This window comes from Aethalodelphis obliquidens, unplaced genomic scaffold (assembly GCF_003676395.1).
Source record: "Aethalodelphis obliquidens isolate GAN/ISIS:26980383/991018 unplaced genomic scaffold, ASM367639v1 scaffold27, whole genome shotgun sequence".
Lineage (NCBI taxonomy): Eukaryota > Metazoa > Chordata > Mammalia > Artiodactyla > Delphinidae > Aethalodelphis > Aethalodelphis obliquidens.
The window spans coordinates 20835300-20907388 of NW_020837971.1; positions in this window are offsets into that span (position 1 = coordinate 20835300).

A 72089-nucleotide genomic window follows, 5' to 3' on the forward strand; every position below is an offset into this window, starting at 1 on the left:
TCACTCTCATATTTTTCAACTTTTTACCATTGCTCACCTCCATTAAATATAAAATAGATGAATTAATGCCACTCCTGAACCATCAATCATTTTCTTAATGTTTCTGTCACTCAAAATGAAATCCATGCTTTCCTCCATTAAAGCTGCCTTCAGATCTTCCTGGTGGCTGTATGCTCCACCCGAGGAACAGTTGTTTAATCATTTATGGGCTCAGTATAAATATACAAAAATGACATGAAACTCATAAAAGCATATGAAGCCGTAAAAGCAAACATGGTTATGTTTGAACACATAACAATCACACACATTCTTATAACAAAAACATTTTAAAAGTGTGTAAAAATTATTGTAGTGCTTGACAATCTGAAACTTATTTTCCTTATAATAAATGAGTTTGGGCTTCCCTGGTGGCACAGTAGTTGAGAGTCCGCCTGCCGATGCAGGGGACACGGGTTCGTGCTCCGGTCCGGGAGGATCCCACATGCCGCGGAGCGGCTGGGCCCGTGAGCCATGACCGCTGAGCCTGCGCGTCCGGAGCCTGTGCTCTGCAATGGGAGAGGCCACGGCAGTGAGAGGCCCGCGTACCACAAAAAAAATAAAATAAATAAATAAATGAGTTCTTTGACATCAGGAAGAGACAAAAGCATTCCCGCACCCCCGGACATAGCGTTCACCGTGACCTTCCTCTCCATCTCTTCTCTCTCTGTGGGAATCCTCCACTGGTCTGTCCTCTTCCCATGAAGGGCACAGGACTGCCTGGTTCCCTCTGTACATTTAAATCCTGAGATTGGTGCTGGATTTCTGCTGTGTCAAACAGAGGCAGATGCTTTCCATCCATGGATACCTGGGTCAGAACATGGGTAGATGTCAGTAACCCTTTAGGTAGACTCCATCCGGGCATTCTAGTCGACATCAGAAGTAACCGCAGACTGTGTAATCCCCACTCCCTTCATGGCGTTCCTCACAGCCATGGCACACTCTGCATCTACACTTCAACAAGGGATCGATTTTGGCATTCGTTACCTTTTAGGAAGTTTCTTGGAACTCACATTAGGTACATCTTGTTGTGTTTCCTTATTACCCTATATTTCTCTATTCACGTTATTTATCACACAGTGTTTCTCCCTCCATTCTCTGTGTTTTCTCTGCTCCCTGTGAGGCTTCTCCAGGCCACCTGCTTCTTAGTGCTTGTTTTCCTTGTTCTCCTCCTCTCCAAGTCCATAAAATTCCCAAAGGCAATACTTTCTAGAGAAAGATCACTTTTGCATTTTAAAAATTCATAAATAAATAACTTAAGGCTATCAACCAGAAAGTCACTGCTGATTATTTCAGGGTAAAATACAGCTGCTAGAAAACACACTGCTGGTTCAAGCAACCATAATAAACAAGCAGCCCTAATAAAAATAACATTCCTCACAGTTGAACACACAGTCCAGGAGACCCTGGAGGCTCAGACACCAATGACTGAGGCATTGGATCATGGGATATGGCTTTGTTTAAAAGTGCTGGTCCAGAAAAATACTGGTTCTGAGACATTACCATAGGTTCCAGTTAGCTTAGATTTTGCCATTTTTTAATTAATAACCTTTATTTGGGGAGCAGTTTTATATGTACAGAAAAACTGAGTGGAAATTGTAGAGAGTTCCCATGTACCTTTTCTCCCCTACCCCCTCTAGGTTCCCCTATTTTTTTTTTTTTTTTTTACAGTACGTGGCCTCTCACTGTTGTGGACTCTCCCATTGCGGAGCACAGGCTCCGGACGCGCAGGCTCAGCGGCCATGCTTCACAGGCCCAGCTGCTCCACAGTATGTGGGATCTTCCCAGACCGGGGCACGAACCTGTGTCCCCTGCATCAGCAGGCGGACTCTCAACCACTGTGCCACCAGGGAAGCCCTCCCCTATTATTAAGACCTTACATTAGTGCAGTACATTTTCACAATTCATGTTTTGGGGTTTTCTTACAGCTGGGTTTTGACTCAGCGTGTGAGTGAGCAGAGCCATTGGGGGGTGTGGGAGGGGGTTCAAGTGATGAGTTGTTTCCTTTGAAATAATGCCTATGTGGAAATTCACCTCTGGCTTTAAGCAAAATTATCTCAAATTATCAAAGTGCACATCCAAAGCTGATCACCCTCTATTTACAACCCTCCCCTTTCCTCTCCTGGAATCTCCCTCATTTCCACTGCCTTTTGCTTTATGGGGTCAGTGCCTTTCTCTACACTTTATCACCTCTGCTAACCGACCCCTCATCCTCGTGGAATGCTCCTTCGTCAAATGCAAGTTCCTTCACTTTCTGAGCCCGTAGGTCCTCACTGCATGACCAGCCTAGGCGCTAACAGTTGATATTGGAGTTTGAAGTCAACTTCAGTCATCAGTGGAAACGTTGTTTGGGGACAGAGCTTCATCAAGGAGTCCATATGTTTCCTTGTTCACTTTTAAATCAAATCATATCACTGGCTATCCCAATGCCTATGTGTTAGACGTATTTAGGTTTGTATTTATTTATTTATTTTTGGCTGCACTGGGTGCATGTGAGATCTTATTTCCCTAACCAGGGATCAAACCCGTGCCCCCTGCAGTGGAAGTATGCAGCCCTAACCTCTGGACCACCAGGGAATTCCCAGGTTTGTATTTTTATACATATATAAAACAACAGCAAAACAAGACGAAGAAATATTGAAATACTATGCTCTTTAACTGAAAAAGCTTAACTTCCTCAAATCAGGCATTTTTTGATAGAGATGAAAATACTAAGAAAGGAGGTTTCTTCTAGCCTCCCAGAGGCAGTTTCAACAAGTCTTACACAAACATACTGGCTGCTGAACCTAGGTACCAGACAAGGTAGTGACATAAACAGCACTTCACATGGGAGAAATAAACTTACCAAACCTTTGTACGTTCTTGCTTCTTGTTTTCATAGTTTGGTAGAAACTCCTGGCTTTAAAGTCTACATTTCTGACCAGAGGTGATGGTTTAAATTTTAGGCATTGCAGCTGGAAAAGATCTTAAAGTTCTTGCTCAAGTCAAACAGCATTTGCTGCTGGAAATGACATCATAAAAGTAGGGAAAGAAAGGCTCAGGGGTTCAAATGGGCAGAACCGTGTTTACTAGAGCACAGAATTATTCTTTGGAATCACGCAGTAATCAGAACTGAGATTCAGGACAAGCACACTCAAACTTCAGAAATGGAGACTACTGAATGGCAGTTTGAATTAGTTAAATATCTGAATTACATGAGTGGAAAGAAGTTCAATTTTAGAATTCTTAGATTTTTAAATAGAGGCTACCTCTAAGATCACACCCATTTGTAAATGCACATCTGAAGAAGTTTCTCCTAGTAGAGGTAATTAGAAAACCTGACTCAATTAATAGATATGAATCATATAAATAATAAACTGCCTTTCACAAGAAATATACAGTAACTTATCTATCATAAATTTCTGATTTTTGGATAGCTTTGACCACTGTGTTTGAAAAGATATTACAGCACACAAAATAGAGTATGACATATAAAGTTGCCAAGAAAAGTTATATTGACAAACGGGATCCATCACATTTAAATTAAACTAAAAGCAGAAGACAATAAAAATTAAAAAGCCATAGTTAGAGACATGAAACGTAGTTTATTTTGTCATCACTTACAATGCGTATATTTATTTGAAATAGTAAAAACTAGAGCATCTCTGCCTCTCTGTTTCTGTCTCTCCCTGTCTATAGACACACATGCACACACACACATATAAATGCATATGTGTATATATATATATATATATATATACATACACATGCATACTGTACACATGTGTATACATTTATCTTATATTTATATATATATTTATATATATCTTATATTTATATATATACTTTGTCTATGCAATTACAAAATTTTGGTTATAGTGCTAGAGACTGGAATATGACAAAATCACTAATCAACAAGATTTCTAGTTAGAGGTAGAAGATAGTAAATATATGTATATGATATGATATTGTATTATATTATAAAGTCTATGTGCATGTTTGTATCTTTTGATTTTTTCTTAACCTCTCAAATTTTTCCTCCAGCCTGATCTACTGTAGTGCCATCTGCTTAGGAGTGAATGATGTCTGACCACTGAAATTGAGATTTTCACAAACAGAAGAAGCTTCTGTAGAGCTTCAGCCCATTACGATTGGCACCATCACATCTGCCCCTACTGCCCACAATGGCCACTGCAGCATTCATCATCTGTTGGATCAGGCATTCACTATTTACTACTACAGAGTAAATCTTGTTAAGATTATCATTACAGTGTGTTTTTTTTTTAAATACCACATGTAAATCCTTTTAGGAGGATTTGGTTCAGGATAAGATGGAGAGTTCACATTCCGCCCTGTCCCTTTCATTGAATATTGCTATTTAAACAGGACAGAAAGGTGGAAAAGCTATTTGAGGGCTCTGAAGAGCACACAGGAACAGATTGAAGGTCTCAGAAAAGAAATAGAATAAAAGAACCAAGTGGAAATATTTAGAACTAAAATCAACAAAAACAAACATTGGCATTTGCTGTGGCTGTCATGATGACTTAAAACAAATCGGGTGGCTTAACTCAACAGAAATTTATTATCACACAGTTCTGGAAGCCAGAAGTCTGAAATCAAGGTGTCAGCAGGGCCATATGCTTTAACAAAGAACCTCTAGAGGAGATTCTGTTCCTTGCTTCTTCCAAGGTCTGGTGGCTGTAGCCATTACATAAAGCATGAAAAATCTAGGGCTTACAGCTTAGAAGGAAAGAAGGGAAACTGTTAACTCTTCACAGATCACATGATTATGTAGAAAATCCACAGGAATATACAGAAATACCTCCTAGAACTAACAAATGAGCTGATCAAGGTTGCGTGTTGCAAGATCAACACAAAAAATTAATTTTCTATTTTTATGTATCAGCAAAAAAAGTTGAAAATTAAATTAATATAATATGACTACAATTTACAATAGTTTCAAAAAATGAAATAGGTATAAATCGATCAAAATATAGACATGATCTGCATGTTGAAAACAGAAAATGTTAAAAGCAACAGAAAGCATCTGAATAAATTGAAAAACATTAATTTTATGGACTGGAACACTCAATATAATACAGGTCATATACAGTCATATAATACAGTCATATAACCCCAAATTATACTACAGATTTAATCACAGTTCTAAACAAAATCCCAGGATGAATTTTTATAGTCACAGATAAACTGATTTTCAAATTTATATGAAAGCCAAAGGAACAAGTACACCCCAAACAAATCTGATAAAGAAGGATGCTAGCAGACTCACTTCCCCGGGCTTTAAGATTTACTCCATAGCTGCAGTAAAGAGGACAGTAAGGATGGTGAGCAGTGGACATGCTGATCAAGGCAGCAGAATGGAATGCTGATGAACAGACTCATACAAATAAGGCCCAATTGATTTTTGACAAAAGTGCAAAGACAATTCAACGAAGAAAAGTGTTCTCTTTAACAAATTGTGTTGGAACACTTGGACAAGAATCCACACATAAAAAAAATAGATTTTACCCAAACCTCACAAATTCTACAAAAACTAACTCAAAATGGACCGTGTATTTAAGCGTAAAATAGAAACTATCAAACTTTTAGAAGGAAGCGAGAATATCTCCCTGCCTGGGGTAAACAGTATGAGATAGGACCTCAAAAGCAGAACTCATTAAAAGCAATAGCAAAAAATAGATTTTTTCAAAGCTAAAACTGCTTGTTCTGTGAGGTGTTTCTTGAGAGAATAAAAAAACAATCTATAGATGAAAACATTTTGAAATTACATATTTGACACACTTCTTATGTCCAGAATAAATACATTTTAAAAACTCTTAAAATTCAACAGTAAGTGAAGAATAACATATTTTTTTTAAATGAGCTAAAGTGTTTATGAATAGACTCTTTGCCAATGAGGATATGTAAATGATAAATAACCACATGAAAAAATGTTCAGCATCACTAGCAATATAAGTTCAAGACCACAATATCACAAATCACTATACAGCCAGTAGAATGGCATATATATATAATATATACCGAAAATGCCACTGAAGGGGATGTGGAGCATCTCACACAATACAGTTGGGAGTGAGAAATAGTACAAACATTCTGAAAAACAGTTTGTAGTGTTAAACACATACTTATGTAACACAGTCATCTCACTCTAAGGTATTTATCCTGGATAAATAAAGTCATACATTCACACAAAACTCTGTTCCTGAATGTTTATGCAACTCTTCATAATTATGCCAAACTTGAAACAACCCCAATGTCTTTCAACAGGTGAAGAAGTGAGCAGATATAGTAAGTCCATACAATGGAATACTATACAGCAATGAAAAGGAATAAACTGCCGATATGCTAAGCAACTGAAATGGATCTCAAAGGCATTATTCTAAATGACAGAAGCTCATAGGCAAAGGCTAATGCATACTTATATAGTTCCCTGGAGGACAGATGCATGGGCACCAGGGGTTAGGGATAGAGTTTGACTGCAGAGAGATCCATGGGGCGCAGAGACAGTTCTTGCAGTGATGGAGGTGGTTTGTATCTTGCTTGTAGTGTTCATTATGTGAGTCTGTACATGTATAATTTATACAACTGTACACATAGAAAGTCAATTTTACTGCGTTAATTGAAACAATTCAATTTAAAAACTTCTCTTAACAATCATTCTACTACTCTCGCCTTAAGACTTCTACACAACAATGTCTGTTGCATTTAGAATGGTGATTGTAAGTAAATGACTAATGAACATCTTTATGTTTGTGGAAAAATACAGTAAGAATTTCATATCAAATGATACAGGAGACTATAATAGCTACAGTCCTTGAACAGAGGTCACTCATTCTGAATGAGCGGGGTCTGAAATAATGAGATATTGCTCAGCTCAGTGCAACACCTCGTGCTGGCTGGAATTTTATTTTTTTCTAATCCTCTAATATCAACATTGAATTCTAACTCAGGCACCAGGCTTCTCATCTTTAGATCAGATAACTCTGCCAATTGGCTAGGCGCCCCCCCTCCACCATCTGCTAGGACTGTAACTCCCAGAGTCACACGAGAACCCCAGAGAAGATGGTGAGAGTCCTGTCCACAGAGCATCCTCAGATGGGGAGGGGGAAGGGTAAGCTGGGACAAAGTGAGAGAGTGGCATGGACATATATACACTACCAAACGTAAAATAGCTATGCGGGAAGCAGCCACATAGCACGGGGAGATCAGCTTGGTGCTCTGTAACCACCTAGAGGGGTGGGATAGGGAGGGTGGGAGGGAGGGAGACGCAAGAGGGAAGAGATATGGGAACATATGTATATGTATAGCTGATTCACTTTGTTATAAAGCAGAAACTAACACACCATTGTAAAGCAATTATACTCCAATAAAGATGTTAAAAATAAATAAATAAATAACTTAAAATGTTGATAGTAAAAAAATCAGCTAAAAAAAAAGAATCATAGGAGAATCTTCACTCTCTGCCCTTGAACCACCCGGCTCCTCTTCTCCTGTCATCAGGCACAGCCCTCACACTGCCCTCCTGCCGCCTCACTTTCCCCACACCCCACCCTTCTGCTGCTTCCTCCCCGGCCTCCTTCCCTGGCTTGTAGTGCATTAATTCCCTGGTGGTGGTGTCAGGTTCTGAGGATGGACATGGGGAGGGCCTGATGGGGAAGCAAAGAGCAGAAGTCAAGTGCACGGAATTCTGAGAGTGAAGAGGTGGCTAGCAAGGGGCCCATATATGGCATGCAATTTATTTTAAAAAGGCAAATAGGGACAAATTAGGAGTTTGGGATTAAAATATACATGTTACTATGTATAAAATAGATAACCAACAAGGACCTACTGTATAGCACAGGGAACTCTACTCAATATTTTGTAATAACCTATAAGGGAAAAGAATCTGAAAAAGAATCTAAATCTATATATCTATATATCTGAATCACTTTGCTGTCTACCTGAAACTAACACCACATTGTAAATCAACTATACTTCAATAAAAAAAAAGACAAATAGAACTTTCCCACTCCTGTTAATACTCTGCTAGCAAAGTATTAATTCTTATTAAACAATCAAACAAAGCAAAGCAAATCCTCTTTTTCTGAAATGAATTGTATAAAAAAGTCTATTTTCTATATTTTTTTTGCCTGTGCAAGTGACTTGCTTCATTAAAAGATCAGGGAAGGGTGCGATGGATGATAAAATGTATCTCCTCATCTTCCCTTGAAGCTAACAGAGCCTAAAGTTGAGGTGAATAAATCTGATCAAGGGATAATGAAAAGGACAGGATAAATAAGGGCAGTATTTGGTGGCAGTTATGTCTGTGCTGACTCAAGAATTGTAGCATTTGTGGTATTGTCAACTACATCTGTGACCTACTTGTCATCCATAACAATATTCCTTTAATATTAATAACATTTAGAAGGACACCATTAAAATTAAACCCTATAGTGACGTGGCATCAGAGTTTTTCTTCATCGTGGAAAACATCAGCTGGGCATTGACTGACATCCAGCACGTGCTATTTGGCATAAATGATAGAGTTCCAAGTTTAGATAAAAATAAATTTAAAGCTACCCTCAGTTATCTCCAAGCACCCGGACTGCCTTACTTTTTCCCTTTCTGTAATCTACCTCTTTTTATGCCTTCTGCCACATATTTTTCATTTTGCCCACCCAGTTTTTCTCTTTGTCCACATCTGCCTTCTCTCTCTTCTGCTAATTCTGTGGTTCTCCATCGGGGTACCCCACCTCCTTGAAGGATTTTAAAATTAGAGCGGGTGTCTTAGTTTGTCTCAGTGGTTGCTATGGAAGAGGGCTACTGGCATTGTATGTCCACAACATGGAGACTTTCCAGAGTGAGGTATTGCTTGCAGCCCATGTAGAAGTTGTTGTCTAGCCAGAGAATAGTACAGGTGACAGTGTCTTTATAATTATCCTCATAGAGAAGCAAGCTCTGTTTCCACATAAGCACAAAGCATCTTGTACAAATTTCATCAACTGACTATTCCATAAACACAAATACCATGAAAAGTGAGGAAGTTTGTACTTTCTTTTATTGCAAAATTGTAACAGGTATTGGTTATCATTTCAGAATAAAATCACACCACTGGCAGAAACACCTTAAAAAACATTGAGTTGTGGTCCATACGTGTGTGTACTGACCTGTGGTGGCAGCCACCCCACTGGCCTGGCTCTGGGTGAGTGGAGACCACGCTGCCCTGTGTTAAATGAATCCTGTCTCCTCCTCTTCAGCCCTGTTATCCAACCTGGTACCCCAGCCTCCCATAAGTAGGGGGGTGGTGGTGTGAGCATTTCTCACCAATGTGTGCCCCTCTGGGCTGAGGATTTATAAACATTTGCCTTCTCAGTGTCTGCGCCCTGTTCTCTCCTGGCCAGAGGCAGAGGCCGCAGTGGAGAACACTGGGTCCAGGGGATGCGAAGCCACGAGGTGCAGGAGGCCTGCGGGTATAACGGGTGGAACCGAACCGAGAGACACCTGCATCCTGTTACTCTCCTGTGAGTTTTAGAATGATTATTTCAGCAACTGGTGTTACTAACCCTGACTATTGTAAGGTGTACATATCAGAGTAATTCAGTATGTCTTCTAGGGTAGCAAGGCTTTGGAATTTGCATGTAAAATAATGCATTTTATTAAAATTTACTTTGACATTATTTTGCCTTCATATTACAATTAAGTAATTTACATATTTTTGGAAATTTGCTTCTGCATAGTTTGTGTTATCTGTAAGTTCATTTCAAGAAAATAAATGGAGTGCTATACAGTATGTTATGAAAGCAGTGTGGGGAAACCAGGATCCCAAACAGACCCTTGGTTCCTCCTGCAGTGACTTCATGCTTCTGTGGGTGGTTATCTAATTTAGATGGGCCACTGATCTGGTTAGTGAAGAAGTTCCCGTAAGACATATCCTCATTGTGAAATGCAAATATCAAAAACTCCATTTACCCTCTCGAGGAAGTAGAACATAAGTATCTACCACTTAAATGTGGGCTGTGCCTTATGACTGTCTCCCAAAGAGGATAATAAGGAAAAAGGCAAAGGAAAGAGTAACTTTGCAATGGATAAACCTGACAGACACTCCCTCAGCCACACGATGAAGGTCAGTGTCAGCTGTGGTAAGTCATGCTGACAGTTTCTACCCCTGAGATGTGATAAGAATGGTATTCGACCTGTGTGGTGTTCTTCCTAAAAACCCTAACCCCAGTGGATTCATGAGAAAAAGAGTAAGACAAACCCCAGTGGATTCATGAGAAAAAGAGTAAGACAAACCCCAGTGGATTCATGAGAAAAAGAGTAAGACAAACCCCAGTGGGAGGACATTCTACAAAACGCTTGGCGCTTATTCCTTAAAAGTCAAGGCCATTGAGCCTTGACTCTAGAGGAGCCTCAGGAGACATGGGGACTAAATGTAATGTGGCATCCTGGATGGAATTCTGGAACAAAAAAAGAACATTTGGTAAAAACTAAGGAAATCTGAATAAAGCATGGACTTTATCTGATAATAAAGGATCAATTTCGGTTCATTACTTGTGACACATGAACCACACTAGTGTAAGTTTTTAACAAGAGGAGAAGCTGAATGTAGGGTCATACAAGGACTCTGCACTATCTTTGCAACTTTTATGTAAACCTAAAATCATTTGAAAATAAAAGGTTTATTAAAAAATGTTTACCAAAATGTTTCTCCATTTTGGGTCCCTCTACTCTGTTCCTCTCTATCTGTTAATAGTTAAATCTCTACCCATTAAACAGAAAACTTTAGGGTAAACTGCAAAACTTATTTCACCCTTGTCACTCTATCCCATTGCCTGAAATTCCTATCAATCCTACAACCACAGTTGTTGTTTTACATGCATTTCAGCCTCTGTGTTAACGGTCATTTCCATAACTAAGAAAGTAATTTCTTTTTGTTCTGGTGATAGCAATGTTCTCTTGCCCCCTGCTTTAATCATTAATCACAGCAGATTAATTTCACTAAATATTGACATATATATATATATATATATATATATATAAATATTTAGTTTTTTGTGGTACGTGGGCCTCTCACTGTTGTGGCCTCTCCCGTTGCAGAGCACAGGCTCCGGACGCGCAGGCTCAGCGGCCATGGCTCACGGGCCCAGCCGCTCCGCAGCACGTGGGATCTTCCTGGACCGGGGCGCGAACCCGCGTCCCCTGCATCGGCAGGCGGACTCTCAACCACTGCGCCACCAGGGAAGCCCCTGACATATACTTTTCTTCTCCCCTTTGGGGAAACCTTAATGTGTAAATGATTTGAGGCCCTTTATGGTCTTCACCTGACTTTTTTCCCACTGGTGCACTGCTCAATCTGATCGAGTTACAATGTCCTGCTAGATCTATGCTTTCTCACCTTGAGATTACAATTATGATAATCTTTCTCTCTGGATCTCTACTCCTTCTAATCCCATAAGTTATACTTCCAAAATGTCCCTGTCCATAACAAACATTTCCAATGTTTCTAGTTCAATACAGTATAATTATTTTCTTTTCTTATGCTTTATATTTTTATCGCTCAATATAGCAAAATCCATGTCTTCTTGGTAAACTGTTTCTTGAGGTCAGGTTGCCTCTTAAAATTTCCCCAGCACACCATGCACATAATTGGTGTCTAATAAATGTTTATTGAAAAAAAATTATGCTTGTGCTTGTTGGTTTACACTCCTCTATATTTTAGCATATTTTCTAAGATTCTAAAATGAGCATTTATTAATTGAAAATTAGAATTAAATTTCTTGCAGACTCCATTTTATATAGTATAATGCACATGTCTTTACGTTAGGACTAGTTTCTATGATGGTGGTTGTGTTGCAGGGAAGAAAGGTGGGGTACGAGAGGATGGTCACATCCCAGGTTGCAGGCGAGTCACTGGGATGGCCACCGAGTGTTGATTCTTGGTTTCACCCAGAAAAGAATTCAAGAGTGTGCCATAGTAAATGAAAGTTTTATTCAGGGAGATATACACTCCATAGACAGAGTGTGGGCCATCTCAGAAGACGAGAGGCCCCAAAATATGATTTTTCTATTAATTTTTATAGGCTGGGTAATTGTATAGGCTAATGAGTGGGAGGATTATTCCAACTGTTTTGGGAAAGGAGCAGAGATTTCCAAGAATTGGGTCACTGCCCACTTTTTGGCCTTTTATGGTCAGCCTCAGAACTTTCATGGCGCCTGTGGGTGTATCATTTAGATGCTGATGTATTACAATGAACATATAATGAGGCTCAAGGTCTACTGGAAGTCGAATCATCTGCCATCTTGAACTTAGTTGGTTCTAACCAGTTTATGTTGTGTCCTCAACAGCTATGTCACTCTTTTAAAGGTTGTGCCCTGCCCCCTTCCTGTCTCAGTTGAAGGGAAGTGAACACGGGAAGGAAATGCAGAGTGAAGTGTGGTCAGAAACTGGGTGAAAGAACCATAAAACAGCCTCAAAATGTTACCAGTGCATTGATACCTGAGATTCCTTCAATATTAGTCTTACTGAGTTACATTTATATGAACTCTCCTGAAGATGACAGATTGGGCAGAATACACTAGAACCCAACTCTTGTCCATCTCTATCAATTCTTTTCATATTACTAAGAAATTATAATTTATAGTATCTGATTCAAATTCTTTCTATAAATAACCATTTATTAAACTCTTTGGAAAATTGGGTTTTAAGGACATAGTCAATCTCAACATGTAGAATTATATCCTGTGAGACTGAAAATGACTTTTCTGTTTAAGACAACATTGTATTGTGTGTTTTTCCAACTCAAGCAACAATTTCAAGTGGATGCAAATGTTTTGTAGTCAGTTCGCTTGCTGGCAGAATTCTCAGAAAATGTCAATGCTCATGAATCATTATGAACAATAACAATTATGGTACTTTTGCATTAATAGTTTTTAGGAATAGTATTAATTCAACTGGAAATCCTTTGTTCATGAAAACAGAAATTTCTTTTGATGGACCAGCATTTGGCCTGCAAATCTCTGTTGGCCCCAGAAAAAGATGTGATGTGTTGAAAGTTCCCTGATGTTTGTAGTGTCAAGAAACAAGTTATTTTGCTTCTTTGATTTCAGAGTACAATGAAAATTACTTACCTGATCTCCTGTGAATTATTGCACATAACATTTTTGCATTGTACTGGCTTCGGGAGTTTCTGTTAATACGGATGTCAGAAAGCTGGCACAAAGGTAGCCCCACTGGAGAAGCTCTGCTGCCCAGAAAGAAAGGGGAAAATAAAAGAGGCTTGATTTCCTTTAAAATAAAAAAACAGGTGCATGACAACAACTGAATTGCACCCTTTTGTCTCTCTTCCCAGGATGCATATGTGAAAATCCTGCTGATTTCCAATAATTTTAGCACACAAAGCTTCCTCAAAACTTCCAGAGAGCACAGGCAAGTTCTGAAGGCAGGTGAGGCAATAATCATGATTCTCCTTCAGGGAACTGCTTCTTCCTCTGTGCTACCTACACCTCACCAAAATCTTATTTGGAAATTACAGTTGAGTTCACTCTGAGTTTCTGACATGAAGTGAACCTTATATCACAAACCACCCTCCTTTATTTAAGAATCACATCCGCTACCAAAAGAGAAATTGGGAAATTTTGAGGGTAGGGTACTGGATACTGAATAAAAGAATATGGATCCTGCTGCTGTAAGAAAATTGCTATGATTTCTGTTCTTACCCAGATGCTCAGCGAGAGAGAGTCCTATTTGCTTCCCCTTTATATAATCTGAAGGCAGAGTTGGGTTACTTTACTTTGATGTGTGCCCTATGATCGAAAGTGGAAGTTAATGATGAAGAGTCTCAGAATCTCAGTCTCAGAAGGATTGCAGAAAAAGCATACCTGTGGGGCAGACAGGTGTAAACTTGCCCATCCTGGACACATGGCAGGAACAAAGGAGGGTGTGCATAGGCACTAGATGCAGGGTTGATGTGCAAGTACTTAAGGTCCCTTCTCCCTCCCAAGGTGGTGGCTTGATTTAAAATCATGTAAGGACTTTTTAATCCCAGTGTCTTGCACAATATTTCTCAGTTTCTTCTTGAAAGATCAGCCTTTCCTCCCTTCTCTCTCTCTCCCTTTAACAGCTATCTCATGGATATTTTACTAGGAAATCTCCCTCCATCTAATTTACAAAGTTGATACTATCTGGTGAATGAAAACACCATTAGTACTTCTGTTTTTCAAGGCAAAATGTTATTTAGATACATGGTAACCTTATTTTTTTAACTTTTTACTTCATATTGGAGTATAGTTGATTAACAATGCTGTGTTAGTTTCAGGTGTACAGCAAAGTGATTCAGTTATACATATACATGTATCTATTCTTTTTCAAATTATTTTCCCACTTAGGTTGTTATATAATATTGAGCAGAGTTCCCTGTGCTATACAGTAGGTCCTTGTTGGTTATCCATACTTCTCTTTTCATCTTTGAGCAGGAATCAGGTTCACTGTATTAAAAGTCCAGGGATCGTAGCCTCTCAGACAAGCTTTATGCTACTGCAGAGAACAATTTTGAATATGGTCACAGAAGTCTCTGGTGGGGAGATAGAGCCACAGAAGTGGGGGTCCCAGGGCTGCCAGCCAGCTTCCCAGAGCCTGGAGTGTGAGGAGGAAAAGCACAGAGGCAAAGGAGGTGGCCAAGGCAGAAAATGGCCCAGAAAATGTGCCTTAAATAGTTTTTTCAGTACAGTGTAGAAGAAAGAAGGAAACAAAGGAGAGAGAAATGACACCATGCTGAAGTATCACTAACACTTGTAAACTGCTGAAGAATAACCAGGACAACAACAGAATGTTGGTTTTAGTCTTGGAAAATGAAAACTACAAAGTGAGAGAAGCACAAGATGTCCAGTTACAGATGAGAAAATAATCTCACCATCTCACATGTTATCTATGTGCGTTAAAAGTAAAACTTACTTCACAGCAGACAGAGTAAACTGCTCAGACCCGGGACATAGTGAATCCCTCTGGAAAGGACTCCAGCATGGATAACATCTCCAGGGATGTATTGTGAAGGATTTGTTAGTTCCTCTTCAGGAAGCTGGCTTTCCAGAACAAGAAGAATTATTCCAAATAGAAAAGCAAGTATCTGTTATTTATCAAGAAAGATTTGAATTTGATTTTGCATCTTCTAGTTAAGGTGAAGGTAAGTCTACTAATAATGTCCTCCCTAGAACTGGATTGGTCCACCTCACTTTAAAGAAAGGTTTTATCAACCTCTGTAAGTGTGCTTCATTGGGTGTCTTCAAAACCAATCTTTTGGCTGGAGAAACTTTTGAATTGGAAAACAAATTATATTTTCAGATCTGCTAGTAAATATACATGCCTGAAAATGTAGGACAAAATATTTGTCAGTGGAACAAGGACCAAAGCTAATGCTTCCAGGAAGCATTGCTAAAACAGGTCAATTTAGAGTCTAAGTCTGAACAAACTAAAATTAGCATAGAGATGCACAAGGAAGAAAAAGAGGACAGGAAAGCTAACAGAGCAAGGAAATTGAACTCTACTTCAAGACATTAGGAGGGCAAAAGTGAAACTTTAAAAAGAAAAAAAGCATTATTTCCAAAAAAATTGGATGGAAGTGTCAGTACAAGCAATGCTCACAATTTCAATTTGACAGTGAAGGTTCATCCTACGCTTTTAAGGCAAAGTAAAATGAGCAAGAGTCCTAAAAGAGGAGAAAGCAAATGAGTCCGAAATGAGCATCTGTGAATCAAGTAGCCAAGGAGTCTGGGAAGTGATTCTGACGGCCTTCTAAAATTCTGATTTTGCCTTCTAAAATGCCTACTTGCATCACCTGTGTTCAAGCTCCCCCTCAAATCAGATAGGAGCCCAAACACCAGGCCTTGATCTAAACTAGCACTAAGATGTACCCATGAAAAGAGATGCAAGATTCAAAGCCAACATAACTCTTGCAAGCACACCACCCAACACTCACCAGTCACCTTGGCTTAGCCTGAAGGCTCTCACCAATGTCTCCTTATCTCTTGTAGTGAAAATCAGAAAAAAAACCAGAAAACTGGTTTTTCTCCAAAAAAAAAAAGAATAAAGAAAGCTGAGTGGTGTCTTGGTCTAAGAATAAGTGCACTGTGTGAAGTATAAGGAAGACACACTAGCATCAAAACAGAGAAGGATCTAGTCTACAGATCTGTGTTTCATGAATTCTATTTTCAAGCAGAAAGAAAAAGACTGTAAACACAGTCCTAAAAAGAAAGAAAAGTAAATACAGTTACGCTTTTGTTGTGTGTCATTGAAATACATCCTACATACTCCTCATTTCTCAAAGAGAGGTTCTGTAACAAAGCACAAGTGGGTCATACCATCGACACAGAGCTGTCTGGGCAGGATGCTTCAGAGCATAAACATTTCTTCAAAACTATACTTAATATATATCTTTTAAACCTTTAATAAATGTAGGCTTATTTTTCTTTTGAATATATATAACTTATTCAATCATTGTAATAGTTTAGATTTCTTATAATACCTTGAACCCTTAATTTGAGTTGAAGTGTGTCATATATTATTGTTTTGGAAAGCAACAATGGTTATTAAAATGAAGATGTTTTAATTATAAAGTTTTGGCATACTTATATTTCCCTTACATGGGGGACATGAGAGTGAATGATCTTTGAAGACAAGTTGAGGATCACTTAAAACTCTTTACCGTAACAGTTGAGTAAAGTAAGTCCTTGACATTCACATCCTCCTAGTTGTGTGTGGACCCCTCAAACCACTGCTACATTTCATTTCTCAGACAAAACGTGTATGAGATTGTATTAGCTGCCTCAGGCTGCCGTGACAAAATATCACAGACTGGGGGCCTTAAACAACAGAAATTCATTCATTTTTCACAGTTCTTGAGGCTGGAACCAAAACTCAACTTTCTGGCTGATTTGGTGGGTGACAGTGGCTATCTCCTTGTTCATTCTGTCCTCACAGGCCTTTCCTCGGTGTCTGTGCTAACAGAGGGGGAGGGGGGCACTATCTGGTGTCTCTTCCTAACAGGATACTAATTCCACTGGATCAGGGGTCCACCTTCTTTATACCAAAGCACACTTTCTTATACCAAATACAGACACACTTGGATTCAGGGCTTCAACATATGAATGGGGCAGGGGCAAACATCCAGTCCATAACAGAGATCATGCTGTGAATGAAAAATGTCGCTGCCATATCAGTACAAAAAAGCTGTTGCAGCCATCAAGCCATCACTTTACAGCCTCCCCAAAGGTGAGCTCTGAGGGAACTCAGGATGGAAACAGGATGCCCCCCATCAACCATCAGCCACTGCAGCCATGCCCTGACTTGTACCCTGAGGGGACTCAGGATGAGAAAGCACAGGACACTGGCCTCAGATGGCTGAGGTGCCGGTCCATGGGGTGATTTCAGTGAGCCCAGATTCTTGCATCTTCCTATACATGTAAAAGCACTAAATTCTTTAACTTGAGATGTCTGGTTTTCTTTAATTAACAGTAATCTTTTGATGTTCCAAATACCTGGCCTTTGTGGCAAAAACTCCTCTATATCCTGGCTCCCCCCTTACTACTTTGGAGGAGTCCCTCAGAATTATCTGAGATGCTGTGTCCCGGGCTTAAGTCCTCAGTTTTGTCCCCTGAATAAAACATAACTCTCAACTTTTAGGCTGTGCATTTTTTCTCAGTCGACAGTAATCAGCAAATGAGCTCAGGTTCAGGAATTAGTAAAAGACTAGCTCTGAACTCCAGGATCTAGGTATCCATTGTTCAAAGTGACCCCTTAGCAAAACCCACAAATTACTGTATCACAGACTTTCAGGATAGGTCCCTTATTTAGTCAAGAATTTCAAATGTTGCATGTATGAATGCCAAGGGCTTTTGGATTTGCTTTATATCAAGTTTTCGACCAACCAGTGAGAGGGAATTCATTTAGTTTAGAAAATGTAAAGCCTTCATTTGTATATATCTTTTAAACTTTAAAGCAACTGTGCTTTATCAATTTTTAAAGTGCAGTACAATTTTTCAGGAGATAAAGAAGAACCCAGAGGTCATGATACACCATGTGAACAAGCTTCCCCCTCTTGCCTGGAGCCCCCATTCTGAGCTCTGGTCCTAGCCCCACTGCCTCACATCTGATTCTGCCTCTTCTTCTGGCTAACCTGGACTTAAACCCCCTCCCTTCGACCTCCTGGTAAGCTTTTGCTGTTGTTCTTAGGTTATGTGATAAATAAATACAGGCTCATCTAAAGAATTAAATAATGTGCGATGTTGGTATGAAAAGCAGAACTTGGGGAGCCCACTCTGGCTCCATTTGAAATACGGGGGATGCATCGGCTGGTGCCATGGAGAATTTATACACACGCTTCATCTTATTTCTTGGGGCTCATTTTATATGTATGTGTGTGTGGTGTGTAGGTGTGTGTGTATGTGTGACTGTGTGTGGTATGTAGGTGTATGTGTGTGTGTCTGAGTGTGTTTGTGTACACAGAGTGGAAGAGAGAGGGGAAAACAGGAGAAAGATGGAGAGTTGCAGTACCTTTTTTTGTTGTTATTGCTGTTCAACATCACACCTTGGCAATGTACCCCAGACAATACTTAAAGGTCTGTGTCATCTCGTCACAGCTGCATAATATTCCCTGGTGTGTACTCTCTCTATTTTCCTGATCCACCCTGGTGAATAGTTTGTTGCTTATTTATTTCTATTATAAGAAATCTTAGGATACACTTACTTGTAAATAAACAGCTGTGCCCTCATTTGAATTTCTCTAAAATCAATTCATTAATTTTTTAATAGATCTTTATTGGAGTATCATTACTTTACAAAATTGTGTTAGTTTCTGCTGTGTAACAAAATGAACCAGCCATATGCATACATATATCCCCATATCCCCTCCCCCTTGAGGCTCCCTCCTACCCTCCCTATCCCACCCCTCTAGATGGTCACAAAGCACCGAGCTGATCTCCCCATGCAGCACAGCTGTTTCCCACTAGCTATCTATTTTACATTTGGTAGTGTATATGTGCCCGTGCCACTCTCTCACTTTGTCCCAGCTTACCCTTCCCCCTCCCTGTGTCCTCAAGTCCATTTTCTATGTCTAAGTCTTTATTCCTTCCCTGTTGCTAGGTTCATCAGTACCTTTTTTTTTTTTTTTTTTAGATTCCATATATGTGCGTTAGCATACGATATTTGTTTTTCCCTTTCTGACTTACTTCACTCCAACACTGCTTTCTGATTAAACACACCCAGGGAACACTCCTCACCACAGTGGTAGGACACAGTACATCCAGGTATCCCAGCACCTCATGTTACCACCCTCCCTGACCTTGCTGATGTGCCTATGAAGAGGGGTCCGCTCTGCACCCATCCTACCTTCCACTACCCTCTGAGGTGGCACCTTGCATTATTTGGTGGACATGAAGATTCTAGTTATCATCTTGGCTCACTTACTGTTATGTGGCTTTTCTCTTCTCTTGGTTTCTAGAAGGACTTCTCATATCTGACTGCTTTCCATTTAGTTATGACCCTCTGCTCTACCATTCCACTCACTTATCAAGAGACAAAAACTGGGTCTTGGTTGCTGTCCATCTAAGCCCCTTCACAGTTGTATAACTAGGGGATGTGCACACACACACATACACACATGTATTTATGATCTCTTAGTATGAAATGAGTCCTAAGAAACAAACAAACATGTATATAAATGCCTCATAGGTCGTGCCAAGGGTCCACACCTCTGAAAAGCAGTGAGAGGGAGCTTCTTAAGTTTGGCTTGATTGAATGTCTACCTAAGCATTTCAGTCCAGACATCACGGTCTTGGTTTCTATTCATAAGAATTTACAAAGTGATTATTCCATTAATAGTGGAAAATAATACAGAACAACATAAAATGATTTGCTAAAGTGCGGGTTTGAGAATCAATGGCCAGTCTCATAGTAAGATTTAATAATATTTAATTCATGAAATGTGACAATGAATAAAATCATTTATGGAATATTTTGAAGCCAATGAGAGCTAATGAATCTTATAAATAACAGACAAAATTATTTTATCAGTGGATATTACAGATTTATATAATAGAGTTCTCCAAAGCCAAGGAAGTAAATGCCTGAATAACAGGGATACTTAGTCACAGGAGAGGTAAAATAATCTTAGGTGATACTCAAAAATCAAAGATGGATTTGATTTAAAATATTTTATAGTTTTTTGAAAACTAATAAATTATACATAAATCACCAGACAGGAAAAAAAAATAATTTCTTTCTTTTCCTACTAGAACTGCATTTAATCAGAACCTGAAAGTCCTATCGTTTCTATTTTAAATAATTTCTGAAGAAGACCAGGAAGCAGAGTTGAATGTGACCTTCTCTTCCTCACAGAGAAATAAAGCAGCAGCTGAAAGGAAGCATATTGAAAAACTCTCTCACTCCCGTGCATAAAAATCTCACACTGGAGCTCTGCGGGTGGGTAGTACTGTGTCTCTGATACAGAGCTCAGAGAGAAAGGAAAACAAGAAAAAGTTCCTGAAAGACAGATCCTAAACATGAAGGGAATCATTACATTTGAGGAAACGAAAGAATGGTAAAATATTTTAAAACATCCAGGAAATTGGAAGAATTAAAAGAAAATGAAACAGAAATAATGCAAGTTGAAAGAGTTAACACAAAAAATAATGACAATCTCTGGACAGTGTAGTAATATTACAGGCATTCAACATTTTTTTATTTTAAAAAAGCTACTTTTAAAAATCTTAAATTTTTCTGTGAAACTTAGTTACATAAATGCTTCTGTGAATAGCTTTTATTCAACTATGTGGTTGAAAGATATTTTCTCCTGTATGATCAGCATTATTTTTCTGCACACTTTTCCCTCTTTAGATGTGACTGTCATCTACCTTATGCAAATAGTAAATATTTCTGCTATCTTTGTTTTACACACACACACACGCACACACACTTTGTGATGGAATGATTAGTTCTTCTTTAGTCAACCTACCACTAGAATAGATTTTTAACATTTATGATCAAAGCATTGCATGGGATCACCTTTACAAGATATGTGAGGGTGACTCTAGTGGAAAGCTTCTAACCAAGAATTTTATACATGGAATGCATTCTTGCTGTTAACTGAGCTAGTGTCTCATTAAACTAAGCATTATCAGTGGAATTAGACAAATATGCAAATGAAATCAGTTGTCTGTTCACACCTGCTTTCCTTTTATTGTTCCTCACAAAAGATAAGCCTGCACTGTACAATGCAGCTGCAAGTGCCAGAATATCCCCTCTGCCCCCAGCCAATCGCGAGCAGGGTAGTAGCAAGAGTTCCCCAGATCCAGAAGTGGGGAGCTCCAGAGCTGACAAATTTGGAAGCCAGCTGCTTCCCATCCTCCACATCCTAATTTGGGGGTGTCTTCCTCATGGCCACAGAGATGTATGGCAGATCCTGGCACAAAAAGGATACCTGGAAAGGACAGGCAACTCTTTTATTAAGGAAGAAAATCATTCCCAGGGACTTCCCTGTCAGGCCAGTCGTTGGGACTTCGCCTTCCAACGCAGGGGGTGCAGGTTCGATCCGTGGTCGGGGAGCTAAGATCTCACATGCCTCGCAGCCAAAAAAAAAAAAAAAAAAAAAAAAAAAACCAAAACATAAAACAGAAGCAAAATTGTAACAAATTCAATAAAGACTTTAAAAATGGTCCACATCAAAAAAACAAAAAAGAAATAGAAAATTGTTCCTAGAACCTCCTCAGCAGACCTCTCAAGGCTGTGAACCAGGGAGGGTTACCTGCGGGACTGAAGGCCTACAAGGGGAATGTTTATGTCAGTCCTGGTCATCTCCACATGCCTTTATTGTAAGGTAAAGGTAATGGAGTGAGATCAGGGGAGGATGGCATTGTTTAGGCAGCTAGTCCCGTCTGTGACATCAAATACACTTTAAAGTTCTTTTACAAAAGGTGATTTATGCTAATATTTTTGAATCCCAGCCTTCTGTTTCTTTCCGCTCTGGAACGCAGAGCTATGGCTTGCACACTTGATGAATGGGTATATACCAACACCTAGAGATACAAATTGAAATGGGGAGGGAAGACCCCGGGAAAGCACGTTCTGAAGAAATTCTCAAAAATTCCCACATCAAGGAACATCCTATGCCTAGAGTTGCCATCTGTTACTATCTGACTGATCCTGAAGACTAATTATTACCGAGCACAAACACAGAAGCTGGTCACCTACCTCCTGTCCAGTGCGCATCCTTCGTGGATCCAGTGCTTCTCTCCACTCTTCAAAGCAGATGCATCCCCTCTGCCTGGCCCACACTCCGTGTCCTGGAGAACCATGTCTCTTGTCTCACAGAGGAAACCCAGGATTCAAGTAGAAGCTCCCAGGTCTCCTGACCTCAAATGCATCCACGTGGATGCTGCAGGATCTCTTGGGGTCTCTGGGCTGCAGCCAGCACAGGGTGGGTCATTCCCTTTGTCTGCTTCTGTCTTTCCAGCACATCACTGAGGTTCAGAAAGGGTCCAGGCTGGTAGTGGCTGTCTACAAGTTAGCAGTGCCTATGGCCTGCCACCTGCTGCTGTGCCCACTTATTCTCCTCAATTGGCATTAAAAGCACCAGGTTAATTATGGGTTTATAGCCATGGTATAGCCCATCACAGTCTCCCTTTCACTGAAGAAATGCCCCTCTTCCCAGACATTGGGTTAAGGGGAAACCATTGCCTACTCTTGACCTACCTTCCCCTCAGGAAGGGCGTCAGCTGGAGAAACACCCCCTCACCCCTTACCTCGCAGATTCACTGGGGAAGCCTGTCCTGGTTTGCTCCGTGCTCTGTGGTCAGTTTGTGGTCATATTTTCCTCTTTATTTATTGGAGATGGGGTGGAAGTGGAGGTAAAGTAAATGCATGGATAAAACATCTAATTCCGGTGAAGGGTAAGCCCAAGTCTACCACCATGCTTATTTGCATATACAGATGATTCTTGTTATTCATGATAAGTATGTTCTCTAAAGTCACTGCAAACACTGAATTACTAGATTCTGGCCATTGCTCCTGGTGGAAATACAGGGTTGGGTTCCTGCAAGCCTCGGGTCACAAGTGGTCAACTGATAACCTCATAACCCTGTTTTATGTGGTTTCTGTGTAAGGACACCTAATTTGATAGGTATGCTTGATTCATTGACCTTGACCTGATGGGCAGCAGCATAACTCGTGTCTGAATAAAGCTTCTCTAACGCAGCTTCTCCCTAAAGCACATCACAGCATCCATGTGCTTAGGAATCCTAAACAGCACTTAGCACTATGCTTGGGGGTGTTTAAACAGCAAAATCACCAACAAAAAGCACAAAATGTGAAAAACGTGTGAGAGCTGAAACAAGAAGGCAGAAGGCTCTCTTGTTCAGCCGCAGATGAGAACATGCCCACTTGGTGACTCACATTTTTACTGCTCTGTGCCTGTGAGTAAATGACCAGGAAAATGTCACAGGTATTGATTCTGAGGTTACAAAGAACTTTCGGCAAGTATGTGAATTTGTAAATACACAATGTAAATGGTGAGTATAAACTGTATGTCAATAAATCTATTGCCCACACATCTTCCTCCCTTCGTATCAGAAAGGGAAAAGAAGAGAGGGATTTTATTTTTCTGCATTGATTTATTTTGAAAACTTAAGCATTTACAGAAAAGTTAAGCAAATACTACAGTGAACACTTTTCAGCAACATTTACCATGTGTTAACATTTTGTCACACTGCTGAGGTCCCTTTGCCTACCTCTTTATCAGGACATTTCATCCCCCAAGTACTCAGCATGCTTTTTCTAAAGGGAGGTATATTCTCCCACAAACTGCAATGCCATGATTGGGTCAAAAAAATAACATTTTATTGTGTCATCTAATCAATATACAATTCATATTCAAATGTATGCAGTTGTTTTAAAATATATATCACAGTCTCGTAAGGGAGAGGGAGATTTCATCCCTAACCCTCTTGAGTTCTTTCGGCTGATCTAATAATTAAATTGACACAAGGCAGATTAACAGGAGAAAAAAATATATTACAGAGGTCTTATAGAAATGGGAGCCCTCAAAGCAGGTTATTTATGTATGAACTTTAGAAAAAGAATCTTATTTTTAAAGATTTAATAAATCAAAAGGGTTATTTATTTATTTATTGTTTGTGGTATGTGGGCCTCTCACTGTTGTGGCCTCTCCGATTGCGGAGCACAAGCTCTGGACGTGCAGGCTCAGCGGCCATGGCTCACGGGCCCAGCTGCTCTGCGGCACATGGGATCCTCCTGGACCGGGGCACAAACCCGCGTCCCCTGCATCGGCAGGCAGACTCCCAACCACTGCGCCACCAGGGAAGCCCCTGATTCTCTTTTAAAGGCAAGCTCCAGGTATTCAAACACTACCTAAACAAGCAATTGCCCTACAAATACTTCAATATTAAACTGTGTTTTTATATCCTGCTTATATAACTTTGCATTATTTTGTGAGAAACTTGCCTGGGGAATTTTCCCATTCATTTATTTAGTTTTTTGTTTCAAAATATATTTTGAACTGTATTCTGTTTTGAAACAAAATATTCTGTTACATTTTATTATAGGTAGCATCTACTATGTGTTAGACAATGTGCCTGTCCCTGATGATACAGTGGTTTGTAACAGTCCCTACACAGCAACACTTGTGACCATGGCTAACGCTGAGTTCTATCAGAGAAGCAGAACTACTACAGATACAGATAGATGGAGATATCTATAGTGCTGACCTATGCAGACATATAACTATACACTTATACGGTTCTGCTTTTTTGATAAATGCACATTACATATGTTTACATGTATATATGTATGTGTACATATGTATCTATGTCATTGGGAAGAACAAATCTCACTCCATATTAGATCTGTTCCTTTTACTTTAAACTTTGTGCTCTGTTGCCTGTGCTTAGTCATGCTGGCTATGCACCTTTTGTAAAAGAATGTTGCCTGTAGCCTGAAATATACAGGAGAGCCCATTCTCAGAGCTCTGGCTTTTAAGAGTCCATTCATATAAAGATAAAAATTTGCATAACAGAGAATAACATTGGTCTTGTTGGAGGTTTACAGGAACATCGTGACCTGACCTACCTGAACAGATGAAAGAACAAAGGATTCCGACACCAAGAAGTCTGCAACAACTAACCACGTCTCTCCCTCACCTTGACTTTAAAAATGCCTTTCTGAAACCCTTAGGGGAGTTTGGGGTTTTGAGGGCATGAGCCACTCGTTCTCCTTCCTTGACCCTACAATAAACTTTTCTCTCTCCAAACTCTAACTTTTCAGTTTGTTTGACCTCATTGTGCATCGGTCACACGAACTCTCATTTGATAATATATATGTGTGTGTGTATATATATATCTGTGAAGGGATCTGGTACAGAGAGTTGGCCTTGTGCAACTGTGGCAGTTGGTTAAGCATCTTGTCTGAGGCCACTGCCTTCACATCTGATGCTGGAGCTTGAAGCCCTTAGGGCAGGCAGTTAGGATGAGAAGATGGCTCTGAAGGTGTAAGGTAGGAGAGAAAGAGCTAGCTGGGACTCAGGAAAGTGAAGTGGAGCCCAAGAGGATGAGCTGTTCTCAAGCAAGTTCTTGTCTCCCCTGACTTTAGTGGGATGGCTCTTCTGCAGAACCGGAGGCCCTTCTCATGGAGTTGAATTGCACACAATTGTCCAGGAGCTGGAGAAGCTGAGTGAGGACCCCCAAGGGAAGGCACTATTGCAGGCCTGGGCAATGATCCCTGCAATGAGGGGCACCTGAGGGTCCGTAACTGTGTGTGTGAATGACAGAGTAGCTGCTGTTGTGCTTGCATTCTTCAAACCTGGCTTCAAAGTCTGTGTGGCCCATGCTAACCAACAACACACAGAGAAGGGAACAGTGGAAAATGCAGTTCAGCAGTCAAGATCAACACCTAATCATGCATTGAGATGCAGCGTGATAAATGCCACGTGACAAATAAATGTACAGGGAAAGTAAGCTAGTTAAGATGTTAGTTAATCGTTTCAGGAAGAAGGAATAATTGTTAAACATTTTTCAAAAACATGAAAGGAAGGACTGGAAAATGTTCCATCATGCCTAGATTTGTAAACTAATCTCCTATTACTGAGAGTTTAAGTGGTAAGTGGAGAACTCTGTTGGTTCAAGGTCTTTCACCATATTTTTTTTTTTTAAAAGAAAGGTAAAGACTATAGTTTCTAATATATCTGTTCTATCAGCCAAAATTTGCCTCCACTGCATTTTCTTGAAATGTTGCTCAACTGTTTTTAATTGCAAAATCTAATCCATTTCCTTGCACCCTCAAATCTTGACTGCTTTTCTAATTAGTGAAGGAAAACAAGGTTCAGGAACATATGATACACCCAGGGAAGGGCATAAAATGCAATAATAACAAGTTACATTTGTTGCAAAAGCTACCACTCATATTCAACTTTGGGGCAAAAAGGAGCCAAATGTTTCAAGGCAAAGTGTGAAAAGTTACTTCGAAGATCATCTACTAACCATCACCACCTCTGAGATTATGTACCATATTACTCTTTAGGGTCACTTATACTTTCTTGTTTGTATTGATTTTCTTTCTTCCTTTTTTTTTTAGGTGCTTTTATCACAGTTTCCAATTCTCCATTAATTTATTTGCTCATTTGTTCATTATTGCAATGTGATTTTTTGCAATAAACAAGTATTGCCAGCTCAATCTGTGTCAAAACCTGTGTTTTACTAATAAATGAAAAATGATAACATTATTAACATCAAATATGTCGACATGAACATGTGATCTCAAAATGTATATTAACATAATAAGCTAGTTATCATATTCAATTTACTTGGATAGTTTAACTTAGAAGGATAATCAGTTATAGAATTAGGATTCAAACATAGATCTGTTCAATTCCAAAGCACTCTGTGACAATTAGCTCATAGTCTAATGGAAAGAAAAGAAGTCTGTAAATAAATAATTCCATCTTTAAATTCTTAGTAGATTTAGTTATAAAATACAAGGAGAGAGTGGTCAACTTGCTTTATACTGGCAGGAGAAATTTTAGCTTAGCAATTTCTTTTAAAAAGTTGTTTTTTATTGAAATATAGTTGATTTACAATGTTGTGTTAGTTTCAGTGTACAGCAAAGAGATTCGGTTGTACATACATATATCTATTGTTCTCAGATTATTTGTCCTTATAGGCTATTATAAAATATTGAGTATAGTTCCCTGTGCTATACAGTAGGTCCTTGTTGGTTATCTATTTTATATGTAGTAGTGTGTATATGTTAATCCCAAACTCCTAATTTATCCCTCTAATTTATCCCTGGTTTAGCAATTATTTATAAAGAGAGCAAAGTGAAAAAGACTAGTTCCAGAAGAAAAAGAGTAGCTGAAATACAAAGTTATGGGGGAAGAAAACCTTAATCTGAAAATCGGTGAGCAATCTAGTATGTGGAAGAATAGTATAAATACAAGGATATGGTAGTAGGTAAGGGTGGGGACTTAGGAAATGGATGGCCTCCAAAATCTGTATTAATCAGGTCAGGCTGTCATAACAAGTTACCACAGGTTGGACTATCTAAACAAAATAATTTAATTTTCTCACAGTTCTGGAAGCTAGGAGTCCAAAGTCAGGGCTGCTTTTGAGGCCTCTTCTTCTGAGGTTTTTAGGGTGCTGCTGTCTCATCATGCTCACATGACCCTTTGTGTACAGGGCACTTTGATTCCTCTTCTTATAAGGACACTAATCCTATTGAATTGAGGTTCCACCCTTATGACCTCATTTAATCTTTATTACCTCCTTATAGGTCTTATCTCTAAATACAGTCACGTTGTGTGTTAAGGCTTCAACATATGAATTTTGGAGGATACCATTCAATCCACAGCATTCCCCCATGGTCTCCCAGAATTCATGTCTTTCTCACATGCAAGATACATCCCATCCCAACAGTCTCGAAGACCTTAACTCATCCCAGCACCAACACTAAAGCCTAATGTCTCATCTAAATAATACCTAAATCAGATTTCAGTGAGACTTCATGTCTCAGAGTATACCAGTAACCCTCCAATGACAGCTTGGGTTGAGTTTTTGACAATGGAAATGGAGAAAAAAGAGCAGACAAGTGTTTGAGGTCTGAAGGAAATGGAGTTAACAAGATTTAGGGAGTAGCTGGATTTGAGTAATTAGAAGAAATGGAAGTCCACTAGATCACCCAGATCTCCAGCATAGATGAATTAGTGCCTGGTGTTACCATTAGTCAAACACAATGGGAGGAGGATAATTGTGGGAAGATGATGGATTTGGCGAGAAAGCACACACAAATGTTGCCTTCACTTTTTCCTATAAATCTCCAAATCTAATGCATAGATAAGAGAGTGCATCAATTTACTTCTTGCCTTTTATCAGCCCTTTCTGACCTCAGTCTTTCTAACTGCAGGAACCTTCATTTATATGGGTTCTTGACAAACTATAGTCTGAGTCACTGAGAAAATAAATGGTGCTATATAGTAAGATCTTGACTAGAAGATGAAATTTTGGAATTATTCTATTGCCCAAGGCCAGAAATATGCAAGGTGAGCTCCTAAATCTCTTTTCATAAACTAGGCTCTGTGTCCATGTTGTTGGGACAGGAGGAGCTTCATCTCTGGCTCCTGATTGAAGTCTCAGTTCAGCTTGACCTGAGAAAGGATTTCCCCATGGCTGAGGAGCAGGGTTAGCAGGGTGACCTGCCCTCTTTCTTTTGAGGAGTTGACACTTGTCCTTCTCCGTCTGGCTACAGGCTGGATTTCTGTTTCAACCCAGGTGGCCATCCCCATCAGCCCCCACATACACACACAGACGAGCAGACACAGACACACACAGGTACACACCCCCCCCACACACACACACACATACACACACCCCCACGTTCTTTTACCAAGATACTGCTGACCTCAGAACAACCACCACTCCATTCTCCTCCTATAAATCCTCTCCTCTTGGCTAAGGACATCAACACATATGAACACAGGTTTCCTTTTCCCAGTTTGACATAATTATTTAAACTGCTTTGGAGCTTTCTTGGGGGACATCTTTGTGGTTCAATCATTACCTATAGTTGAAGGTCGTCTAATTTTCTAAGTCCAAGTTAGTCAAGGCCAAGTTTATATTGACAAATTTTATGGAAATTTACTTACATATTCGCTTTAAAGGAATCTTTATTTCTAAACTGTGAGGGTTCTAAGTTTTAACATATTGGTGTATTCCTATTTTGCTGTTTTCCAAGTCACAAGAAAACTTTAAGTTTAGTAAAAAATATGTCAAGTTAATAGACTGTATATGAAAAGAAATGACCATAAAGATGATTCCAAACATTATATGAATAATAAATGGTTAAATGTTTGTTTTTCTCATGTTCTTTTACAACATGTAGAGAGTATATTGTTTAATTTATTCTTATTTGAGCTTAAATTATCATGAGTAAACAACTACCAATTGATAGTCTAGTACAAGTCACTGGCAAAATAAATATATTTGGTTAAATATTTCAACACAAATCCTAGTAAATGTACCATTTTGGTTGGTTTGCTGCACAGCACTTGCATTTGTATTCTGATTCCTCTGCCTCCCTGACAAAGTTGGAGAAGGCACCGAAAGGTAGAACATCGCTAGTAGTGGTATTATCTCATTTCAATGATTGCTTTAAAGCAATTAAAATTTTAATCCTTTTTTTCCACTCTTAGATTCAGAGATGTATTAAATAGGAATATTAATGAATAATGATTTACCCTCTAGAAAAAAATTTCCTTTAGGGTCCAAAAAGAATAACTGCATTATCAGTGATAGGTATTTTCAATACAGGTTTTAGAATATGGGTATAATGGATATAACTTTTATTACACATTTTTGTGACCTGGTCAAATATTTTGCCTCACAATTTTTAATGTGCTCAATTATATTGTCTAATAAGAATAAATGTGTTTAATTATTGTCATAAAATGTTAGTGTAAAACAAATACTAATTCCATTAGTGAAAAGGAAGGCGAAAAAAAGAATCTAAATACAAAGGCTGAACTAACCATAAAATACTGATAAATACTTTGTGAACTATAGAAATGAGAATTTTATGTTAATCACTTTTGAAGAAATTTATACTAGTAGCAAATATCATTAAGGGCATATTAGTCTTTGAAATATTTTGTTCATAAAAACTTATAGGGCCATCCTGACCAATCATGTCTTTCCAGTTAAAGCAAGCCCAAGAGGAAAATTTCTGAAAAATAACTGTTACAAAGAAATACTTTTAAGTTTAACACACTGATCTTTTGTGATCTTTTGTTTGATTGGTGATGTGTATTACACTCAGGAATAAAAGACAGAGGGTTAGGGAGGCAGTGTGCATCTCCTTCTGGTAACAGCATCCAGATCTTCCTGTGAGAAGCCAATTCTTTGCTTTTTTACACAATCCTGTTTTGATTCTTAATCCAGGGCTGGCTCTCTCCTGTCTGGTGGCAGCCAGGACAGTGGGAATCTCTTCTGTTTACATTTAAAACTTGAGAAAAGTGAAATATAGTACGCAAAATAGTTGGAACATTTGTTTCTAACAATGGTACCCTTAAAAGACTGTGCTTTAGGGCTTTCTGCCTTCTGTTCCTTCTGGACCTGGGTTGGATTTATCAAGTACCCATTTCCTCCCATACACTGTTCTCTTAAATTAACTAGAATTGGATTCTGTTGCACTGAATGAAAATTATAAGTGATACTTGAGGTATGCATTCATTCCTTCTGAAATGGCTGAGAGTAGATTCAGGTTTCCAGAAATAATTGAAATAGAGTAACAGTATTCTATGAAAAGTAGGTAGGCACACTGTGACAAAAGCAACTTCCAGGGGACTAGAATTTGCAGGAATACAACCAGAAGTCTGATTTCTACTCAGACCCTTGCTACACAGTTGGCCTCCAGAAAGTCATATATGCACATTGCTCTTTTTTCCCTTGAGTAGGGATAACAAAGGCAGGGCCATTTACAGTGAAAGTTTGTATTCAAAATGCCTTATGGTTCATGCACAGAATTTTTGCTCAATAAAGATTTGTAAAATGAATAATATTTTAATCTACCTGCCATTTAAGTAAGAGAATCACGGTGGACATTTGTCAGTCTCTTGTTTGCCTAGCTTCTGAACTTCCTGGCTTATACATCTTGTTCAGTGAAACAACCCGTCAGCCCCCAAATCACTATAGAATCTGAAAGTTCCAGAGATAAGCCTTGAGCACCTTCTTATAACAGGATAAAGGAATGTGATCCAAGCCCTGCTCAATCATATGTACCCAACTTTTAACCCTGAATCAGGGTTGTGGGATGCAAAGAGGCAGAGACCACAGCAAAACAGCATTTCAGGCAGTGCTATTGCAGGAAAAGTGATGTCTCAGGAGAACCCTAGGAGTAATGCTGGCAGTGGTGTCAGTGTTCCACTGTGGAAAGGACAGAAGATTGATCTCAGTATATGCTTATTCTAGCGTTTCTTCCAAATCAGCAACTTTGGTGGTGGGGAATAAGGAGGGAAGCAAGCTATAATTTAACCTGTCCTCCAAACTATTCTAATGAAGCTTCAAGTTTGAGAACATCTGGTCCCAGAGCACAGGTTTGAGACTGGATTTGCAGGATTCAAATTTCTACCACCTAATTTTTATACATGTATGTGTGATATTTTGCACATAGTTCAATTGCTAATCTCTCAGTTTCTCACCAGTAGAGTAGAGATAGTAACTCCTATTTTGTAGGTCTTTGCTGACACACATTACATCCTATGTAAATATTAGCTGTGATTATCTAACAGTCACTTAGTACATTTATATTTTGCTTAAAATATCTTGAAAAAGTTTATATTGCTTGCAGCTAAATATTACAAAAGATACAAGGATCATTAAAAAATGTGGTTGTAATATGTTTCACACTTGAAGAAAGAAAAGGTTTGCAAAAACACTTATAAACTGCAAAGAAGTATAATGTACCCATTACATAATAACACCTCATCCTCTTCTCCCCTAGCCCTTAGAAACCACCCTTCCACTTTCTCTATGAATTTGACCAGTCTATGTACCTCATTTACATGGAATCAAATGATATTTGTACTTTTGTGATAGGCTTATTTAACTTAGTATGTTAATGTCCTCAGGTTTCACCCATGTTATAACATGTATCAGAATTTCCTTACTTTTGAGATTAAATAATATTTCATTGTACATATTTATCACATTTTGTTTACCCAATTATCCATCAATGCACATAGGTAAATTGCTTCCACCTTTTGCTTATTGTCAATAATGCAGTAATAAACATATATATCTCTTCAAGTCCCTACTTTCAATTCTTTATGGTATATACCCAGAAGTAATTCTATTTTTAACTTTTTGAGGAACTGTTTTTCATACTGTTTTCAATAATTGCTGTACTATTTACTTTCCCACTAACAGAAAACAAGGGTTACAGTTTCTCCACATCCCTACCCAAACTTATTTTCTGTTTTTCTTTTCTTTTCTTTCTTTTTTTTGGTAGTAACAATCATAATGGATGTGAGACAGTGTCTCACTGTGGGTTTGATTTATATTTTTTCCTAATAATTAATGAGACTCAGCATCTTGTCATGTGTTTATTCATCATTTGTATATCTTCTTTGGAGAAATGTTCTTTCAAGTCCTTTGCCCATTTTTAATCAGGTTATTTTAATGTTGTTGTTCAGTTGCAGGAGTTATTTAAATATTCTGGATATTAACCTCTTGTAAGATATATTATTTGCAAATGTTTTCTTCCATTCCATGAGTTGCCTTTTCCCTCTGTTAATTGGATCCTTGGATGAAAAGAAGTTTTAAATTTTTGTGTAGTTCAGTTTATCTATTTTGTTGTCATTGTTGCCTGTGCTTTTAGTCTCATATTCAAGAAATTGTTGCCTAATTCAAAGTCATGCAGCTTTCCCACATTTTCTTCTAAGCATTCTACAGCTTTAAGACTTACAATTAGGTCAGGGATCCATTCGGAGTTATTATTATTTTTTTTTATCTTTTCATAGGTTTATTGGTAATTTGTGTTTTCTCATTTGTAATTTACTCTTATAGCCTGTTCTAGTATTTTGAGAAGCATTTCACAAGTAATTGTACATTATTTTAACAAAAAAATGTTGGAATTTCAGGTATGGAGTCAAGAGAAGGAGAAAGACTTTTTTTTTTAACGTGTGTTTTTTTTTTTTTTTGCGGTACACGAGCCTCTCACCGCTGTGGTGTCTCCTATTGTGGAGCACAGGCTCCAGACACGCAGGCCCAGCAGCCATGGCCCACGGGCCCAGCCGCTCCGCGGCACGCGGCACGTGGGATCCTCCCAGACCGAGGCACGAACCCGCGTCCCCTGCATCGGCAGGTGGACTTTCAACCACTGCGCCACCAGGGAAGCCCCTTTTTTTAACGTTTTTATTGGAGTATAATTGCTTAACAATGGTGTGTTAGTTTCTGCTTTATAACAAAGTGAATCAGTTATACATATACATATATCCCCATATCTCTTCCCTCTTGGTTCTCCCTCCCTCCCACGCTCCCTATCCCACCCTTCTAGCTGGTCACAAAGCACTGAGCTGATCTCCTGTGCTATGCAACTGCTTCCCACTAGCTATCTATTTTACATTTGTTAGTGTATATATGTCCATGCCACCCTCTCCTTCGTCCCAGCTTACCCTTCCCTCTCTCCATATCCTCAAGTCAGTCTCTAGTAGGTCTGAGTCTTTATTCCCATCTTGCCACTAGGTTCTTCATGACCATTTCTTTTTTTTTTTGATTCTGTATATATGTGTTAACATACAGTATTTGTTTTTCTCTTTCTGACTTACCTCACTCTGTATGACAGATTCTAGGTCCATCCACCTCACTACAAATAACTCAATTTTGTTTCATTTTATAGCTGAGTAATATTCCATTGTATATATGTGCCGCATCTTCTTTATCCATTCATCTGTCAATGGACACTTAGGTTGCTTCCATGTCCTGGCTATTTTAAATAGAGCTGCAGTGAACATTGTGGTACATGACTCTTTTTGAATTATGGTTTTCTCAGGATATATGTCCAGTAGTGGGATTGCTGGGTCATATGGTAGTTCTATTTTTGGTTTTTTAAGGAAAGTCCATACTGTTCTTCATAGTGGATATATCAATTTACATTTCTACCAACAGTGCAAGAGGGTTCTCTTTTCTCCACACACTCTCCAGCATTTATTGTTTGTAGATTTTTTGATGATGGCCATTCTGACTGGTGTGAGATGATATCACATTGTAGTTTTGATTTGCATTTCTCTAATGATTAATGACGTTGAGCATTCTTTCATGTGTTTGTGGGCAATCTGTATTTCTTCTTTGGAGAAATGTCTATTTAGGTCTTCTGCCTGTTTTTGGTTTGGGTTGTTTGTTTTTTTTTTGCAATTGAGCTGCATGAGCTGCTTGTAAATTTTAGAGATTAATCTTTTGTCAATTGTTTCATTTACAAACGTTTTCTCCCATTCTGAAGGTTGTCTTTTGGTCTTGTTTCTGGTTTCCTTTGCTGTGCAAAAGTTTTTAAGTTTCATTAGGTCCCATTTGTTTATTTTTGTTTTTATTTCCATTTATCTAGGAGGTTGGTCAAAAAGGATCTTGCTGTGGTTTATGTCATATAGTGTTCTGCCTATGTTTTCCTCTGACAGTTTTATAGTGTCTGGCCTTACATTTAGGTCTTTAATCCATTTTGAGTTTATTTTTATGTATGGTGTTAGGGAGTGTTCTAATTTCATTCTTTTACATGTAGCTGTCCAGTTTTCCCAGCACCACTTATTGAAGAGGCTGTCTTTTATCCATTGGATATTCTTGCCTCCTTTATCAAAAATAAGTTGACCATATGTGGTGGGTTTATCTATGGGTTTTCTATCCTGTTCCATTGATCTATATTTCCATTTTTGTGCCAGTACCATCCTGTCTTGATTACTGCAGCTTTGTAGTGTAGTCTGAAGTCTGGGAGGCTGACTCCTCCAGCTCTGTTTTTCTTTCTCAAGATTGCTTTGACTATTTGGGGTCTTTTGTGTTTCCATACAAATTGTGAAATATTTTGTTCTAGTTCTGTGAAGAATTCCAATGGTAGTTTTATAGGGATTGAATTGAATCTGTAGATTGCTTTGGGTAGTAGAGTCATTTCCACAGTGTTGATTCTTCCTATCCAGTGTCTTTCATCAGTGTCCTATAATTTCCTGCATACAGGTTTTTGTCTCCTTAGGTAGGTTTATTCCTAGGTATTTTATTCTTTTTGTTGCAGTCGTAAATGGGAGTGTTTTCTTAATTTCACTTTCAGATTTTTCATCATTAATGTATAGGAATGCAAGAGATTTCTGTGCATTAATTTTGTATACTTGTACTTTACCAAATGCATTGATTAGCCCTAGTAGTTTTCTGGTAGCATCTTTAGGATTCTCTATGTATAGTATCATGTCATCTGCAAACAGTGACAGCTTTACTTCTTCTTTTGCAATTTGGACTCCATTTATTTCTTTTTCTTCTCTGATTGCTGTAGCTAAAACTTCCAAAACTATGTTGAATAAGAGTGGTGAGAGTGGGCAACCTTGTCTTGTTCCTGATCTTAGTGGAAATGGTTTTATTTTTTCACCATTGAGGATGAGGTTGACTGTGGGTTTGTCATATATGGCCTTTATTATGTTGAGGTAAGTTCCCTCTATGCCTACTTTCTGGAGGGTTTTATCATAAATGGTTGTTGAATTTTGTCAAAAGCTTTTTCTGCATCTATTGAGATGATCATATGGTTTTTATCCTTCAATTTGTTAATATGGTGTATCACATTGATTGATTTGCATATATTGAGGAATCCTTGCATTCCTGGGATAAAGCCCACTTGATCATGATGTATGATCCTTTTAATGTGTTGTTAGGTTCTGTTTGCTAGTATTTTGTTGAGGATTTTTGCATCTATGTTCTTCAGTGATGTTGGTCTGTAGTTTTCTTTTTTTGTGACACCTCTGTATGTTTTTGGTATGAGGGTGATGGTGGCCTCATAGAATGAGTTTGGGATAGTTCCTCCCTTGAGTTAATTTTTTTTAAATTGTGAAAGTAAGGGTTCAACTCCATTCTTTATGGTTTCAAAACACCATTCTTGAAAATAAATGGTCTTGTTGAGAATCATTTGACCAAACATGCGAGGTTTTAATTCTGGGTTCTCTATTGTATTCCATCGATCTATGTGTCTAATTTTATTACAGCACCACACTGATTTGTTTACAATAGCTATGTAATATGTTTGGAATCATGAAGTATGAGGCCTCCAATTTTGTTCTTTTTTTGGGGGGGTTATATATTTTCAAGATTGTTTTGGCCATTCCATATGAATTTTAGATTAGATTTTCTATTTCTGCAAAAAATGCCATCAGGATTTTGATAGAGACTCTATTGAATCTGTAGGTTTCTATGGGTATTATTGACATTTTAACAATATTAATCTTCCAGTCCATGAGGAAGAACTATTTTTCCATCAATTTGTATATTCTTTAATTTCATTCAGAAAGCAATGTTTTATGGTTTTGCTGTACATTTTTGTTTGTTTGTTTGTTTGTTTTTGCCTCCTTGGTTAAGCTTATCCCAGAGTGTTTATTCTTTTTGATACCATTATAATTTTTAGTAGTTCTAACACTTTATATTTGTGGAAACATTAAATTTTATGCATATAAGATCATGTCATCTGTGAACAGAGGTAATCTTACCTCTTTCCTAATATTTGGATATTATTATTTCTTTTTCTTGCCTAATTGTTCTGGCTAGGACTTTCAGTACTATGTTAAATAGAAGTGGTAAGAACAAACATCTTTGTCTTGGCCCTGACCTAAGAGAAAAAACTTTCAGTCTTTCACTACTGAGTGTCATGTTAGTGGTGTTTTATTCACATTTGGACCTTATTATGTTAAAGTCTTTTGCCACTATTCATAGTTTGTTGAGTGTTTTTATCATGAATATGTATTGAATTATGTCAAAAGTTTTTCTGCATCAACTGAAATGATCATGTATTTTTTTTTCTCTTCATTCTGTTAATGTGATGTATTTTCACATGTTGAACATTCTTTGCATTCTAAGAATAAATCTAAATTGAGCATGGTACATAATCCTTTTAATATGCTATTGAATTATGTTTGCTACTATTTTACTCTGAATTTTTGCATAAATATTCCTCAGGGATACCAGCTTGTAGTTTTCTTGCAGTACCTTATCTGGTTTTGGTATTAAGAAAGTTCTGGCCTCTTAGAATGAGTTCAGAGTTACTTCATCCTCTTCAATTTGTTGAAAAATTTGGGAAGGATTGGTGTTGATTCTTTTTTAAATGTTTGGTAAAATTTACCAGTAAAACTATCAGGTCCTGGGCTTTTCTTTGTTGGGAGGTTTTTGATTACTGATTCAATTTCCTTACCAGTTACAGTTTTGTTAAAAATTTCTATTTATTGATAATTCAATCAGTAAGTTGTGTGTTTTTAGGATATTTTAGGTGATCCAAGTTTTTATTGTAAAATTGTTCATATAATCTCTTCTAATCCTTTTTTATTTCTATAAATTTGATGGTAATGTTCCCTCTTTCATTTTTGATATTAACTATTTGAGTCTTCAGTCTTTTTTTCTTAGATTGATTAATGGTTTGTCAATTTTGTTGATCTTTTCCAAGAACCAACTCTTGGTTTTGTTGATTATTTCTATTTTTTTTTTAATTTTTAACTTTATTTATCTCTGTTCTAATCTTTATCATGGTTTTTACTTCTGCTGGGTTTTTTTTTTTTAGTTTATTCTTTTATTTCTAGTTCATGAAGATGTAAATTTAGATTGTCAATTTGAGATCTTTCTTCTTTTTTAAAGTAAGCATTTATAGCTATAAATTTCCCTATTAGCATTGCTTTCACCATGTCCCATAAATTTTGATGCTTTGTGCTTTCATTTTCATTTGTCTCAAAATATTTTCCAACTTCCCTTGGGACTTCTTTTGACTCATTGTTTTTTTAAGTGTGTATTGTTTAACTTCAACTAATTTGTAGACTTTCCAGTTTTTCTTCTGCTATTGATTTCTAGTTTCCTTCCATTGGGACTGAAACAGTACTTTGTATGATTTATATATTTTAAAATTTATTAACTTGTTTTGTGACCTAACATAGTGGATATCATGGGAAATTTCTCCACTTGAGAAAACTGTGTATTTGAGTGTTGTTTTTGGGTGAAGTGTTCTGTATATGTCTGTTAGGTCTCACTGGCCTATTGTGTTGCTCAGGTACTCTATCTCCTTACTGATTTGCTGTCTGCCTAGTCTATTCACTAGTGAAAGTGGGTTATTGAAGTCTTCTACCATTATTGTAGAGCTATTTCTGTCTTTAATTCTGTCAATGTTTGCTTCACATATTTAGGAGCTCTGATGTTGACCCTTTTAACATTATATAATTTACTCCTTTGTTTCTTATAACTATTTTGACTTAAAATTTTTGTCTAATATTAGCATAGCAATGGCTGCTGTCTTTTGGTGGCTGCACGGAATATCTTTTCCATGTTTCACATTCAACCTATGTGTGTGCTTACATCTAAAATGACTCTTTTGTGGATAGTATATAGTTGAGTCCTGTTTTTATATCTATTCTGCCAAACTATGTCTTTTGATTGAGGAGTTAAATCCAATATATTAATTGCTGATAGGGAAGAGTGTCATGCATTATTCTGGGTGTTTTTGTGAGGGTCATTTTTGATAAAATTAACATTCAAATCATAGACTGAGTAAAGTAGATTGTCCTCCCTAATGTGGAGTTGGAAACCTGAATAGAACAAAAAAAGGTAACCCTCCTACAAGTAAGGGAGTGTTCCTTCTGATAGCCTGCCTTGGAACTGGGACATTGGCTTTTTCCTGCCTTTGAACTTGAACTGACCCCAAACAGGTTAAACAAACCTACACCATAATTTGCGAATAAGATTTGCTCTGCTCCCTCTGGTATCAGGGACTAATGTTCCACCATCTCAAAGTGGGAACATAGGCTGCTAACTTCAAGACAGCTGACCAGACAGGGAGCGGTGTATGACAAAGGCAAAGGAATTTTCCTGAATTCATCATTCGTTTGATTTCTGTAGGCATTTCATTATTTTCTAGGGCTTTGACAAAGTGGGTTTTGATGATTTTTGCTTGTTTTATGATGTTTCTTTGGGGAGACAGGATCTCCCTACTCTGCCATTTTGCTGATGCCACTTTTTGGTCACTCTTCATAGTAACATTTTGTGCTTGTGTATGAAAGTTCCTTAAGGTTGGGATCTTTCTTACAGTTGCATATTTTCCAAGAAGTTTTGATTTAAAGCTTATATTTTACCTTAAACTTTCATACGTATAAGAGATCACCTCCAAATATGTTTGGCAAACCAAATGAATTAAGAGAAACTACTGTGATAACAGTTCAATACCTCTGAGTCAGTTGAGCTCATAGAATAAGAGAATGAAAACAAAGAGTCTCTTTTACGTTTTTTCTCTTACTTAATCCGCAAACCTATTTTCAAGGAGCAGCTCACTAAAACTGAGGTTAATAATTGCTCCCTCTTGCTCTAATGATTGAAGGGCACCCAGCAGAAGGGCTACTGGATTCTCCTTCTCACCATTGTTGTCTCTTACCTCACTTAGTGCCAGTTTCTTTGACAAAGACTTGAGTATATTATTTCAAATAATTTAAGTTGTATACATTTAATCAGAGATAAATTTTAGAAGTTATATAGAAACTGGGGTTTTAACATTCAGTCAAAGTTCAATGATTAATCTAAACCATGTCCAATGCTGTGGCAAAGCCAAGCCCTTAGATCTTGAATGTCTTCCTCTTGTTCTTTGTTTTACAATTCTCTGCACTTTCTAAAATGGCTTTTCTTTCTTCCTATTGCTATTACTTTTTATAATGTAAAAAGAGAGAGTTTCAGTCAAGTAATTCACAGAAGTAACTAATTTTGACTGGAACCAAAAATATTGGAGTTGACCTATATAGAGAAGAAAGGAACAAAAGCAAAACAAAAACAAAAACTGGATCCAGAATGAGGTAGAAAATATGACTAATAAATAGGTGAATGGTGAAAGGGAAATGCAAAGCTACAATTGCAAGAATCTATAGAGAAAATTAATATGACAGATGATAATTATGTGTCCTTGGAGTGGAAAGGGAGACAAGTGTAGTGAAAAGGCTTAAAACAACTAAACAAAGAGACTTACTTAAGGAGATCTTTAGAAATTGAAATATTTTTCCAAAGTGTGTTCATGTATTTTACTCAACATTGAGTACTTCTAAAGTGGAAGTGGAAATTGGACATTATCTCCAGCAATCAGTGTAGATAACATATGAATAAAGTGAAACACAGAGAGGTGACTTTGCTTCATCAAGGTGAAGCTGATTAGTGGAAGTTGGCCTTGTAACAGCATCAGCAACATTTTCAAGCATATTTTGGTTTAAATGGGAGCTAGGTAATATTCAAAGGCTTTAGATACACTTTATAACAACACATATTTTGTTGAATGGTAGAAATATTCAAGGTTACAAAAATTCAGGCAAGAATAACATCTGTGGGGCTGGTTTCTGGTCTCAAATTTCTTATATTCTGTTTATTCTCAAAAGACATATTAACTGCTTCTTCTACTCATTTTATATAGAAGAGATCTTAACTGGCAGTCCCCATACATCAGAAAGACCATTTTTTTTACAATGTTACTTGTTTAAATGTAATCCTCCCCTAAAGAAAGGAGAAATTACACAGGGAAAGAATTAGACAAATTAAGATACAAACAAAACACTGTCCTTCCAACAGTGATATTGAGCAAAACCATGCAAAGAGCGCAGCAGAAAAAAATGAACCATAAAAAATGGGTTAATGGAGGGCAAGTTTCCATATTTAAAAAATAAAATTAGCTTAAAGAGGGAATTATCTTTGTAAATGTGGAAAGCAATATTTGTAGAAATAATGATAATATCTGAAGGTAGCATCTCTTTCAAGCAAAGATAAAACTACATCAGGAAGAACTGTTATAAATGAGTAGAATCACTAAAAGGATTTACTTTAAAAGTCAATATTCAATTAATGTAATTGCTAGGATACTGACATGGGGCCTGATTTATGGGTATTTGTAGGACCAAAATGTCCTGTTTTTGGAAACCAAAGCGATTTGAATAGTTTACGTCATGTGCTACAACCCCATATATCCAAACTGATTAGGACTGCAAGTGCCCATGAGATCTAGGAGAGCCAGGCTCCCATGTACATTTTTTTTTTTTTTTTTTTTTGCTGTATGCGGGCCTCTCACTGTTGTGGCCTCTCCCGTTGCGAAGCACAGGCTCCGGACGCGCAGGCTCAGCGGCCATGGCTCACGGGCCCAGCCGCTCCGCAGCATGTGGGATCTTCCCGGACCGGGGCACGAACCCGTGTCCCCTGCATTGGCAGGCGGACTCTCAACCACCGCGCCACCAGGGAAGCCCCCCCATGTACATTTTATAGTCGACTGTGTCCAGCACTGTGGGGTGTTTTTACCTAAGCCCAGTCTGCATTTATATGAAGCATGATGCTAAAAAGCAACCCATCAGTGGTCTAATGGGTATTTTACATACTACCTAAGAGTGTTACATAAGAACTGACAGATTTGAGATGTGAAAAGGCCATGCAAATGATAAGCCAATAGTGGCATATGATCACTGCAACTGGAAGAAACAGCTACTTCCATCTACTAAACAGTCAGTGAATCTTTACAAACATAAAAATAAGAGTTCTTATTTTTCCCCAAATGCTACTCATTGTCTACAATGTCCAACTGCTGATGGTGGTCTAAGCTTCTCCCAATTTCTCAAAGTATAAGGATGACTCTGTTGTTATGGGATTGTTGAGAACAGAATTGAGTCAGGGCCCTAGGGAGAGTGCTTTGTGGGGATAAAATAATTAGACAATATCAGACCAATTTGTTTTTATTGCTTTTTTAAAAATACACACTGGTATACATATATACATATATATATATATATATATAATATGTATCTATCTATCTGATCTATCCATCATCTATCATTCATCTAGTATCTGTCTATCTATTTACCTACTTTTAATACCTCTTTTATGATTGCAAGTGTCAGAAACTGATGATCATGATCACTTTGTAGGGCTGGAAAAACAAGTTAGGGAGACTACTTTTAGCCTTTGGACAGAGGAAAATGTAAGTATATCTTTGCTCCCTTGATAATCCAAAGTAACTGGTTAAGGTAGGAGTATCCTCAGGAAAAACTAAAGAGTCAGGGGAGACATAAAATGAATTTGACAGTAAAAGGGTATTAATTAAATGTTCATGGCCAGAAATAAATTTCCCTTCTATACAAACTCCTCTGGAGCCCTGGATTGTGAGGGGCAGTGAGAAAATATGGGGGCTTTATATCCTACTTATTTTGTCAGTTAGACTTCATTGCCAATTGAGAGTGCATCTATTAGACAGGCAACAGCCTCTCTGGTCTCTAATTTGAAAAAAAAAAATGAATGGGATTAAGTACTAGTCACTAGGTACTCTCTAAATTTTAATTGTCCATTCTATTCAGTTTTATTGACCATTGTGTCTGGCATATTTAGACAAATCTGGTTTTCTGTTGTTGTCAAGTAAGAAAGTCTACTATAATTCTTACGAAAATATGTCTACCTTGTTCATCCATCAGTAATCGTGGGTGTCTAATATATACCAATCACCCTGTTCTAATCCCCATTGCTAAGGATTTTCAAAGATAATTAGTATGCAGCCATTTTTCTCCCCTCAAGAAACTTACAATAATAAAAGCGAGGAAGGTACAAGTAACTGACAACTCAAGCAAAATCAAAGGCATACTAAGAATTAGGTACAAGCAAATTTCTTTGGGTCACAGCAGAGAAACAATTGCAATGCAGCCGTTAATGGCATGGCCTTGGGGCCCAGTGGAACCAAGCATGAAACTGTACATCTTAAACGTCCGTAAACTTCAAATGCCTTATCTGTGAAAGGCTGATGATGTCCTACTTATGTGACTATCAAAAAGATCAAATACAATTATGCTCCTCTTATGCTTAGTCCCTAGTGGCTGGAAAAGTGGTGGTTCTGTTGATAAGAAAGTCAGTTTAGAGCAGGCAGAGAAGGTAACTCAGGGATTGAGACTGTTGGCTATGAGGTAGAATGCAAAATCCACAGAGAACTATGCAGAAGACATACTTTACACATTTTGGGTAAATCACTTGCAAAACATTATGCCATCCCTCAATGTTTTTTATTCTGATTCATGTTCCCACAGCCGTCTTCTCCTGTCACTCCTAAGATACAGAGTGCAGTGCCGGGAAGGGTGTAAGTAAAATCATGTTTGTCTAGGTACATAGAAATTCTGATTCCATTTCGTTTCACTCACTTCTCCACGGTTTTCTTATCAGTGGCTTGTTTATTCGTTCTGGCCATGAACATTTAATTAATACCCTTTTACTGCCAAATTCATTTTATCTCTATCCTGACTCTTTAGTTTTTCTTGCTCTGCTGGCATTTCTTTTGCATGTACTAATTCATGCAAATAGTATCATTTTCATTTAGCAGGCAGTTACTGAGTGGTATCTATATAGCAGACCTTATGGTTGTGAATGAATCAGGGAATACAAAGATAAAATAAGTTATAATTTTTGACACCAACATATTTACTGAGCATACTTCTGATCTTTTTAAGCTACTCCTTCACTTTTTCTGTCAAATAAATCCTATACTAACTTTTTCTTCCTTTCACTACTGATTTCCACAGCAAATCCACATTTGACTCCATCTCAGTCCACATTAGATGGAGAGTCCTTATTTGGGCTTTGTTCTTGAGAACACAGGGGCATCGGTGAAATATGCCTTAAGGTTGAATGGAAGACTCAAGTGTTGGAGGTGGAATTCCCCAGATACCTTGGAAATCAAATTTCTACTAGAGCTACTCTGCAGAAGTCACCAGGAAGCCCAATGATGGTGCTGAAATGGTCATGGCTAGGCTTAAGGGACATGCTAGTGCCAACCCACATGTGGGCAGCTCCCAAACGTCTTCATCTAATGAGGAATCCCACTGGAAGTGAGTCGTCTTATAAGTCCCTCCATTCAAGGTCTCACAAATCCCTTAAACTTCCTCCTTGTTTATGAGGTCTCCGGAACACAGAGGGGATTTAATCACTTTTCAATTTAATACAAATAAAGAATCACCATCAATAACACTTGGTGTTATCATCCATGTCATTACAGGTTTGTTTTGTGCCTTTGGAAGACCTCACATTACAGCCCACAGAGCACCATGGACCCTGATAATGCTGGGAACAGAAAGAAGCAAAATGGACAAATAAAAAGTATTTTAATTGCAGAAAGTAGTTCAACAACCCAAGAGCGTTGTGGGGTTAGACCTGCAAGCTGGCTTGGGGCATGAAAAATTCAAAGAACTCAGATAGGGAGGTGGGAAGAGCCAGGGGGTGGGAAGAGCCATGTCTTAGGCACAGCAGAGTCAAAGATGAATCAGACTCATCCCTGAGGCCAAAACCTCCTTGCCCATCCCCTCCCCAGTCCCAGCATTCTGCAGTTTACTTGCATTTAATGGAAAATATCTGTTTTATGCTTTTTCAGACATTCGGGCATCTGAGAAGCTACTTCCAAATATTGTAAAGATTGAGGTTAACAGATTAAAGGAGTTCAAATCAAAGTATCAAATTAATTGTCCCTTGAAAATTGAGAAACTGAGTTTAGGAATATCTAATTCAGGATTAAGTACTAAAGAGAAATTCTTTCAATCATGGCAGAGGCATAAATAAAAGAATAGATGACTCACCCAAAGATTTGAGTGATTAAACCGGTGGAAAATGAGTGAGCTTACATATCTCCCATCAATTACATCATGGATATAAATGTGTGCTGAAATCTGATGCCCCCTTTAAGGCTCAGACAAAGTCTTGCTTCTCTGCAGCTGCCTCAAATCCCTTCAGTCAGACAAGCCGATTTCCTCCTCCCTGTAATCCTAAGAGTGTTTGTTCAATTATTGTATCACATATGGACCAGAGATTCAGAGGGTAGATTTGGGAATCAAAGAGTGTTATTTAAATTCCAGCTCCAACACTTCCCAATTCTGTGACCATGGAGAAATAACAATTTCCTTAAGCCCCGAGTCATCATCATATGAAAAATGAAAAATGGGGAAAATAATGAATCATGTATCAGCCAGGCTGATAGTCAGGCATATCAGCTGTTAACACATTGAATAGTTCTGCCTGAGGGTCTCTGCCACTCTGGTTACCCAGGACCCCTATATACAAGCTACAATGGCAACTAAAGTGTTAACAGCTGGCGTGGGCTTTAGGGATGTCCACATTGTAGCCTTCTGTGGTGGTGCCTCTGCCCTATGAGTTGTTAGATACTTTAAATATCACCCCCGTTTCTTGCAAATACTAAAAGGCCTACTGTTTCCCTGATACTGAGCAAATGCATGGTGTCTAGGATGGTAGTTTTTGTTGCTATAACAAAATATCATTTGTAATTTATCATTAGTTTTTAAGTCTGTCCACTTCTCCCATTTTATTGTGACTTCTTTTCATAGCATATTATGTTATCTCAGTGACTAACACAGTGTTTTTCAGAGTAGGCACACAATAAGTGAACACTGAATTAAAATAAAGGGAAATCATCCTGTGGCTCTTAATACTACCATTCTGTAAATAAATCACCTTTTCAATCAACTAATTTCTTCACATGAGTGGCTTAGTGTCTTGCCATAATATCTTTCATATCATTAGTGGGGAAATCTGTGGTATTATACATGGTAGAATCTTTGTGAGAAACCAGATGTAAAATCACAACTGTCTTGAGTTAATAATGCTTGATCTCTAGGTGTGGGTTTTCTCAGATGTAAGCTGGTTTCATAACATCGAAAGATGTGGGCTCAGCCTTGCATAAACTCTTGATTGCCACGCAACCAGATGTGATATGTCTCCTCTAGATCAATCCCGCAAGCCAGAGATTGAAATATCAACTACAGTGTCAACATATTATATACGAAGCGCTATGTAATTAGCAAGCAATTGGGGCAATTACTTTCAATGACTGCAATATATCCTCCAGCAAATCTACACTGGGAGCCAACAATGAGGAATTTGTTGAAGAAACATGGACAGCACTGGGATAAAGGACAGAGAATCACTGCTATCATCTTCAACAATCATAATGGCCACCGATGTGAAATCCAAGCTGTCGCTGGAAAGCTTTCTTCAGTACACTTTAACTCAGTCATTTGTTAAATCCTGCCTGTCGCTGGTTTCTGGGCTCCAGAAGACAGCACAAAAGAGGAAGACTGCTTACCCTTTATGGAAGTAAAGGTTGCACTTTCAGCTGAACCAATCTTTAATCCGGTGCTGACGCTAAGTGATCTTTTTATCTCTCTGATCTCCACTCTTCTACCTCCCGGACACAACATGGACTTGACCTTCCTGTTTGTTTCAGCTTTAATCAACAGTATCCGTGAGTTTCTTCATCGACCACCTTACCTATGTTCCCCCACTTATTCCATGGACACAGCACACAGTTTTCCCCATCTGGGGGAGGACCCACCTGTCATTCCCAGTTTTTCTTTATGTGGAATTTGGTCCAAGTCTAACAACCAGAGTCTTTATTATTAACTTACTGATCTCTTTTAAGCCCACTCTCCACCTAGAACCAAGAATCGACCTTACATTTTATTGAAAAATGTCCTGCCAGAATCATATATATCATCCACTTAAGCACAATTATTCCATTGATTCTATATTAAGAGAATTTTGCTACTGAAATGTCTGGTTTTGCTTTTGGATGTTATGCTTTTATTGTTTTCTTGAAAGAAATTGTGTGAACATTTTTATTTATGATAGGAAAGCAATTCCCTTTAGTAAACACACTACTTTTTATTTTATCATTTTGAAAATGTTAAAATTGCTGTATTTCACAAACCAAAAGTGGCACCTTTAGCGTAACAGAGACTGTTCATAGGTCTCCAATGCTTCAAGTAAATGATGCATAGTAAATGTTTAATCAAAACAATTAACACTAATTTTAAAAATATATAAAGTGATTATTATAACATTAAAAAAGAATGCCCTATTAAGTTGGTGACACTTTCCCTTATTCTGTATTTAATTTTCTATGTTATGCATCAGTTGATTTTTTTAAAAATTGAATTATCTGTAATTTTAAATAAATGTTGTTTATTCTTGTTTATTATTAAACAAATCGCTAATTGCTTATTGCCTGTCAGCTTGAAATACAATCACGTATAGATGTTTAGAACTCTGTGTTCCAAAGATCTTTTTTTTTTTTTTTGGTTAATATACATGTCACAGATGTTATAACAAGACTGTGTCAATGCTAATTACACTTATCACAGCTGGCAATTTCTAAAGTCATTTTTGGCTGCCCATGTCTTTCTTGCTACATGAAACCTACTTTTTCAAAACTGCTGATTGCCATAATCTACTAAAATATTCTGACATCCACCTGTATCCATTTCCTGCTTCCCTGACAAACTCCATGTTTTTTGGTTTTGATTACTCATCAATGCAGATTCTTCTTTAATATTCTCTTCATGACTTTTTCTAAATATTGAAATGAAGAAGTGATCACCAAAGCAAATATTCTTGACACCCCCAGATTATTAAAAAAAAAAAAAGGAAAACTAGGAAAATGGCAGCTTCGATCTGGGCGTTTAAACGTGTCTAAGCTCCTTATTTGAATCACTGAAGTTATAGTGTGAGGGCAAAAGCTTGCATTTGAGCTGAAAATTGGCTGAAGATGTCATTACGTAGTATGCATTTTGCTTACAGTTTGCCAAAAGCAGTTCAGGGTCTAGGAAATAGGCAGAAAGTACAAGGAGAGAATAACAGACTCACAGTGTCACTGCTTCATCTGAAGACAGTACAAGGAAAGGATGTGACCAGGGCTTCTAGTCCAGACAGTGTGTTGTTTGTGTCCAAACTCTCAGAACTGACACTTCAACATTTAAAATCTAAAGGACAAATTAGTACCATAGAATTTATCTTAAGGGACATTTACTATTACACAAGTAAAATATGAAAATTAAATATAAAGCCTATTATATTTTTCTTGAAGAAAACAACAGTTTAATTAACATTTTTTGACAACAACTGTTGAAAAGTTATATCATTTTCTAATTGCTGGTTTTTGACATATAATGACTTTTTCATTCCAAGACATGTTAAATATATACATATAGAGAGTGATATTTGGACATTATGATTTCAGACAAAGACACAACATAAGTAAGTTTCCTGTGAGTGAGAGACTATTGTGTGGAAAAAACTGAAATATATTCCATATCTAGATGAACCTAAATATTTTGTTTTGCATATTGACAACAGAGAAAGGGGGATAGAGAAGCTATGTTTCTGGGATCTTCAGTGTGTTGTAGGGATGCATTATTTCCACATGTATATAGGCTTTTTCATGTTTAGCCTTTACTTTGCCTACAGAAAAAGACATTTTTCTGTATTATACACAATTTTGTTTCCTTTAAGTGCAGCTTGAATACAAGATGACCACAGACCTTAAAATCATTGAATAATGAGTCCAAAATGCTTACATATCTGCTGTGGCCTTCTTAAATGGAATGTGAGCACAGATTAGGGCAAGAAAACTTTGATGTTGCTTTTTTATTTTTCTTTGATCCTAAGTTTCCAATTCTTTTAAAGATATAAGGAACTTCTGCTAGTGTAAATTGCCGGCTTCCCATTCCCCACCAAAAAAATGATCATCAAACACAGCTTTGAGCTGAAGCTAAAAGTAGATCACCCACTCTTCTTCAACTTCTTTGCACTCCCTCCACCAGAGACCACATACCATCAACATTCTTCTTTCTAGTTTGACAAGTTCAAGAAATGGTCCCTACGTAACAAATTGTGTGCATGTTCCTTTGAATGGCTATCACTTTGGTAAAGTTTTCTCCATTCTTTAATTGATAAAATTTTATCACAGTAGTGACAAAATTCATTATAATTCTTCCTGTTAAAATTAACAAGGATAAAATTTCAGTTTAATATAAGAGGACATCACTTAGCAAGATCTTGAGGGGCAGTGAAAGTGTTTTTACATGGATACATACACAACCCACACAAGAGAAGTTTCTTGGGGCTCTGGAGGTTATTTCTATTTTCAGACATGGCTTAGGTTTACTGCAGGAAGAAGGTGGGCTCTTCTGCCATAATTTATGCTGTTCTATTTTTCTCCTGTCTTTGGGGACTCTGGTTATCAGTGTTTTTCCTCTATGTTTCTCATTTTTCCATACTGTTATTTTCTTCTGAATGTTAGGAGTTATGTCTTCCAAATTGCTCATAACATTCTCAACATATTGATCTGGTTTCTGTTTTCCAGTGCAGTGAAGCCCATTCTGTTACTGTTTCTTAGCCAACTTCCTTTTGTTTCAATATGTCAACTATTCATCACACTAAAAACTTTTTTCAGGAGTCTCTGTTTACTAAAATTGATTTGAATTCATCAGGCAAGTAGTGATTAAAATTACTTTTTTTTCCCTTAAAAAAGGATTCCCCCACAAATATATCCTCCCTCCACACTGTGAGTGCAGTGTTTCATTCTTTCATATATTAGAGAATATTTTCACAAGCCCACATTATTGTTGTTTATTGCTTTGGATAAAGAGAAATTCATTTCAGAACAGGTTTTGCATAAACACAAGGCAGCTGCATTCTCCCTGAGTCCTTTCAACATTTCAAACATGTTAAGAATGGAGAAATACTTTTTGCAAAAGATAGATAGTGAGTATTAGAAACAATCAAAAGGAGAATTAGGCCTACTATTTTGTTTTACACATCATTCTGAAAAATAATAACTCTTGAGTAAAAATAAGTTAGATAAATAAATTTAAATTTCAACATTAAATAACTGCAAGTAAGAGATGGATAGAAAAAAGTACAATAATGATTTTTTTTTTTTGTACTAGTTTTGCCTTTCGAGGAGTTAACAAGCATGCTTTTTTCTTAACTAAAAAATAGCTTTATATGGGACTTCCCTGGTGGCACAGTGGATAAGACTCCACACTCTTAATGCAGGGGGCCTGGGTCCAATCCCTGGTCAGGGAACTAGATCTCACACACATGCTGCAACTAAGAGTTTGCATGCCACAAGTAGGGAGACTGCTTGCTGCAACTAAGGAGCCTGGCTTCCACAACTAATATTTGGTGCAACCAAATAAATAAATATGTTTTTTAAATAGCTTTATAATTTTTTGCTAATAAAATAATGCATGCCGGGCTTTCCTGATGGCACAGTGGTTGAGAGTCCACCTGCTGATGCAGGGGACACGGGTTCGTGTCCCAGTCCGGGAAGATCCCACATGCCGCGGAGCGGCTGAGCCCATGAGCCATGGCCACTGAGCTTGCGCGTCCGGAGTCTGTGCTCCACAATGGGAGAGGCCACAACAGTGAGAGGCCCGTGTACCACAGAAAGAAAAAAAGAAACAAACAAACAAACAGAAATTGATTTGTGCATGTGATGTTATCCTAATCAAAATGCCAGCAAATTTCTTTGTATGGATGGATGTTGTGAACTTATTCTAAAATTTCTGGAAACCTAAAGGACTAAGAATAGTACCACAAAAATACCACAAAAAATAAAATAAAATAATGCACGCTCATAAATTTTTAAAATACTACAGAATATATAGACACTTGAAAGCATAAAACCACACATTTTAGTGAGTTTCATTCTGTCCTTTCTTCTTTCTATTTCTACACACACACACACACACACACACATACATGGCCATACAATTTTAAATAAATGGGATCATACATGCAGCTTATATACATATGTATGTATATACATATATATATATATATATATACACATATGTATATACAAATTTGAACATATTTTCACATAGAAACACATAAACCTATAAGATCCTTTTCAGTGCAAATAATTCTATAGTTTGAATATATACTAATTTTCTCAAATAGTCATAAATAAAATTACATTAAAATTGTTTAAAGATTTTGTATGCTCAAACTATGCTTTGTTGAACATCTTCACGCATGCATCTTTGTGAACTTCTCTGATTATGCATTTAGGATAAATTCAAAAAACTGAAATGTCTTGGGCAAAGTAACATACACTTCATATTTTGATAGAAATTACTATTTTCTTTTGAAATGCTGAGCCACTTTTTGCTCTCATTAGTAGTGCTTAAGAGAGCTTGTCTCCACATGGCTTTGCCAAACAGATCATTTTATATCATTTTATTCTTTACCCATTATTTTATAGATGCAGAGTATTGTTTTATTTGTATGTCAGTTTCTTGAATTACTAGTTGTAACCATTTTTTGTAAGTTAAGAGAATATTCTGGTTCTTTAAGGAATTGACAGTCCATGCCTTTTGCCAATAATCTTATTGGTATATTTCTTTTTGTGTATGGCATTGTATCTATGAAGCATATTAATCTATTGTGAAATTACCTAATAAAATAAGTAAGTCTAGTAATTAGAGGTATTTCTACATTGGTGAGAGAGTGCAAATTACAAAATTTTCTACAGTTTGATTTAGTAATATGTAACAGAGTTTTAAACATATGCATTCTAGGGTGACACTTATAAATCTACTTAAATGAATGTATCCTAAACATATTCAAAGTTCCATGTAAAAAATACATGAAAGAGATATTCATGGAAGCTATAACTAGAAATAAAAGGTTAAGGGGCTTCCCTGGTGGCACAGTGGTTGAGAGTCCGCCTGCCGATGCAGGGGACACAGGTTCGTGCCCCGGTCCAGGAGGATCCCACATGCCGCAGAACGGCTAGGCCTGTGAGCCACGGCTGCTGGGCCTGTGCGTCCGGAGCCTGTGCTCTGCAACAGGAGAGGCCACAACGGTGAGAGACCCAAAAAAAGTTAAGAGATTTATGCATAAATACTTCAGTTTTTGGTTACTACTTAAAATGTTATTTTATAAAATTTTTATATTACAATTGTCCCTTGTTGATATATGGAAAAGCATATTAATCTCATATCTTGTTACTTGGTATGATTGATTATTATTTCTAGGAGATTTTATTTGATTCTTTGTGTTTTCCTACCTAAACAATCATGTCATCTTCAATTAAGGACAGTTTTATTAATTTCTTTCAATCTATATATTAGTTTTGTTATCTTGTCTTATTGCACTAGATAGAACTTTCAGTTTGATATTGAATGAGAATGGAAAGAGAGGGCATTCTTGCCTTGTTCTCTATCCTATAAAGGAAGAGTTGATCTCCTCTCACCACTAATTAAGCATGATATTAATTGTAGTTTTTTCATATATGTTCTTTATTTTGCTAAGGAACTTTCCTTCTACTTCCATTTTTGAGATTTCTTTTACCATAATCAGTGTTGAATTTTGTCAACTGCTTTTTGTCCATTTATTGATATGATCTTATTGGTTTTTTATCTGTTAATATGACAAAATACATAGATTGATTTATGAATGTATATTATCTATATATTGAAAACTAAAAACTCTGATTAAAGAAATCAAAAGGATCTACTGTAAATGGAGAGCTATTTCACATTCAGGGATTTGAAAATACACTGTTAATTTTTCTGAACTTGATCTATAGATTTAATATAATGCTAATAAAAAATCCAAGTTTTTTTAATATATCTGTGTCTATTTTTTGTGTGTGAAATCAATTCTAAAATTTATACTGAAAGTCAAAGGACAGAATAGAAAAAACAATACGAAAAAACAAAGTTGGAGGACTCAAACTGCTCAATTTCAAGATTTTGTGCAAAGATTCTATAATGAAGACAGTGCAGTATTGGGAAAAGAACACATACATAGAGCAATAGAACTGTATAGAGAGCCAAGAATTCAACCTATACAAATATAGACACTGATGTTTAACAAAGGAGCAAGCCAATTCAATAGAGATATTGTATTTTTAACAAATATTTCCAGAACAACTAGGCATTTATATGCAAAAACTGAACATAGACACAGACTTTACACCTTACACAACAAATAACTCAAAATGGACTATAGATTTAAATGTAAGATGCAAACCTATACAACTTCTAGGAGAACACCTCTGCTGCCTTAGATTTTCTGAGGAGACTTGTACAAGACCAAAGTGTGACTCATGAAAGGAAAAACAGATAAGTTGGACTTTGCTAACATTGGAAACAAAACAAAACAAAGCAAAAAAAAAAACCTGCTGTGTGAAAGTCACTCTTAGGAGAATGAAAAGACCATCTACCATTTCATCTACATGAAAATGTTTGTAAAGTACATGTATGATAAAAGATTTGTACTCAAAATATGCACAATGAAGAACATTAAAGCCTCAAGAATTCAAAAATAAGAAAATGAATAATTTAAAATAGACAAAATTTATATAGACATTTCACCAAATAAAATATACAGGAGGCAAGTAACCATATGGGAAGATGATCCACACCATTTTTATGAGGGACATGCAATTAAAATAAAAGTGAGTTTTCATTATATAACTATTAAAATGGCTAAAATTCAAACTGACACTACCAAACGCTGACGAGGTCGCAGAACCACAGGAATTCTCATTTAATATTGGTGTTCATGCAAAGTGATTTAGTCATTTAGGTTTGACAGTTGTTTTCAAAACTGAATACACACTTTCCATAAGATCCAACACAGGCACTCCTGCATATTTCACTAACTGATTTCATCGTTTCTGCTGCTCAGAGACCTGCACACAGATTATAGTAGCTTTATTGATAGTTGTCAAAAACTGGAAGCAACCTGGATACTGGATACTTTTCAATAGGTGAATGGATAAACAAATTGTGGTGCATGAGTAAAAGGGAATACTATTCAACGATTAAAAAGAATGAGCTGAAGGGACTTCCCTGGTGGCGCAGTGGTTGAGAGTCCGCCTACCGATGCAGGGGACACGGGTTCGTGCCCCGGTCTGGGAAGATCCTACATGCTGTGGAGCGGCTGAGCCCGTGAGCCATGGCCGCTGAGCCTGCACGTCCGGAGCCTGTGCTCCACAACAGGAGAGGCCACGTACTGCAAAAAATAAATAAAAAATTAAAAATAAAAAAAAAAAAAAGAATGAGTTGTCAAGCTGTGCAAGATTGTGAGTGAATCTTAAATGCATGTTGCCAAATAAAAGAAGCCATGTTAGAAAAGTCATATACTGTATGATTCCATTTATATGACATTCTGGAAAAGGGAAAACAGTAAAAAGACCAATAGTGCCAGAATTTGCCAAGGTGAATAGGTGAAGCACAGGGAATTTTTTAGGGTGGTGAAACTATTCTGTGTTACACTCTAGTGGTGGATATATGACACTATACATTTCTCAAGCCCCATAGAACCTTCCATCAGAATGAATAAGTCTGAAGGTATGAATTATCTAAAAAAATATTTAGGAGATTGGGCAAGCCTAGGATGAATGTAGACTGTGACAAAGACTATAGCTGCATTATAAATACCTGGAATAACCTCATTGGAGGGAATAGGAGGAAACGTTTCTGACCTAAGGAATTCTGGAAATTGGTAGAGAATGTAAACCTTATAACAAAATGAACTGCACATAGTCTCTATTCTGGTAGATAAAATTGTTTCCCAAGGGGGTGTGGATTAGTGCTTCTAACAGGAGTGTACTGGAATCAAGCCACTAAGTAAATGATGACAGTTTTTGGGAACCAAGTTTCTCACTGTTGGAGTGAAAGATTACAGAGAGAAGTGTAAAATAATCAATGAGTTAATAGATGAGAGTTGGAGACATCAGGATGAACTTATATTTGGTTAGCTTAATATGGATAGAGACTGATCCATGCAGAAATATTTACAGATATGTGTATATAAATGGGTTAGTATGACTACAAATATGTTCTTGTACTGTCAGCTGGAAGTGCCTACAAACAATAACACCCCAGTGACAGCCAGCACCCCAGCACCCAGATATTGGTTTCCAAATACCATTCTTCAGTGAAAGGAGTCAGGGCTCCTTGGAGAAATGGCTGATTCTCAGGATGGAGCATGGTATACACATGATGAGCCTGGAGCATTGCACAATGCCAAAAACAAGGAAGTTTTCAAAACTAGCAAATAGTGCAAAACACAGCGTTAGGGAATGACATAGGGACCCAGGAGACATATGAAAAAGTTTGCAATGATGAAAGTTTGAATAGTTTGAGCAATAAATAAATAATGTAATACTAGATTACAATACTAAGTATAAATAAAAATTCATGGCCCGTACTGATATAAATAAATGCTGTAGTAAATTAATAAATGGGGGATAAGTGTCAACTCTCTCATGCAGAAGAATGACACATAATTTATGCAGATTACTGTCCCCTCAAGAAGTAGAGCATTACTCCCCAACCTTAAATGTGCACTGGGTATAGTGAAGACTTTCTAAAGAGCAGTCACCTTACAGTAGAGAAATCTGACACTATCTCAGCCAGGTGATCAAGGTCAAAGTCAACAGTGATAAGACATATTGATAGTATGTAACCTTAATATGATCTAATGTGATGGTTCTTTACCTCTGTAGTCTTCCTGTCAAAACTCACAATTCCAGTCTAATCATGTGAAAAATATCAGATAAAGCCCAGCTGAGGGACATTCATAACATGTATATTTTCTCAGTTTGTAAGCCATTTCTCAGTCACAGTTTACAAATTTACCTTGAAATGTCACCAACATTCAACATTGTTCTGCAAAGCATGACAAGCCTACAGCTCTCACCCCGAGCAACTCACCCGGTGAATTTGACAAAACCCTGATTACGATCCTGTTCAATTAATCAAACCCTTGGATGTTGCGCTGATGTCAAGTTGCTGTAATGGTTTCTCAATGTTTCCTTTCAGTTTCTGCACATATCTCAATATGGAGCAGTAACGCTCGAAGGGACAATGTTCAATGGGGACATCACTGTAGCCACTGAAGGTCACTTATCAGCTCAGCTGGGCATCTGGTTCTACTGCCAGGAACCCTTACCCACTACTGTCCCTGGCAGTGGCACGCCTCTCTGTCCTGATGTGATAGAGGTGATCCCAGAATATGCTTTCATCTCTATATCCCTTGATTTGAATTGAAATCTCACATTCCTTTGTATCAGATTGGCAGAACCCAGCATGTATCCCAGCAGCAAAGAGTCTGAAAACTTAGTTCCTGAATTCTCCTAGAGGGAAGTCAGGACTCATATCATCAGGAAACTCTACAAACACAGGGATGATTTTCAACAGAGAACAACTGTGTAGCCAAAAATGGAGCATGGATCTACTGTGGAGCTTATAAAAGGAATCCAGGGGGGAAAAAAAGATGGCATGTTAACTTAGGGAGGTGGGATTGAAATGGAGAGGAGTAGCATAGATACATAAAACAATGGAGACAGTATGAAAAGATAAAAAGGGATAGATTTGATGTGGGGTAAAAGGAGTCCAGGGAACATCAAAGAAAATGCCTCTTCTGTGGCGTGTCCACCTACATGCATTACGGCGCCATCCCTCAGAGAGGGAGCTGAGGATGCATGGGGGGTAGTGCTTTTGTTGTACTTTGTATGGTGGGAGAAGCCATAGAGAAGGCTGGCTTCAATTTGGGGCATACTAATATAATTGAGTTAAGGAAGCCTATGTTCCAGTTAAAAGTCTGGCTCTAACTGTCACCTTGGCACTGGATTAGTAATAACATTTTTTTTCCATTATGGACAAATTTCTGTCTTCTCGGCAACCCCTCTGGAACGTCCTTCGGAGCACACGTTGGTTTTGTCCACCACTGTGGAGGTGCCCAGCACAGTGTAGACTTCCCACAAGGTCATGCTAAATAAATTATTTTCTACCTGCCTCCTGCCACACATCCCAACTTAGACATCATTTAAACTCAAACTTTTCAAAAACTTTCCCTTGAATCCATGTTTCATTGGGACAGTATGAAGAATTAGGTATTTTATTCATCTAGATTGTGCCCAGAGGGAAAGGTTCTTTTATCACCATAGATATTTAGTAGACTAACAGTTTCTAGAAACCCAAAGTGAAATAGGTGTTTACCTTTGGTCTAATCTCATCACTACAAAAAGCTAATTTAGAGATTGTTCACCTCTAAAGTCATCTCCATCAACAGAATGGAGCGGGGGTGGGAGACCAAAGGCATGGAAGTGTGGGTTGATGCTTTTTCTTCCATTTGGCAACCCCAGTCATGCAAACTAAAGATAGGTGTATTGAAATGGTGTGGAAACATACATTTGTTTACATTTTCCAAACAAATGACCTCCTGTAGGTAACTTAGATGGCCACATTTTTCACTCTCACCTTTTGGTTTTCTCTCAGGCCAGCCCAATCACCGTTTAGACAATTAATCAGAAGAACAGGTTGTGCCTAATCGTTTTCATTGCAAGACTTCCAGATATGATCTCTGCCCAAATCTTTTCTCTGATTTGATAAGTTGCCTTTTAAAAAAGGACAAGTCTTGTGTGATTTGATAAGTTGCCTTTTAAAAAAAGGACAAGTCTTGTGCTTTATAGAGAGTAGTTCTTAAAATGAAAAAAAAAAAAAAAGATTTGTATGTAAAACCTACTGGAGTCTTGAGTTTTTACCAAGTCAGAGGAAGAGTGGACAGTGGGGCAAAAGCCCGGCTTCTAAACAGGGAAAGGAAGAGCTTTTGCAGAAAGTAGAAAGCTTTGCCCTCTTCAAGGTGGTGGCAGGCCCATGCTCCTACCAGGTTTCCCAGGGTTGAGCAGAGGCTACATCCTGCCTTCCAGGAGCTCCAAAAAAGTAAACATGAAAAATGTTATGTCACCCTTTCTCCAAACAGTGCAAATTAGAGTGAAATTTGTTGCTATATTTAATTCTGGGATGATTTACCTATATGCCATTCTTTTAGTAACTTTCAGACTTTGATTTGTTGTTTTTTCTGGGGTGGTGAGAGGAAGCATTTGCCTATTTTCCTCCCAGGCTTTCAATGAAAACTCTAAAAATAAGTCTGCCTTAATTAAGTTGCAGATGTAATCATTAGAGGTTTTTTTTGGGGGGGAGAGGATGGAGGGGTGTACGCAGGCCTCTCACTGTTGTGGCCTCTCCCGTTGCAGAGCACAGGCTCCGGACCTGCAAGCTCAGCAGCCATGGCTCACGGGCCCAGCCGCTCCGCGGCATGTGAGATCTTCCCGGACCGGGGCACGAACCCATGTCCCCTGCATCGGCAGGCGGACTCTCAACCACTGCACCACCAAGGAAGCCCCAGAATTTGATTCAGTAAAAATGACATGTGTTGGCATTATGTAGAGTCCCTCTGAACCTTGTATGGAGAGGGAAGTGCCCCTTGCCACCTGCCCTGCAAGTCTGGGAATGAAGGCCACAGGAGGGTGGGCATGACCATGTGCAGAGGCTCCCCCTAGATTAGGGTTCTTATTTCCAGAAGTGAGGGAGAAAGCATGCAGTCCAGTGCTATATCTCACTGTTCGAGATGCTTCCACAAAACCTCTGCAGCTTGTATGAAAATGTGCAACTTCCCAAGGCAACTGCCATGCTGCTGATCCCTGAGAGGCCACCCATGTCCAAGACCCAGACCTTCCAGGAGTCACTCAGGGGACCTGGCCCCCTTTGCAGCCTGAGCAGTCATGTTCACGGCTCCAGAGATGCAATTTGAGACACACATACTGTGTAATGAAACAGGTTGTTGATTGAAGTGAGTAATAAAAACACCAGCAAGCGCATCACCTTAGGCTACCAACAAAACTTCGGAAAGAGGCAATAAGAGATCAGTGTGGCGAATGTCCATTTTGCATCCGCTGCAAGTTGAGATGGGTGATCTGTCTCATATCCCACTATTTGGTTAAACGTCATCTGCTCTCACATATTTTTTAAGTGAAATGTATTTGTTGTAAGGGTCTCTTTACTTGCCTCTAGAATGAGAAGCCTATCAGCTGTAGGAGGATTGGAGTAGTAACACCAGGCATTGTAAGGAATTAAAATGACTGTAGATACTGGTTATGTCACTATTCACAAAATGTGTACAATAAGACCAATGTGGTCTTATGTTTGAAATATTAAAAGAGAAAAGAAGATACAATGCTTGTTATACAAATCATGAAAAATAGAGTGTGAGAGGGCCTGAAATTGGAGACTCCAAGAGCTTGTAACAGGGGGTTAATGATAAAGAAAAAAAATCCTTTTGTAATCTGGATCAGTCCGTTTTTATTTTTTTTATTTATTTATTTTTTGGCTGTGTTGGGTCTTCATTGTTGCACACGGGCTTTCTCTAGTTGTGGCAAAGGGGGGCTACTCTTCGTTGTGGTGAGCGGGCTTCTTATTGCAGTGGCTTCCCTTGTTGCAGAGCACAGGCTCTAGGTTCGCGGGCTTCAGTACTTGCAACACATGAGCTCAGCAGTTGCGGCGTGTGAGCTCTAGGGCACATGGTTTCAGCCATGCGTGCTCTAGCTGTACGCAGGCTCAGTAGTTGTGGCTAGCGGGCTTAGTTGCTCCACAGCATGTGGGATCTTCCCAGACCAGAGCTCAGACCCGTGTCCCCTGCATTGACAGGTGGATTCTCAACCACTGAGCCACTAGGGAATTCCCCAGATCAGTCAGTTTTTAAAGTTGGTAATCATGAATAGCTAAAAAATATATATTTATCTATATTTAAATACATTGTTAAATAAAATTTACATAATGGTCAGAGTGAAATTTATATTTGATATTCCTATATATTTGGTACCTACATTCACCAATTTCTCTATTGTGTGTTGATCTTGTCACATCTGTCCTCATGTCTGGGTCAATGCCAAGGGAAGCACAGGAAAAGGTAGAGAAGAGATTTTAACATGATTCGAATCCAGACTCTAGGATAGAGAGTCACAACATCAGGGGTTTATTATGCAGGGGACAGGAGGGGCTGAGCCTTTTCAAGTGTAGGATTGCTCTCTTCAAGTGCAGGAAGGCGGAAAGGGATGGGAGTGATTTGGGGTGAATCCGTTGAGCAGGAAGAGAAAAGAGTTGTGGAGAGGTTTGCTCTTCTATCGTTCTCAAGCAATAATCATGGACCTTTCTTTACGTTGCCAGCCATGCTTCCAGATTCTGGGCATAGGAAAGTAAAGAAAAAAGAAAAAAGTTCCTACTGTCACAGAGCTGACCTTGGGGAGAACAAAAGGGAAATGAAATGGATGGGCTACCAGACCGACAGCAGCAGACGCCCCTGTAGCCTAAAGACTTTCTGTCCCAGCTCAAAAACTGATGGCCATTTCTGACAATCTTATAGAGTTTTGGTTAATAAGTATTGGTGCAGATGCTTACGCAGCCTAAAGATTTATGTCCACTGTATCATCAAATGTCTAAAGTGTTACGGATCTCAACACACGTTATTTTTTCTGTATGTTGCTTTTTGCCTTGGGTTTCACTGTAATATTAATCTTTCTTCACCTTCTCATTTCTTCTGCATTTCCCTGATTTGCTGTACCTGCCTTGCTTATTTACTTTATTTTACATATGGCTCTTTTTTAAAAAAATTTACATGTGGCTTTTGCAACTAGTATATAGTGGTATTTTAAAATTTGTTAATGCAGTCTCTTTTTCCTATCACCATCATGTATATTTTATTTTTGTGCTTTTCTCTGTTGTTTGGTTTCATATTTTCACTTTGTGAACCCTGTAGGCGTAGCGTATGTGTGTGTGTGTGTATTTGCATACGTGTGTATGTAATATTGGGCACAAGTTTATTGTCTGATTGTTAACAAAGAATTAAAGAACATCTCTAGACTCTATTATCCTGTAGTAAAGCAAATAAACAGCAACCAAAAAGACAACATTCATATAGTTTTCCACTGACCAATTTCTCTTGGCTCAAATTTTAATTGTTTATCTTGAGAGTTTAGACACTATAAGTATTAAACTTTTGTGTTTTTATAGTGTAACTCCACAAGTAAGAGAAATTGTTTAAGTTACTACATGAATCACCAAGAAGAATTTAGTCTGCAAACTTCTGGGATGATGAAGGGGTGGGAAAGGGCAGGAAATATTGACATCAACATTATTTTGATATCAGATAGGGGCTGATTCAAGAGGCTGGAGAGCTGGTGGAAATCTCAATTGTGTGTGTTTTCTGTAATGTGATTAGGGGCAGAATAAAGCAAATGTGCTCAAATATTACTGCCGTTTAACACATTCATATTTTAAGTGTTTCCCCTTTTATGTTTTAGGATCTTTTCCTAAGCCCCCATTGGATTTGTTTATTCATTCTTTTCTGTTTAACCACCTTTGACAGACAGAAGTTCATTTCCCATGAATAGACTGAGGAGATCTGCCTGATTGCTGTCGGATGCTCTCACTTAGAAAGCTGATGGCTGTAATTTTCTTGGTTCCTTCCTCATCCAGGCAACCTGGATAGAGAAAATACTGTGGGCACTCATGACAGGGCAATTTCATCTTCCCCAGCCTTCCTGTCTGTGGTTGAAATGGCTGCTTTAGAGGTTAAACAGTTTTGTTTTGTTTTTTCTTTAATTCAGCATTGGCTTTGCTCATCATCCATGGAAAGAGGATAGCATGATTATGCCTGGTCTCCATCGATACATCCCTGCATACTATAGAAAAAAGTCTGTTACATCTAGGAATAGCTCTGCCACATCTGGGCTGTAATCTTTTCATGGTTTTCTGTGTAGCATCAACAACTTCCCAGAGCCACTGCTCTAAACTGGTAGAGACTGCAAAAGCTAAAGGAATTTATATTTTTTTCTCAGTATCTTACTCAACTCCTCAGCCCCTCAAATTACAAGGTCTGAGATGTCTGCATTCCACCAAACTATGTCTTCTCAGCCAGTGGACAAGGAGTTTCTGCAAGTAAGACCAAAGTATTCTTCTGAAATTTCTAAATACGTTACCCATCACACCTAAGTGAGCAGTAATTGCTGGCCATTATTTTCATTTTTATCTCATCAGCTTTGCTCAGATGCCTCTCTCAGAAATCTTCCCTATTTCTTGACCATGACTGCACTGTTCTCTAGTTTGAAGTTTAAGGTTGTATCTGGAATCTGAACTGGATGGGGGAAGCAAAAGACAATGGGCCTCAGCTCATGCTGTCATGGTAACCAGAATGGACTGTGAAATGGGGGTTTGAGTACTAATGATAGCAGTTTATCCTAGGAGCCAGTATTTATTAAAAAGTAACAGATTCTGCAAGGAAAATCTCATACTTTAAAAAGAGAGTAGTATTAGTGGAATATAAGGATGCTGCCAAATACATAGATTATTTTTACTTTTGGCAAATAATCTTTCAATTTTGTTAGAGATAGATAACTCAGGTAGAGATATGTAAGCTTAAAATCAATACTACTAATTATATGACTAATAGCAACTAGTGAGAAAAAGTTTGTGTGCTTTGGGATTTTATCCTTGGTTTATACTGCTAGGATATATTTATTTTTATTTGCATAAGGGTGAAATGGCCAAAAACAATTGGAGTTGATAACAGTTGGAGATTGATCCTGTTGTGATGGATTGTGTAGGATTTTAAATTAGATAAATAATTTGAAGGAAAGGGCAATATCGTACAAATTATTTTTAACAACAATAAACACAAATAATCACCTTTGGCTTCAGGGGAAAATATCACAGTAATGAAGAAAACATCATTCACTCATTAATCTCAGAAAAAAAATTTCTTCTCCAGTGTGTCAGAAACTATACAAGGTGCTGGGAATACATACATTATGTTCGTGCCCTGAAGAGTTTCACAATTAGTGAAAGGGATGGATTTATATGAAATGCAAGACACTGCAGTGAAATGTGTGATGCTAGATATTTCTACAGGGTGAATTAAGAGAGAGTAGAATGGATTAATTAACTGTTTCAGGGAGGGGACAGTCAGAGAAAGGAGTCTATTTTGGATCATAGTTTTACTGACTGGATGCCATCTAAATTTCCTCACAGCTCTGATATTTATGATTCTACTAATGAAAACAGCTAGGAACTCACATTGATGAGACTGTTTGTATTAAGTGTTTATTAAGGATATTACAATTACTGATAATGGTTGAGCATTGGATATACATATTAAATGTATGAGCACATCTATCATCATATATATATATATATATATATCAGACCTCTATTTTGAACTCTGGGCTCATAAATCCAACTACATACTTGCCATCTCTACTTAGTTGTCTCCAAATGTTTCAGGATATCATGAATTTCTGTTACTATTTTCTTTAAAGTAGTATTTAATTTCCAGGTCTAGCCTAGATTCTATTAAAGGGGATTGATAATGGTAATGATGATCATGGTGATAATGATGGTGATAGTGGTAGTAATGATGATGATGATGATTCCATTTTTCTTTTTAAATACATAGAGTCTAAGAAAAACTGTTTTATTATTTTTTTCAAATAAATAAATTGGAATCAGAGCAGTAAAGTAAATTTTCCAAGATAGTACAGCTAGAAAGTTACAGAGAAAGGCTTTGAACTCAAATCCATATGATTTTTAAGTTATTCTGAGATTACTCTTTCATTAAATAAGTGACTACCATTTCTTTACCAATTACAAATTTATCCTCCTACTAGTTTACCCTTCCAATAGGTAAAGTTTATTGAGACATTCAATCATCAAATTGCCCTGTCTTTCTGACAGGATGATTCTAGAGCAAGTTCCCACTTTCTTAGGCTCTTGCCCAACCAAAGCCTAATGGTGTCCTGTGATGTACGATATCTCTCACTGCAACAAATATCAAACCCAGTTGTTCAACTACAGATGTATTTCTGGTAGTCTTTGGCTAGAGGATATCTACATGCTTTAGAAATGCTATGGTCGGTGTCAAGTAGAAGATGATCATCCCTTTTCTTATTTTGAATACTACCTTCCAATTATATTAGTCTATGAGTATTACAGAATTAAGTCCCCCATCTTTGTGTGAGGGAGTCTTATCCCAATAACCTGGGATGGTATCGTGGGCTCACAATTCCTCTTCACAGTTCCTTGTGAGCCTGTATAAAGAGGAAAAGTTAATCTGTTTTAACCACTGAAATGGAATTATGAATGTGGCTGCCATCAACCCCTTAACATAGTTTATAACACATAATGTTCATCGTGTCAGATCTGTCTCATTGTATCTGTATGTCAAGATTATATGTTTCTGAAATTGTCATCTTAAACTTTAGTGATGGCCTTTAATCTGATCATTATGGCCCTGGAATTTAATTAAAGTACTGACTTCAACAGAGCAAAAAACAGAGCCCTGTAGCACTCTTCAGAGACTACCTTCTACCTCAGAGATTCTCATTTTAGGCAAGAGAAAATGAACTAACTTGGTCAAACACTTTGCTAATGTAAACCTACAACCTGATAATGCTCTTTAAAAGAGATTTCATTTATATCTGGAGATGTGTCTTAAGTGTATTAAGTCTTTTGGATTTGGCATGAGATTAAAAAATTATCAGAAGAAATAGAAGTACTCAAATGGAAACAGAGAATAATGAGGATAACGTCAAATCAGCACTTAAGAAGAATGACAGTAAACATCAGGAAATAGAGATCATAAAATCTGACGAGAACATAACTTCTGAGAAACCAACATTCAGTCTTATATCATTCATTCCCTAAACCAGTTACCTGAGGAAAGTCAAAGAACTGAAGGCACAGCCAGGGAAGGACACACTTTTTAATATGAGTTAAGATATTTGCTTCAAGCTTCGGAAGAACTCCCAGCTCAATTATACTTAAGTGGAGAAATGCTTCTCCACCACCACCTCCTGTTGCATAAACTAAAATTCACTGAAGCTGTCTTCTTTCCTCTTTCTCTTTGATTTCAGATTGTTTAGTATATAAGGACAAGGGCAAGCAAAAGCAGATCAAAGAGCAATAAAATGTTGAGTGCACTTTTGTACCAGCAGGAGGAACAGGGAATTTGAATGATGATGACTCCGTTTAATTGTTTTGTCTAGATCCTCTACATCCTAACTTCTACTAACCAGAGCCCTGGGCCTGAGTGGGGAATCTAGAGATTGGGAGCGGATTTTCCATAAGTAGCCAAGAGGCAGGAAAAGATATACACATTCTAGAATTTAGTTTGAATCATAAATACCAGAAACTACAAATTGGTATTTGTGTTAATTGACATTTGGATTCTGTGTGATGTTTCTCACAGCCCCCAGTATACTGTGAATCATTACCCTTATCCTAGATAGGACTAGTGGGTGATGAAGTTGCATGGACCTAGCACAGTGCTCGGCAGATTGTATTTTGTTGTGTCAGTAAACAGATATAAATGAAATTTTATTTTGTTAAACTAAATATAATAGCATAGAGAGTAGAGAGTATATTCACAAAGATAAGCTAAGTCTTGTAACAGATCTCTAGTTCTCAATAAGGGAATATAATTTTGTTTTTCATTAAAGATATATACTTATTTAGATAGGTCAGGAAGCTCAGGTCCGCACAGTTATTCAGGGACTGAATCTGTTGGAGATTCTATCCCCTTTATCTAGCCAAGAGCCCCTCCGGCCCGCCATGGGTGTAAAGGAGAACAGTGAGAGGGCACACCCTCCCCCACAGGCTGAAACTCTTAACCCACATCTGGCATCCACTCTCACTCCATTGGTGAATTCTAGTCACATGACTCAATCTAGGTGCAGGGGAATCTGGGTAATGTAGTTCAGCTGTGTGCCTGGGAAGAGGAGGTGGACCTGTTGAGCATCTATCTAGCCAGTCATTGCTGTAGAGAATATGCTCCAGAAACCTTATAAAACATTTCCTTACAGTGTTTGCAGAGCTGCATGTACACCTGCTCTTGCTAGACCCTTTGTAAGATCACTCACTATGATAGTGGTTAACTGATGCATACTTCTCAATATTTATTAACTTCAGTTTTGTGTGTAGATTCCAAAGGGACACAATGAATAAATAAACAAGTTACGGGTGCCTCCAGTCACAGCTCAGTGAGTCATAGCTGTCTTGTTCATCAGTCATGTGGTAAATATTGTTGTCAGGTGTCCTCATGGATGGGCCTAAGCACCTCATCTGAATGCACCACAAATTTGGCCCTAATATTTAGTAGCCAATAAAAAGAGAGAAGAAAATAAAATACTAAGAAGAAAATTATCATTTAAGGAAAAGTCTTACTATTCTTCAGACATGTACCAGAAGCAAATGTTCTTGTAGCATTCTCTAAAATTAAAACATCTCATCTTATATAAAAGTTGCCTGTCTACGCCCTTCTCAGTGCCTTACATCTGTCAATCTATTTAATTTCCACACAATCTTATGAAGTCCCAAAATTATACCTAATTTACCTATGAAGAAATGTAGACTGAGATGAAATAATTTCCCCAAGATTTTAGTTATAAGGGAGATCAGATTTGAATTCTAGGCAAATTTGATTAAGTCTGTACTTTTAATCATTCTATTAAACATCCTCTCTCTACACTTTATAAATATATCCACATTATGAGATATTGTGGAGAATTTTGTTGTCTCAGCCATTTATAACATAGTTACAGTGAATGAATCATCACTGGGGATAAAGCACCTATAAACCTCTTTTTATTTCTTTCAATATTTTCCTAAATTTACCTCACTTATTGGCATGCCAGAATGTGTGTGTCATATGGTCATGGATAAAGAGTCCAATAAGAAATCTAACATGTAAACAGCCTCATCTCAAAAAGATGCAGGTGTAGTGACTGGGCAAGAGGAGAGTAGTATAATTTCATAGACTAGGATCCAGGTGCTATAGCAGAGGCTGCTCAGGAAACACTAGGGTAAACACTGCCCCCTTCTCCATGGCCTACAGTCCACAGCTGCCCACAGATCCTCATTCCTTTCAAAACTCAGAGCCAAGGATAGGCTCAGGGTAAGCCCAGGCAGCATTCAAGGGTCCTCCCCATAATTAACGGGCATTATAACAAAAGAGCCCTTGTTTACAGTAATATTTTTATTCAATTTGTCTTTACAAGCTAAGAAAGTATTTAATTTCCCTTAATGATATTAGCCATCCCAGCCTTTATCACCAGATAGGACATAACTATCCTGCTTTCACTTAATTTATAAACCTCATTAATACCTTTGCCTTTTAAACATGATTGCAGATCTCCTAAGAATTGAGAGCTCTCTGAATGGTAGGAGAATTATTATGATTCATTGTTCACCCTGGAAATCCTGAGCACACACTGATTTATGATGGTGAATCCCCACTGAGGTGAGCAGAATTTGGGGGTAAGTGTAGGGCTTCTAGGGAAGCTCTCTTACTGCTCTCAGACTCAGGCTCCCAGTTTAATACAGAGCCTGTTACTTAATGCACAAAAGCATGAAGGAATCTCGGGGGGAAAACCCTCTAGCAATAACCAGCTTGAGAATGTCATTTCTGCCACCTGAAAAGTAATTGTATCCCTTTATTGGAAATGAAAAGTTAGGGCAAGTCCTAAATATTCCAGCTGGTATATGTTTTCCTCCTTCTGGGGGGATGACTTTCACCCGTGGTCTGAACAGTCAACCAGTTAAGTAGAACAGGACTTGCATTACTAGTTTCTGTTCTTTTTCTGACAAAAGGTCACATCTCCACATTTTCCCAGGCACGGTGTTGATTTGCTGTAAAGATTCTTATCCGGAAGATCAAAAGATCAAAGATTGTCCTTAGGTCCAGAAGAAAGAAGTGGCTTTCAGAGCTCACGCTGTCATTAACAATGAATGTTTACAGTACCCCACCGTGTGTGCTATTATATTAGGTCTTATATCATTTTCACAGTTCATTACAAAGAGAACTTTGATGGTGATGATAGGAGATAGAAGATTTTATTTTAATGCAAAATAAGAGTTAACTCCTGCCCAAACCAGGACATTTTCTAGAGGCAGAGTGACACATTGGAGTGCTTTGGATTCACTGGAGGGAGCCTGGTTTGTAGAACAATCAAGAACACATAACAAGACTGCTGAGTTCCCGTGAAAGAAGCCAGGTTGCTTCAGGAAAATATCTACCCACAGACTTAGGTAGGCAAGTCACAAAGCATTTGATATTTATTCCTTGAACTCATTCCAATCTGCTTTATTACAGCTGCAGGGGGCCTCCATTTGATACATAAATGACTACTGACTTCCATAAATTAAGAAAAAGAGTTGACGAGGTTTAATACTTTAATGAATTTTTATTAGTTGTCAGATGCCCAAAGTTCAGACAGAGAAAAAAAGAAAAGATTCTTGCTTTTGTTAACCTTAATTTTTAGACTAAAGAGAAGCAGTCATGACTCATTCTGGGTAAAGAGTTAATGGAGTCTGGGTAATTGAGAGTGAATTTTGCACCCACCAGGACTAGTGGTTTGCTCCTGACCCTCCTAGCAGCTTTGTACCTTGTTTCCAAAGCTCTTTACAAATCATCATAAAAGAGAAATGATCTCAGAAGCACGTAAAGCCTTTTCTACAACCACTTTTCCAATAAATCTCAGACACATCTTTCATTTTGATCACAGAAATGCAAATTTTCTCACAGGCAAACTGCAGCATGACTAAGTCCAAATGGAGTACAGTACGTTTACTCAAGTGGAAAGGATAATGCAGTGAAGCAAAATGCAATGAAACATAATGGAATTCACTCAACTTCAACTTCCAAGATCATGCATGCTTTCCATCATTGGCTTATTGTTTAGCACTGGATTTGCACATATTATTTTGAAATGCTTAAACCAGTTAGAAAGAAAAATAATGTTTACACACTGCAGGTAATTTAATGCACTTGTTTCTCCTTACATGTATTTTTCTTTTTTTCCTGTAGCTTTGATTTGTAAGAAAGTCGGATTTGATAGGAGTAAAATAATTCCAAACTAAACAGGGATATAGATTCTAATTTTTGTTATGCTGGATTTCATACTAGGTTCAAAAAGGGAAATATGGGGTCTAGCCTCTCCTCAGCGTGCAGGATAATGGTTGCTAGGCAGCCTCCTGTTTGCAGAACAAAGAAAGAATGTCTTTATCTACAGATGAATTCAACAATGCCTCATCCTCTGTGTTTCCATCTGAATTTATGTGGTGGGACAGGGCTGCCAAGCAGCAGGATTTCATGCGCGGTAAATACCAGCCCTATTTGTGAGGGTCACATTGCTGCACAAGGGTCAAAGTACAAACACAATTGGGCATCACTGAAACAGATTGTCATTACTCAGAGAAGCCAGCCCAATAACATCTAAGAGGCTTAAAATCTGCATTATGGATATTTTCACTGAATTTTATTTCATCAAAGCAGTACATGTAAGCAATAACTTACAAAGTTAAATTAGTAAACATAATGGGCTATAGCTAAAGGGTTCTCTACTGCATCACTTCCTGCCCCTATGTCTTCCTCTCCAAAAGTCACCTCTCAGCTCAACTCTGGTTGTTTAGTCCTCATAATTATATGTGTTATAAATAAATTACTGTCTCATTGGATTTATTAATTTTAGATGTTATTATCTACTGATGCCCTGTTAGGGTAAATGAAGGATTAGCTCTCTTGCATTGCCAAAACCTTTATCTGCCTCCCTCCTTCTCCTATTATAATTCCATTAAATCTGGGGGTTAAAGCAGTGTTCACTGTTTATATTATTAAAACTTGCCATTGTGTCATAAAAAGATCACATTTACCTTGTTTTCAATTTGTCCTGAAGTTAAGTATTTCCTTGTTTATCTGTTTTATTTGCTTAGGCTTCTTTGTACATATTACATCTTCCAACATCTTCTATTATCCTCTCAGTACAGTTTTCCCAAAATAATAAAATTCAAGAAACCGTGAATTACAAACTTTCCTTGGAGGTCTTCCTCCTGGAGACCTTTCTTCTCCTGTGTTCTCTAGGTTTGCTCCCAGCTGTCTACGTTTGAGTTCCCTTGACTACTGTCACTCTATGTTGCATACCTTATTTCTTGTACGTGAAGTTTTCTCCTTTCTTGTTTTAGTTTGGGTGGAGCGTATCCTCCAGTAGTTTCATCAAGTCACAATGATCATCCAAGGACAGAGGTTGTGGTGATGACAGGCCTCACCCTTTCTCCTGAACTAACTGCTCTAAGCTGGACTGAAGGTCCCCTCTGCCTGGTGCAAAGTTACCTCTCATGCTCCTTTCTCATTGTTTTCCCAACATTCCCTTTGCTTATCTCCTGTGTTGAGTACCTATTTTTTTGGTGCAGCAAGTCTTCCTCTTTCCTGGTACATTCCTTCCTTTGGGGGAAAACATCTCAAGTAGCTTTCTAGAACAGGAAGGAAGGAGGGGAAGGAAATGTTTAGAGATCTTACATATCGGACAACACCCCTATTCTATGCTCACACGTGGCTGAGTTTGACTAGGAATCTAAGTTGTAAATCATTTTCTGTCTATATTTGAAGGTACAGCTCCACCGACTTCTGGTTTCCAAGGTTGCTGCTAGAAATCTGATGCATTCTGTTCCCTGAGCCTTTTATTTGATCTTTCTTTCTCTCCAGAACTTTTTTTTTTTACATCTTTATTGGAGTATAATTGCAATACAATGGTGTGTTAGTTTCTGCTTCATAACAAAGTGAATCAGTTATACATATACATATGTTCCCATATCTCTTCCCTCTTACGTCTCCCTCCCTCTCTCTCCGGAACTTTTAATATCTTTCTAAGTCCAGTGCTCTGAGATGTTACTATACGGTGTCAATATGTATCTATTTACTTGAATGTTGCTACCTCTTGCCAACATCAAAACTCAGGATTTAGCAGGCTAACGTGGAGGTATAAGCACCTTCACTTTTTTAAAATCTCTAGGTAAATATGAAGAGAAGTAAGGTTGAGAAATATTCAGTCATTTTACCATTTTTTACCACAAATGGTAAAATAGACCAAAAATCTTTTGAACCCCTCAATATTTTCTATAAACTCTATATCCACTTCTCTTTACTCTGCCTTCTTATCAGGCATACAGAATCATCATATTCTTCCCTATTTTGTTCCTTCTCTCACATATGATTGTTTCCTATAGCTTTCAGCATTTCAGTGCACTTTATTAAGAATCAACAAGTTATCACTTATTATGCACCTATGGCAATCCAGGTTCTCTGGACTTGCTACACCATTAGGTCACAGCTGTTATTACAATATTTGGCAATTGTGGAAATAGAGGCTCAAAGCAATAAACTAACGTGTAGGATCACTCAGCAAATAAGAGGCAAAAGCAAAGTTTACATCTAGTTCTGTCTGATTTCAAGGCCTGTCTTTTATCCTCTTTCTTTACTTCCTTTCTCAAAAACTGTAAATTAATGTGAGATGTGTTCAAATTACAGGATGAAAAAGTCATGACTTGTTTATCTAGTTTATGAATGATGTACATTTGAAAGTGTTAGTTTATGTATCCAATAATGTAATCTAGATCTAAAATTATGTTACAAGGGTTTGCGCAGAGCAACAGGATTAGTTTAATGTGGATAACTGAATCTTCCAGCATTCACTTGCTTAAGCTCTAGTCTCATATAAGCTCCTTGGAGTGGTTTGTTATAATCCTGGCAAAATGCCTACTAAAGAAATAGTTGAAAATTTTAAAACCATTATTTAAACACAATCCTTTCTTGACTTAAATCTAGACTCTAGGTTATTTAGCTCTAGCATATCTGTGTGGATTTTAATTTTCAAATGATGATCTTTCATATACCCAAGGCAATATTTATCTGGTGGGAAAGTTGCATTAGTAATAATTTACATTCTGCAGGCAGTGGGGAAGAAGGCACTTCTGCTAAAAGGAATAACATGTGTTTTTATTCAACTTTTCCAAGAGAAAAGGGCTTGTTATAAAAATAAGTCATTCCGCTGATGAAAGAATAATGCTTGGAAATGCGCCTGTGGACAATACATCACTTATGAGAAACAGGAAAATAAAGCTCTGTATGTGTTGCTGTGTGACCACTCTTCTATTCATACAGGAGCCTCCCATGGAGAAAGAGGGGTGTTCAGCCTCTGAAGCACTCTTTCTAAAAATATGTACATATAAATCCCCTCCTCAGTCTCTTCTAAAATGAAATAAAGATCAAGAAATTATATTGTGATGTTGAGCTACATAAAATGA